At 49.5% G+C, this 72,089-nt stretch overlaps 1 protein-coding gene across 1 annotated transcript; it reads right to left on the bottom strand.

The window, feature by feature from the left end:
* Nucleotides 1-14,037: 14,037 nt before the first annotated feature.
* On the bottom strand, nt 14,038-57,107 carry LOC133344948 (obscurin-like). The gene is made up of 54 exons (XM_061555277.1): nt 57,030-57,107; nt 56,410-56,599; nt 53,443-53,714; nt 51,220-51,256; nt 49,828-50,094; nt 49,426-49,692; nt 48,650-48,916; nt 47,895-48,161; nt 46,602-46,871; nt 45,994-46,260; nt 45,200-45,430; nt 44,015-44,281; nt 43,275-43,544; nt 42,560-42,826; nt 41,917-42,183; nt 41,349-41,616; nt 40,596-40,669; nt 40,277-40,498; nt 39,674-39,937; nt 38,796-39,062; nt 38,166-38,435; nt 37,384-37,662; nt 36,655-36,954; nt 36,299-36,507; nt 36,019-36,153; nt 35,273-35,437; nt 34,680-34,806; nt 34,193-34,474; nt 33,357-33,399; nt 33,115-33,239; nt 31,769-31,966; nt 31,537-31,635; nt 30,829-31,047; nt 30,385-30,457; nt 30,107-30,151; nt 29,923-29,975; nt 28,957-29,112; nt 27,760-27,902; nt 26,188-26,406; nt 24,898-24,980; nt 24,037-24,201; nt 23,614-23,657; nt 23,369-23,529; nt 22,369-22,482; nt 21,745-21,909; nt 20,772-20,930; nt 20,074-20,269; nt 19,238-19,351; nt 18,725-18,892; nt 18,240-18,342; nt 17,795-17,927; nt 17,049-17,145; nt 15,824-15,866; nt 14,038-14,894 (listed from the first exon to the last, which is right to left on the bottom strand). The coding sequence occupies exons 1-54, from the start codon at nt 57,105-57,107 to the stop codon at nt 14,054-14,056; spliced, it is 10,305 nt and encodes a 3,434-aa protein (XP_061411261.1). The 3' UTR covers nt 14,038-14,053.
* Nucleotides 57,108-72,089: the final 14,982 nt, after the last annotated feature.

Below are 72,089 nucleotides of genomic sequence, written 5' to 3'. Positions count from 1 at the left end.
GCGCCAGCGTCGTCATCACACACACACGCACACATACACGCAGACACACGCGCGCGCACATACACGCAGACACGCGCACATACACGCAAACACGCGCACACACATTCGCCCAGACACACACGCACATACATTCGCCCAGACACACGCGCACACACATTCACGCAGACACACGCGTACACACGCATGCATTGTCATCACACACACACATACATTGAAACCTACAAAGCAAGTTTGAGCATTGCTTATCGCGCACTCTTGTGAGTCGAGTCCATCACGAATGCACACCCATCACACGTTGCAAGCTCTTTGGAACAGCGCCGTTTCAAGTCTCTTGCAAAGCTGACTCAGGCTCAGGGATGGATCCCGAACGTGAGCTGCGTTGGCCGTATCGCAAGTGAACCGGTGGCACGTGAAGGAGATGAGCAATGAAGGTGAGGACTACCGTTAGGAATCACCTTCTGTGGGGGTGACCGCGCGGTTCCAGGGGTTAGAGAGTGTCAAGCTGACACTGCTGAGATCCTGAGTTCAAAACTGGGTTCCATCCACCCATGATTAAAACCGGGTTCTTAAGTGTAGCCAGTTGATGGTTTCAGCCCGCTCACCAATGAATGCGCACCAAAAGTAATCACATCAAGTGTGGTCTTTCACGTTATACAGCTAACGCCCGACTCCGATGATTATCCAACAAAGATTGGTTTAACTGCTACGTGCCCACAATAATTCCCTGCGGCAGGGCGAATGCTGCGGCTGGCGAGCGATGGAAGTGATCTCGCAAGCAACGTCTCGATCTCCGTCACCGCTGCGTCCCGTCGCCTACGCCAGGGGTGGGGATCGTCCGGCTCGCGGGCCGTATAAGGCCCCTGAAATCATTTGGTCTCTGGCCCTGCCAAGGCAACCGCAGGCGGGACTCGAAATTCAATAAATCTAGGAGCAAACCTGGAAAAGCAGTTGCGAGTAGCAGCAACATAATCAATACCAGCTAACATCACACGCCTCGCCAAAGAGAAGCAGTTCCAGCCCATCACATTAGGGGTGAGTTAATTAAATGTTTGACCAAATATAACAGGCAAATATTTTAGTTGATAATTGTGTATGGCCCGCGAATGATGTTATAAATATCCAAATGGCCCTTGGCAGAAGAAAGGTTCCCTACCCCTGGCCTACGCAGTGTCCCACCCCGTGAGAGGACGAGGGAACTCGGAGAGGAGAGATCTTACCGGGAGGGTGGCGAGACCGGGAGTCGAGCCCAGACCCGCGAGGTGGCGGCGCCTCGATGAGACACTCCTCCCGCTCTGAGCACGGGCGACACGCGGAGACGCGCGGATCAATTTCACGCACGAGATGCGTTCAACTGTGTCTCGTGGAACGCAGGCAATGTTCTTGACTGCTCACGAGTTGTGCAAAAAATCATACGCTACTATACATGGTGGGATAATGGTCACGATAATCATCATGGTCGAGACCAAAGACGGAATGGCGGCCGAAGGAGGGAACGCGCCCGAGTGCCAGCACGTCCGCCGTGGAGATGGAGCGATGAAATCAGCTCGTGACGCCTCCATCAAGCAGCGGATAGATCGTGGCTGATTATGGTACATTAGGCTCGTTGCGATCAGCAGGGCTGTAAATGATTATTTGAACATTTGTCCAAAGGCAAATCAACCATCCAGCCTGCGTAGGAGATTGTTCACTCATTAAAGATGATGGAGGTGACCGATGGCCAACGGCAAAGTGCTGCTCGTAAAACGCGGGTAGAGCCGCGTGTAAGGACTGGTGGGAGATTGTGAATGGCCACGCCACTTTAGCAGGTGAACAGCACAAAGCACTCCGCGTTGGCAACACGTGTTTGTTGACCTTCGTGGGACCCGCTCCGGGCGCGGGTCGCGATGGCCGGGACCCAGGGACGCGCAGTGGCCATCGGCACGGTGACCACGCGCAGAGTTGTCGATTCGAACCCACGAATGCGCTCGTGAAAGCAATCGCGTGAGCATCGACTGCAGGACCTTTGTGTTGTTGTTGTTCTGTTTGGCGAGTGCAAACGAGAAGTGGGGTGGAGGCGTGGGGGCGTCTGGGTTGTTCCCTGTCTGTCACGACGCACAGCGTGGTGGTGGTGGTGGTTCTCGCTGCTCGTCGCTGGAGTTGTTTTTGGGTAAAGAGCCCCCGAGGGGGGATCAGTGACGCGGTGGGGGGAGGGGGGTGAACCGGAGCTGCAAGAACAGCAGCAGTAGAATCATCATCATCCTGCTGCTGCTGCAGCTGCAGCCCGTGTCCCGTGGTCACAGCGCCGCCTGTCTGTGTCTGTCTGTGTGTCTGTCTGTCTGTGTGTCTGTGTGTGTGTGTCTGTCTGTCTCTGTCTGTCTGTGTGTGTCTGTCTGTCTCTGTGTGTGTGTCTGTCTGTGTCTGTTTGTCTCTGTGTGTGTCTGTCTGTGTCTGTCTGTCTGTGTCTGTCTCTGTGTGTGTCAGTCTGTGTGTGTGTCTGTCTGTGTGTGTTTGTCTGTGTCTGTCTGTATCTGTATGTGTGTATCTGTCTCTGTGTGTGTGTGTCTGTCTGTGTGTATCTGTCTCTGTGTGTGTCTGTGTGTGTCTGTCTGTGGCTGTCTGTGTGTGTCTGTCTCTGCGCTGCACTATGGACCCGGCGACCCGAGTTCGAATCCCGCTGATGGCCAACGCCAGCGACGATTATCTGAACCGGTCCTGGGCCTCCCCGAAGTCGACTCAGCCTCAAATGAGTACCTGGTGCGGTGTGTAAAAATTATTGCCACTGGGGAGACAAAGGTCGGCCGGGCTTGGAGCTGGCCACCCACCCCCTTGTGTGCCATGCCGCTCGCTAACAGCACTTGCCCCAACAGTCTGTTAAGGCTACACGGGGGATCTTTGTCGGCGTGTGCATCGAATGCCGTCGCTGGGAGCGGTGCGCGCAGTGGTTAGCGCTGCACCCCACCACGAACCCGGCGACCCGAGTTCGATTCCCGTTCACGACCAATAACAAGTGTCAGCGAATATCTGAACCGATCCCGGGCCTCTCCTAGGTCGACTCAGCATTAAATGAGTAAGTACCTGGTGTGGGGTGTAAACATCAGCATCGGGGAGACAAAGGCGGCCGTGCGTGGTGTTGTCCACCCAACCACTCGTGTGCCATTCTGGCCTCAGTAGGAGTTCGCTCCCAGCACTTGCTTGTTGAAGGCTGTACAGGCAGTCTTTGTCTTTGTACTTCGTATTGCCCCCTTTGTCAATCTACCGCTGGATGAGGCTCGCCCCACGTCTGGGTCAGTCCAGGTCGATGAATGGGGTTGGCGAGGGTCGGAAGGTTCAAAGCGCAGCGTGCTAACCGCTGCACCACCGCTCCAGCCCATGAGGCGAGACAGCGCAACAGGCCAGAGAGGATTCTTGTTGAGTCGGAAAATAAATCCCGAGAAGCGACAACCACCTCCGATTAGCACGGTTTGCTCATCGGTACGGCGCGAAAGAAGTTCAACACGCAGCCACCACCCACTACCCACCTGCACCCTGCTGCGACCACCGCCAGCACGACGCGTCCTCCTACACTGAGCGCAACGCGCGGCCGGTGTACGCACATGTATGTTGTATGTTGAATTTCTTTCGCACCGTACGTAGCCAAGACGCACAAAGCGTATTTGTCTGGGTCTTTCGGTAAAGTCACGTGGATAGGTTCAAAATAAACCACAACCTGCTTGTGTTGCGATCGAAACGTCGTAGTTTTTATTTGAACCTATCTACGTGACTTTACCGAAAGACCCAAAGAATATGAATGATTGGAGTCACGAAAGCTTTGAGTCAAGATTCGCACACAGAGCGGCTCTAACGAAATGAGTTTTGGCAGCCACTCGCAGCCTCCCACGTCGAGTGAAGGCAGCGAGGGCCGCACCGTCCCACCGACAGACGCCAAGCTCGTCACCACACTCACCATTGATTGCCTCCACGTGCCCAGTGACTCGTCGTCATTGATTCATCGATCGATTATATTATTGGTCGTGGCGCCGCGCCGATGACCAGATCAACCGGAATGCGCCCGCGATCTCGTCAGATCTCGCGAGCCAAGCAGGGGGCTGAGTCTGGGTGGGACTTCGTTGTGGGCAAAGCAGCGCAGCAAAAATCAAAGTGTCGTTAAGTGCTCTTTGGTTCTTTCGGCAAAGTCACGTGGGTAGAAAAGAATAGATCACGACGTTTCGATCGCAACACAGGCGACCGCCATCAGGTGATACAATCACAGCAGGGAAACTGCTACACGATCAATTATGTTTCTATCTACGTGGCTTTACCGAAAGAACCAAAGAGTATGGATTGCTGCAGTCACGAAAGCTTCAAATCAAGATTGTTGTTCGGTACTTCGATGTTTCCACTTCCATGCTCCACAGATTCTCTAATCCGAATTGATCAGCACGAGGAAGTTGAATTACATAATTAAATAACCACCACGACCCCGCACGGCATTGGGGAGGCCATCATCCAGCAGTGGAGTGACCATGGCTGATGATGATGATGGTTTGGGGAGGCGCTCATCCAGCAGTGGAGTGACCATGGCTGATGATGATGATGGTTTGGGGAGGCCCTCATCCAGCAGTGGAGTGACCATGGCTGATGATGATGATGGCTTGGGGAGGCCCTCATCCAGCAGTGGACAAGGCGTGCCGTGCGCGTTGCTACGATTCCAAACCCCGAGGTGGAGCCCGCCGCCCACGTGACCTGCAGCCAGCGCACGGCCCCGGCCGCCAGTGTGGGAGGTTATTTACGACGCCTTCTCTGGAACAAATCGCCGGCTCCGAGAGCCTCGCGGCGGGGGGGGGGAATGCGCAGCTGTCAGAGAGAGAGGGGGACTGGGCAGTAGCAGCGAGAGGATGATGATGGTGATGGGGGCGCGGTAGGTGCGGTGCATCCATATCCCGGGCCCTGTGCGGGACGCGCTCGCTTGTGACGATGGGCACAGCTGAAATGACAATCGATACACAGGGCCTCCCAACGCCGTCCCGTTCATGCGGGTTTATCTGAACCATGCTTCACCACGCCGGTAACTGCGGGTCGGTGATAGACGGGCGTGGGGGGGGGGGTGTAGATTACACGGGGAGACTCGAGCCGCTGCCAATGCCGATACAACTCGAGTGCCGTACAACTCGGCAAGAGCTGCACGAAGGGTCGGGTTGTGTCGGTGTGGCGCGCATCGCCGAGGCTGACGTCTCGGACCGTGCTCGGCGTGGCGGCGCGCTCGGGGTCACGGGGGTCGCCTGGCCGCGTCTCGCGGGGACCACGAAAGCTGCGGGCCAAGGGGGCGCGCGACTCACGGAATGGACGAACGGGGAGCGGCGATGCTCAAAACGCGACAGTGACCACCAACATTTTCCACCCGATGTCATGGGGAAGTTTTGGTCGCCCAGGCCGATGCATTAAATCGATAGACGTGGTGACGTCTCAACATGTCAATGCAGTAGCGTCACTAAGGCACTATATTGGACTGCCCGACGGTTATTTTAAAATCTGTTGCGTGGCCTCAGTATCTACCCAGATCTGGAAGGCTCCAATGAAATTGCTCATCAGTCAGCGCTGCCAAGGTCCGAATCAGACTTCCACTGCTCAGCACTGTCAGCTCCACGCTGCGTTTTCCGCCGCCACTCCCGTCAGTTGCCAAGGGGTGACCAGCAACTCTGCTCCTGCGTCTTCTCCAATCCCTCCACTGGCTCTCGATCCAACTCCAGGTCGACTTCAAGAGCAGCTCGCCACATTCACGAGCCTTTATCTCACTCTACTGCCCTCCGCGCACTCTCCACACCACCAGTTTGTTATCCTTCCCACGCACCTCCCATTAGCACGGTTGGCTGCGTACGGTGGGATCGAGGTTCGACATACAGCCAGGGTTTGCTGTCAAAAGCCCCCAGTCAACCTTTCCTCAGTGGGAGGTTGCTTATTCTCCTCTGCTGCTCCCATAGTCTGGAACTCTCTTGCCCCAGCTATCCGTGCTGTTGACTCCCTGCCTCTATATGACAGTCTTATTTTTCTCTCTCTCGATTAGATCAATATTAAAACGCATACGTTCCCCAGGGCACACGTCCCACTGTTGAGGACAGCATCTTGAGATTGAAGAACAAAATGCATTTTAGGATGAAAGTTTAGGTTGCAAAGAGCACACAGAAACGTGCTAAAAGCACTCAATGTTTGTGCAACATGCCTGAGGACGACCGCTTGTGTTGCGATCGAAACGTCGTGATATATTATTTTATGTTTTATTTTTCTACCTACGTGTGACTTTACCGAAAGAACCAAAGAGCATGTAAATAACCGTTAGCGGTTCCTGAAGACGTGCATTGTGGTCATCTTGTCTTTGGTCACAACCAGAATAAATTGAACCAAATGTGACCGACTGACAGCTGCAGCAGCAGTGAGAGAGAGATGGACCGGTTCCATCCTATTAGGACTCGTCAGCACAGCAGTCACCAATGCTCACTGCTGCGAGGTCTGTCTCTCGGAACCATATAAGTAGAGGTTTCACTATGGGGCCCATGAACGTGGCTCATGCCAACAATAAATAATCAAATTGTGTTATGACGGTGTTCTCGTGAAATACAGAGTCGAGGATAGGAGCTGTTTGTGTTTGCTGTGGTGCATATTTACTTTAGTTTGGCTGTCCATTGGCACCACATTATTGAACGAAAGCCTTCACTTGTATAAACCGAGTTGTATCCTGTCCACGAGCAAGCGTGGCACGTATTGAAACCAAATCTGGGGAAACCGGTTAAATGCGACCCCTTCTAGGCTGACCTTGGCAGGCGCGGTCAAATCGACGGGTCCTGCTCGTGGCGCTAGGCCGCCTTGCGGCTCCACGCGTGTTCCGCCAGCCCCGGAGGAGACACCCGAAGCGGCCGATGTCGCTTTTGGCAGAGCTCGTGGAATAAAAACCGCGGTCGCCCATTTGCCACCCGCCGCGCCCGGCCACACGCGCGCGCCTTCTTCTTCTTTACCCCCGCGGGGACAGTTTCGTTTATCTGAAACACGCAGCCGCGTCCAACATGGGTTGTGGGTTTTTAATTAAATATAAGTATATTAAATGAAGAGTGTTGGTCTTGTTACCACGTGTTGCTTTGCGTTATCGTTTCATTCAAAACTCTGTGTGCCCTTTTGCAGAGCCGTGTGGGTGACAACACGCACACACTGATCGCTGTCTCTCTGCATAAAGACATCGTTTTCTCGTCCGATCAGTGGCGGTTCGTGGCTCCAGTCTCAGGCGGTAGCGCGTACAGCTGGACTAATTGTTAGCTATCTGATTTGTTTTCAAGTTGTACCATGCATCGCTTGGGCAAGATGTCCGACGTTTTGCTCCACGTGCTGGGAGGTTCTTCAGGAATATCGGATGTGCAGTAAAACCCAAAAATAGATCAGGCAACTTATACACCGCAACCGCGAAAATTTACCCAGTGGCATTTCATAAGTGGAACACACAGGTGGTGGTGATGGTGGTGATGCTCAACCGGTGCTGGGCCCCCACCAGAACAGTTCTCCTGGGAAGCCGCCGCGTGGGCCGTGTTCTCCCATCTAATGAAGAACGCGCCGCCGATGAAGCCACTGCCAACGCATTCCACGTTCTCAATGAACCCGCCTGCGTGTGTCGGTTGCCTGAGACTGGAAAACCCGAGGCGGACTTTATTGCCTCCTGACACTGGACCCTTGAGTCACCACTGTTCTCCAGTATAGCTTCGGGATTTGGATTTACTCGAAACAGCCCTTACACTCTGTTGATGAGACCCAGAGAGTTGAAACGAATCCAGGGTTTTCCAGTTTTAACAATTTTGTTATGAAACAATGGTTTGAAACACTATCCCATAAGCTTATGGCCAGAATGTTTTTTTTTTATGCACAGACTGACTTTCGACCGTTTTGTATGATTTATTTCAGCACGGGCAGTGTAAATGAAGCGGCAGTGTATTCATAATTGGCTCAAATGTGTCACTTTCGCTGCTGTGCCCCCAAAAACTTAAAACCAATCACAAGTGAAAGGGGGTCCCTGGTGAAGTGATGTTGATTGGATCAGGGGTTGGGTTAGGGGTCAGTGCTAGGGCTCGTGACTGGTTGGCCAGGTGGTTATGGTTGGCTGTGTATTCGTGGCTGATTGGCTACTTTGTTGTTTTGCGAGGGTTACTGTTAGAGCAAGTGCGAGTCGCTGAATGGCCAGTTCGCTCGATTGTGGTTGTCCATTAATAGCCATTCGGCTAGTTATTTTTTCCGCAAGGGTCACAGTTAGGAACAATGCTCGTGGCTGGTTGGCCAGTCGGTTGTGGAGTGGGGCGAGAGCGTTCGGTTGGCACCGCATTCAGACCGTCCGCGTCCTCCTGCACTTTGTCGCGTCTTCGTTTCTGGAGTGTGCAGCACCGGTTTCCGTGCTCACCGCTCCAATCGGCGCAATGCAAAAGGCCTCTTAAACACACGCGGACTCGGGCAGGAGCATCAGCAGCGGACGCGTCACGCCCTATGAATAGCCCTGCCCAGCTGCTCATCCTGGTGCCGGTGGACGTGGAGAGCGCGTCACATGGCCGATTTAAGCCACCGCATACCGCGCCGCGTAGCGTTCACCATAAACACGCGCCTGGGCTAGCTCGCAAGTCGCGATATGGGCACATGCAAGGATCAGCAGAAACTGAGTTTAAAGGTCAAACGTTTTATTTGGGGCATAATTTATTTTGTAATCTGATGGGAGGTCAAATGTCAACTGCCTTCGTTCCGGCTCGGCAGGCACAGTCCGATCTGTGTCTTGGCCCGAAAATATTTTCCCATCTTGAATTTAGCACAGGCACACCCACTCTTATGGGAGTTCTGGCTTCCAATGAAGCGACTGCTCGCCACTTAAAACATTCCACTTACCCATGCACGAGTCACGTCTGACAAATGTCGACCATTGTGACCGAGCGACTGACGTGCGGACTAGTAATGTTCTAGAGGGCTCCAGAGTTGACATTTGACACAACTAAAGTCGGGCCTATGCATGCTCGTCATGATCATCAACAACCTCTATCCACTGTCGGATGAAGGCTTCCTGAACTATGCTTCACAGTCCAACGCTGCCACCCTGTCCACTCCTGAATCCTCGCTCCATCTCCACGGAGGGTGTCCTCTTGGTAGCGTACTCGCATTTCGCTACCATTCCGTGTCGATGCTTCAAGCTAGAAAATCCGCAAAGCTAGATATTTGATTTTGAGAAAATCACAACCACGGAGGTATGTTGATATCACGAATAGGACAGAGACAGCCTGAACTTCTAAACTGCGTTCAAGTCTCTCGTGCTAAACGGCTCCGAGTGCACGATTCTCATCACCAGCTCGAGCGCACTACGCAATTGCTCTTCACGGCATATTTATTTCAAGTCAACTTTCACCACAAGTGGCAATAACTTTACCAACAACTTTGCCCATCCATGACCAATGGACTCTTGAAGGTCGCTTGCGATGCCCAACTGCAGCGTCCACGCAGAGACCCACGCGTGAAGAAGCAATCGCAGCGCCAGCCCGCACGGTGCTAATTTTACATCGCGCTAGGATCCGGTGTCATCGGGCTCTGGCGCTGCTCGCGGCCACGCTGCCCACTCAAGACACACGCAGCGGCACGCGCAAACAGCCCGCGGCCGCATCTCGAGCATTCTCGGTCGCCTGCTCGCCCAAATGCATCCAGCCTGCTTGCGCTATCGGCCTCACGACACGAGACGGAGGACAAATCCGAAAATCTCGCTCACGGAGCGGAGCTCACCGCCGTGGTGTGGGGCGCTTCGCCAAATTCAGTGCAGGACCGAACGTGGCGCGGTGGAGTTATCTGCGCGATATATTTTGGAGATGTTAAATTATTTCACTTTGATAATGCTCTGAGGAGGAAGACCTCGTTGTGCAAGGGTGTCCTGGGGAAATGGATGACCGCGTTGATACCATCAACTCAGTTCGACCCGAGAAGCCGATCATCATCATGATCATTATGATCATCATCACAGGAGCCCCGTCTCTGAGCGCGCCGGCGTACGCGCAGGGTCATGAGGTGCGCGCGTGTCACGCTCCTCGACTCACAATTCAACGCCCACGGCGACCGCCGCGATTGTGGGGGGTCACGAAATAACAACTTCTGGACTCTACCATTGGTGTCTGGTCTGTTGGTTCCATGATCACCGTCTCGACTGCCTGTGCCGTGTGGGTAACTCGCTAGCATCGACTAGCTCCGTCTCATTTGTACGCTTGTGGTTACGTTCCGCTGTCTGTCTTGTCTCATGTTCTGCTTTGTACTCTCCTCTGTACCTTTTGTCGTCGGTATTATTATTTCGCGTCTGTGTCGTTTATTCTCGATGTCTCTCACTGGTCTCGTCTGTCCCGTCTGCAGTCTTGTTGTCTCGTTTGAACTCCCTCTCTCTCTCTCTCTGTCCCACCGTCTACGCTGCTTCGCCTGGACCATCTCACTCCTTCCACTGAGCAGGAATAAGCCAACAGCTCCATCAGCACACAGCGCGCACAGCTGATGTCCATCCCGCGGCGCACGGCGATGCTGATGATGATGTACAATCATATCGCGATGGGCAGCTGAATCGATGTTCCTCCACGATTCGTTGCGGAATGACGATCATAATGCTGCTGCTGCTGTAGCTGCCGAGGCAAACTCCCGAGGCGCAGCAGCAGCAACAGCAGCGGGGAGGGGGGGGGGGCGGTGCGGCGGGGGGCGGCTAAACCGGGCGGCGAGGGGTCTGGCCCCAGACCCCCCTGGCCGCCAGGGGGGTCCGCACCGCGCAGCCTCCAAAATAGCGCGGAGCTGACAGCGCTCGAGCGAAGGGCGCGCGACAGGTGCGGGCCGTGCGGGTGCGGGGTGCCATCCGTGGTGACATCGCGGCCCGGCGCGCACCAACATCAACAGCCCTTCAAGGGGCGGCCAGTCACCTTTGGAAAGTTCCCTCCCTCCCTCCGAAGCCCGCTCCCATCGATGGGAAATGACGCACGATCGGCTGGGTGCAGAACACGAACAATCGCGACGTTTTAATTGTGTGACGCAAGTGGCACGAAGCGTGGTTCGAGTGGGCGCTGGGTGCTGGGAACCAAAGGGGGCGCGCCCTTTCCACGACCCCCACCCCCCTCGTGGCCCGGCGCCTGCTGCCCCCCTCTGGGTCTGTGGGCCCCGGTGCAGTGTCGCAGTTGCACCGCCTGCACACTCGAGAGGCACGCCGCTGAGTTGCGGGCCCGGCGTGAGACGCGGTGCCTCAGGTCTCCTCAATCACCCCCGGTGTCACACGCGGACGCGGCTCCCTAGCACACTCATTGTGCACCGTGCTGTAGCTTCGTGTGCATGCTTTTTTTAAATAGTTAGGCCTATTGTTGCCTTTATGAGCCATGTTTACCCATCGAAAGCCTCGCTGGATGCTCGCTATGCATAATCCCCTTTCTGGGGGGTGCGAGACATGCACAGATTTTTTTTTTATTTAGAAGGTAAATAATCGAAAATGCAAATTTAATCACGGGCACGTAAGTGACAACTACTTTGTTTCACCAAACCCTCTGCATTCATTAACATTGTACATTTGTTTAGCGATCGAGAACCAGCGGGTTAAACCCAGAGCGCTGCTGCTGCGGCTGCATGTGGATGTTTGTCCAACAGCGGTGCGCGAAGTTTGGTTCCGCGGTGCGAGGACCTCGCAAGGACGCGGGGGGTAAAACCCAGCCTCGAACCCAGCGGTGGTGCCCCCCAATGTCCCTCGTCCCAGGATCGAACCGACCCCCCTTCCCCTGCTCAACCCAAACCCCTCCCGCGCCACCCGAGATGCGACAAACATCAGACGACATCAGACACGCGTTAGATTCGCCAGGGGCCTCCCGTTCGCCCACCCCCTTTCCACTTTTAATAAATCACTGCAAATCAATAACTCGGCGAATAATAATCATCATCATCATCAGAGAGGTTCCGCGCTGGGCTTTTTTTTACATTCCACGGTCGCGTCGCAAACTCCCAAGCAGACGACGTTCTACCCCCCACCCCCCCCCCCCCGGGATTTGCCGCACGAGCGTGGCAGGGTCAGCGGGGCCGCCACCGCGGGCACGAGGCCACGAGGCCACACGACGCTCGCTCCACCTGCGACCAACACTCTACGCCGTCGTACGTGGCCCTTGCTGGTGGGCGCGGGGTTGGTCCTGCGCCCACCACCCCCCCGGCCACAAGCGACGTGGGCATCGCAGAACGAGACAATGCACAGCGACGCCTCCTCGGTGGTTATCTGCTGCTGCTGCTGCGTTTGGGATGTTTGACCATTAACTCAACTCTCACCGGGTTGGCGATAGGGGACTGGGAGAGGGAGTACGCGGGCAGGACCGGTTGAGAGTGTGGGGGAGGGTGGGCATGGTTATCGATCGTGGGGGTGGGGTGGTGGTTATGGTTGTTATCGATCCCTCCTCCCCTGCATGCATTCCCTCTCGCATTCGCGTGCGCGTGTTACGACTAAACACTGAGTGGATCGCGAGTCGGGCTGGTTCATCGAGGTGCCGTCCTAGAGCCGTTGCTGGTCTATGCTGATCCCCTCCAATTCGAGCGCAATAGTCGCCAGCAACCGTCGCCGGCAAAGCAATTCAACTCCGGCGACTCGTTCGGGCGGGAGCATTTGCTAAACGTCCGCTCCAGATCGCTCGCGACAATCGCCTGATTGTGGATGAGGGGGGGGGGTTGCCCCTTGCCACCACCACGGCTCATCCCGCGTGGCCTAAAATGCGTGCGACTCGAGCGATCATTATCATCCACACTAGAGGGGGGGGGGGGTGTTTGTTTTGGGTTAGATCGCGTAATTAAAACAAACATGATGCGAGTTGTAATTACTGGCGAAACGTCGTACTCAACATTGTAAGTGTCGTGCATTTGCCCTCCCAACAACACGCGCGTGTGCCGTGCTCGCAACGACATCGGCACCCCCCGTGTGCTCTTTACGCGACAAAACATTTCGCCGATTGACATTCGCGTGCGGGTGTCGTGGCGGCTGTAACGGCACGACGCCGATGTTAGCCGCCGGTGTTGGGGGTACTTAGCGGCGAGAGCCGCTCTCTACCTTGCGGTGCAATGACCGTAAGTCGCGCAGTCGTTCGTGCCGCGCCGGCGGAGTTGCTTGCAACGCAGGTGTAGCTGCCCGAGTCGCCCGGTTGACAGTCGCGTATCCAGAGGCAACCGTACTCCTCCTCCTCCAGGCTCGCCCCATGGCCACCACCGCCACCCACGGGCGCGTTGTCTTTGTGCCACGCGAGTTGCGGCCGCGGGTTGCCGGTGACGGTCACCCGCAACTTAATGTCGCAGCCGGCGCCGATGGCCGAGCTGCGCAGGCTGCGGAGGAACGAAGGTGGCTGGGGCCGTTCCTCTGGCGGGATTAGGTTCGACTCCCCCACCACCTGTTGCTGTTGTTGTTGTTGCATGGAAGCCTGGGCGCCGTTGCTGGTCGGTACCAGCTGATCTTGCTCGGGGTACGCCTGCAGCTGTTGCTGCTGTTGCTGCTGCTGCTGTTGCTGCTGTACCCGTGGTCGCTTCGCAGGGAGGCTCGGGCTAGCGGAGGAGCCGGGACGCTCCGGGGGAGCTCCTCCCGCCTCGGCCCCCCATCTCGACGCGAGTGAGGAGGAGGAGGATTCTTCTTGCATCTCGCCGGCTCTTCTTGTAAGTTGCCGCTACGTCTCGCTAACACGAACTTTTCTCTCTCTCGTGTGTGTGTGTGGACAGTCGCCGGCCCTGGATGTCGCGTTTTCATGGACTCGTTCAGAGGCGATAACCAACTGCAGTTTACAACAAACAAAGAGCGACCTAAGGGTAACGCGTGCCCGTTGCTTTCAATAACTCCGCGTGATTTTTTTTCTTTCTGGGTACAAAATAATTAAAACAATAAAAATGTATTACAGATTTACGATTTGCTACCCGGGCTACACAGAACACCGCAACAAAATCACGCGACGCACAACGCAAATCTGCACCATGGAAAAAAAACAAAACGGCGAAGCCACTTCTACGACTCGCGCGGAGGCTTTTCCATGGCGAAGCCTCCGCCGCTGCCCACGCGAGTGCCGCTGGTGGCCCGCTACTCGCTGGGCGGGGGCTCGGGCTGCCCGCTATTTTTAGCCGAGCCTCGTAAGCCCCGGCCAGTGTCAAATTGCAGCGTGATCGTCTTCCCGACTGTTCCGCTGACGCCCGACGAGCTGCGCTGCCCTCCGCCGTGGGACACCCAGGCGTGCACCTCCGAGAGGTGAGTCGAACCTCCTCCTCCTTCCTCCGCCGCCGCCACCGCTTCCGAGATGAGGAGCGGCTCGGGCGCCGCGACCGCCGCTGTTGTCACGAGCGCCGGTGACCGCTCCTGGGGCTCGCTGCTCGCGTGGGCCAGGTCCTGCAGGCTGCTCGAGTTGTCCGCGTTCACCTTGTGCAGCTGGTCGGTCGACTTGGAGCGCCGCTTCTGACGGTCCGAGGACGAGAGCTTCTTTGAGCCCTTCGCTCGGGGAGTCTTCTTCACCCTGACCTCGATGACCTCTTCCACCTCGAACCAGTTTTCTTTCTGCGCATCGCTCGCCTCCTGCCGCGCCGGGCCCTGCTCGGACGCGACCTCCGCCGATCCGGTCACCGTCTGCGGCGGCGGCGACGCCGCCGGCATTTCCGCCACCCGCTTTGGCCGGAGGGCCTCTGCTTGGACCGCGGTCGCCGCCGCGGCCGCCGGCGGGCACGTCGCTTCCTCCTCTGCCTCGAGGGCTCCCTCCGTGGGCCGACACTGGCCGAGCCGTGCGCCCTCAGGGCCGCCTCCCTGGGCTCCGCTGGGCGCTGTCCGAGGCTGCGGGGCTGCCAGCGCCACCAGCGGAGAGGGCGTCCGAGCTGCCGGTGCCGGGCGCCGCTTGAGCCTGGGGCTCTTGACGATGGTCGTGATGGTCTCCTCGCTGTCAGTGCACACGGGAGAACCGGACCAGTGACGTTCGTCGCATCGTCGTTTTATTCCAGGCACGCGATTATAAAACAGCTCCCTTCCCAAACTCTGATTCTGCAGAACCACCACGGTGCTGTATATTGTGCAATGACTTAAAAGCAGCCCACACAACGAAATGGCGCGAGTAGAGATGTACATTGGCTCTGTTTTCTGGGATTCTGACACGAGTTCAAAGCTCTGTTTAAAATAATACACAAAGTCAGGGGCAGGTGCGCCATGATAGCCCTCCGGTGACATCAACACATTGTTCTGCGGTGCCTCGCAGAGCCTGGCCATCATAACTCGTTAATTAAGGTCTTAGTTGTTAAACAAGTTTAAAACTAGTTGTCCGATAGTCAGGGACACGCAGCCAAAGTTAGACATTGCCTCCCCGTGACGTCGCCATCCCTCGTGACCTTGCGATGCCACGGTCGCTCGCTCCTACACACACAGCTGACTCGAGCGGTGCTGGCAGTGGTTGTATTTTGTATTCCATCGCCAGTGTCATCGTCCCTTCGAGAAATGTGTCCTGCCCAAGTCATGAGGCACAGCGAGTGCAGTTCGGGAAGTTCAGAGAAATCCCAAGCGTGCAATCGAACCAATGCCTGTCACGAAATATGAGAATAGGTTTTCCCCTTTTTTCTGGCAACAAAACAGGTGTTGAGATGTTAAAACACCAAACTGAAACCTTTTACAAGGAATCATGTCTGCATTAACCTCAATACTTGTGGTCAGAATGCACGTCGTGGCATTCTACCCAATTACATGATCAAATCAAGTGACACCACGTGCTGTGCCTTTGAATATACCATCAGCAAATCTCCCGAACGCGAGCGGTGATTGCATGCGAACTTTGTGTTGCGAAGGGAAATGTTCACCACTGCGAGAAGTAAGTCAACTCACATGATCACCGTCTTCTTGGGCAGTCTGGTCTCCTGTTCGGTTACTGTGGGAAAACAGCAGAGGGCACGATTTACCATTTGTTCACAAGAGCGCACAATTAGTAAAATACCATCTTTGAGAGTGAGTCTTCAAAACTGAGTACTCATTATACAGGGTGCTTCAAAAAATGTTAACATATATATGGGACTATCGTTCTTAATGGAAAAATAACGGATAACACACTGTAACATGATAACAGATGTTTGTTAATAGCTTCCACTTGTTAGCCAGCATTGTCAACACATGCCTGGAATCTTCTCCCGGTGGTCTCCAGAGCCCCGGAGGCACATTTCACGTGGTGTTGTTGCAAATGCTAAGGAGTGCTACCATTTTTTTAAAGCATCCTGTAAATAGTAAGAGCTAGAAGCTACAGAATCTGTATAAACGTCTCCCTTCGCTGAGTCTCAAACTTCCTTTTTAGGAGAGTCCTGCCTGTGGTGTTTGACTCATGCCTCTGTTGAGAAAGAGGAACCTGAAGTATCTAAGAAAACCAATTACTACTTCACATTTCTGTTTATGAAGCAGGTAGCAATGCATAAAATATTACTTTACTTGCGAATTATGTATTGGTTCGCGTGATTACAATTTCTGTAAATTATTTGCCAATTACATGTAATCTGATAACATAGGAATGACGACAAAGGACGTGGGGACAATGAGACGAGGAGAATCAACGATTGTGACAATCCATTGATTTGCAGGGAGAGGAGAGTGAAAATAAAATTGTGACTTCCCCAGCGTGATTCCGATTGTGCTCTCGCTGCCGTATCACAAATCGATTAATCCATTCAGAACTCTCCATTCGAGAATGGCCCGCAGAAGCAGATATCACAGAACTAATCTTGATTTGAAGCTTTCGTGACTGCAGGAATCCATACTCTCTGGTTCTTTCGGTAAAGTCACGTGGGTAGAAAAAATAATAAAACAAAACACGACGTTTCGGTCGCAACACAAGCGGCCGTCTTCATCTACGCGACTTTACCGAAAGCACCAGAGAGTATCACAGAACTACTTCTGAGAGCCCTTCGCGTGGCTTCTAATCCACACACTCGGGGTCATCACTTCCTGTGGGGATTCGGAAGTGGCCGCTGAACGCCCCAATGACGCCGCGTGCTCAACACTCAGCGAGCGGCCCCCGTGTGCGTGGAGCCTTCGGGGAGGGAGGAGGGGGGGGAGGTGGCCTCACCCTCCACCAGCACGGCCTGGCTGGCACCGGCAGCCCGCACGGGGACGGGCACGTACAGCTCCGCCGAGTCCCTTGCCTCGCCCGCCGCGTTCACCAGCTGGGGGCAACGGAGAGAACACCACCATCACCACCACCACCACCACGACGACGACAACCTCGTTCACTTCGCTCGTTCTCACTGACCAACGGCAACGGGGAACGTGGCCGAGCCACTCGGCCTGAGCAGTTCCCTCTGTTGGAGACGGCACAGCAGCTACATTGTTATCGAGTCCCATAAATGATGGAGAAATGTAAAATTGCAGTATCGAAGCTTGACGTGCTGATGCTGCGCTCGTGTTGGTCTTCAACCTCACAAACGTTTACAAAACCACAATGAACGTGTCAATTGGTGACATCTACCCTTAATGAACCATCGCTTGCTATTCCACAGCCACAAAGCATTCAACACAACCTTTGTCATCGGCTAGGGAAACGGTCGACAAAGATGGACAGGCAGCATTGTGAATGTAACTGGGAAGTCCTTGTGCCAGTCGACGCTACAGCGAAGAATCACAGAGAGTGGACGAGCTTCACCGTCAACGTCACCGACACTCGGCGATGAGCAGAACAACAAACGACAGAGCGAGAGCCGTGAGCACAAATACTCTCACTTGAATCCTCGGCTTACGAACTCGGCTTACGAACTCTGGCAAGGCGAAGGAAAGATTGCACTCCTGTGGGTGAGCACGCCACCGCCAGTCGCTCACCAGGCAGGTGTATTTGCCCGCGTCGGCCTTGCTCGCCCGCTGCACGGTGAGGCTAAGGCGGCCGCGCTCCTCATCGCTCTGCGTTCGTAGCCGCTCGTCACCACCGCACACCTCCTCGCCATCCTTGAACCACCTGCGCGCCAACCCCCACACCCCGCGGCGATGTTTACACGAAGATTAATTTATCCGCCGCTGAATTAAGGCCTTTCCATGCCGTTCCAGTCACGCTAGTTGTGTGACCGTAGTTCACCACACTGGTTCAATACGAGTCGGCGAAGGAGCGGGTTTCGGACATCACTCATTACCGAAGGGCGAGATGCTTGAGTGCAGTTAGATGAGGCGTAATTACGGATTCGTGCGTTTCAGAATGCAGTCTCGTGCACACAATTGGTGAAGCATTGCTATTCTGTTATCTCAGCGTAGCGGGTGAAACTATTCAAGTCACCTGGCGAGCGGGAAGGGCTCCCCCGTGACCTGGCAGCTAAAGCGGACGTCCTCGCCCTCCTCCAGTGCAGCACTGCTCAGCGGCGTCTTGAAACGGGGAGGCACTGTCAGGGCGGCAGGGAGCGGCAGGGAGAGACGGCGCGGTCATAGCGAGTGAGCGAGCGCGCGCAACACACCGCGTCGGCGCGTCTGGCGTACGTGAATCCAGGAGCGATGGGAGTGTGGGCCTGGGAAGTGTTCGGGTGCACGTGGGTCGGAGCGTGTAGGTCGGAGCGCGTGTGGATGAGGGCGTATCGAGGTCTGACGTCGATTTGAGGTCGGGCGATTCATCTGCCAGCGAGCCTTTCCACACTTCACGTGGCCTCAAAGTACACCCAGCCCGGCGAAGCGCTACATGGCGACGTCACCGCCACTTTGGTGGGTAACGGCGGTTGTCGTCGTTCTGAATCTGCTGGTCACCGAGGGGCGTGGGCGTTCCCGGCTCACCGAGCACGTTCAGGCGGGCGGTGGAGCGCGCCGTGCCGGCGGGGCTGTTGGCGACGCAGCTGTAGTGACCGGCGTCGGAGGCACACACGCGGATCACGAGCAGCCGGCAGCCACGCCGCTCGTCCTCGTTCAGTGAGAGGCGGTCCTCCATCTCCAGTGGCCGCTCGTCTGTGCGGTGCACGCACGCGCACACGTACGTACGCACACACACACGCACGCGCACACATTCATGCACACGGTGAGGGGTGGGGGGCCAAGGTGGCCAGTCAGCGACGGCTGCAACAACTTGGAGGGTCCCTCTGTATCATCAACACGACTCGTTCGATCACTACGCCGGTTCACTTGATTCTCGTTTCACCTCCGAATGGGTGAAACGTCACGAGATTTGACCGGCAGTGAGCAGCATACGCTCTCGTTCGTTCTCTCTCTCTCTCGCTCGGTTGCTCAGCAATGTGGAGGAGATGCAGTAGGCGCGGCAAGGAGTTGACGGGAGTTGTTGGGGCTGTGCGTTACCTCGGTGCCAGGTGATGACCGGTCTGGGCGAGCCCGACACGCGGCACTGCAGGGTGGCGATGTCGCCCGCCCGCGCCGTGCAGTCCGATAGCGGCTCCACGAACTCGGGCGGCGCTGCGCACGTCACCCACACAGGACACGTGTTGCTCGTTGTCACGCGTCGCTCCTTCACACGCGTCGCTCACTCTCGCGCGTCGCTCGTTCATTCTAAGGGCCTTCGTTTCCAGAGCTCAGCCTGGATTTTCCTATCTATCTATACGACAGCTTCATAGAGATGGATCTCTTTGTCGTTTGTAAGGAATGATGTCATCGTTTACGGGAAGATACGTTGCTAGTTTTTATGATGTGAAGATGATTGTGATATCAGTTTCACGTCACTTTTTTAATGTCTATTGCCTCTTTAGTGTGGTTTGTTTGTGCTTTGTTGTACTACCAGTACAAACAGAGGTTAGCTTACATGTTCTTTGGCTGCCATTTACTTGAGCCTTTTAATTATTGCAACTGTAACAGTCGTGACGCACGTGCTATCAGTTACACAGGAAACAGTGACATCCTATAACTGCTGTGCGGTCAATTATTACTGTGCTTAGAACTGTAATTATGTCCGTTGTATAATTAATATGGTGTCACAAAAATCTGATAAATTGTAAATTAAAAGGAGCAACGATGATACACATATTTTTGCGGAATCTGACAGAACGATTCTCGCGTACGATAAACGCCGTGGCTTGGCCGTGTCACGTGACCCCGGCACGAGCACGTGCGTGCGATGGGGGCACGTGCGTGCGATGGGGGCACGTGCGTGGCGCGTGGGGGCACGTGCGTGCGATGCGTACTCCAGGCCTCCGGCGTCTCCTGCACGTGCCGCTCGATTCCGCGCTGGAGGTGCTGCAGCTCCAGCAGCCAGGCCTGCTTCTGCGCGGGGCTACGGGCCCGCAGCGTCAGCTTCTCGAGGCCGCTCTCGCGCTCGTCCCACAGCTCCAAAGTCCGCTCGTCCGTCTCCGCCGCGCTGCTCACCTCCACATCGCTCAGCTGTGGGCCGCGGGGGGGGGGGGGAGATGAGGGGGGGGGTCATCGATGGCAAACGCAACGCAAGAGACGTTGACAGAGCGGTCACGATGCAGACGAATAAAGTCACGGGGGTCCTGCCCACAACGGATGTAACTAACGGTCATTGAAAGCAAGTGACATGTACAGCCCCTAAATCCACTGCTGGATGAGTACATCCCTGTGCTGCGCGTGGTCAGTGTGGGTTGGTGAAGGTGGAAAGGACAGATGTCGGATCATAGTAAATACAGGAATGGATTTGCTGAACGTATTCCCACAGCAGCCTATAGCACCTGGTCTATGCACGGTGGTGGTCGCCCATCCAAGCACTATCCAGGCTCCAACACGCTTAGCTTGCGAGGTCTTGACGAGACCAGGACCATTCCGGAGGACTTGGTCACGGTCATTAAAAAGCACACAACTGTAAATCGCGCCAAAGTAGATCCCAGGCCCCCACATCGTGCCGGCGAGCCGTGCGGCGTCTCACCGGCAGGTTGTGGCGGCACAGGAAGACGATGGAGTCCGTGCCGCTGCCGCGCTGCGGCTTGCAGATGAGCAGGCGCGTGGGGAAGAGGAAGAGGTGTCGCACTCGACCCCTCCAGGAGGCGCGCGGGCTCGGCCGCCCCTCCCACACCACAAACGTGTCCTGCGGGCGCGACCGCGCGCACACAAAGACAAAAAGCCTCGTATAGCCTTGCACGGGGACTGTTGGGCGATAAGGACGCTGTTAGCGAGCGCCTCGTACACAGATGTGCGCGACCGCGTGCACACGGCGACACGGACCGGCCCGCAATAAACAAACACGACGGGAAGCGCAGCAGAGCCACCTGTTGCCCCGACACCTCTGGCTTCTAAGACGTCACTCAGGACTTTCTGGAATTTGTAAAACGTCCCTCAAGCTGGGGCGTGCAGCTGAAAATAGCGTGCTCAGCTGACCTTCTTGAGGGCACTCATTAAGGCACCAATGCTAAAGGGCACCCATAAGCTTCTCGGCGCACGCACCGTGCGGACGTTACTCTGGACTTGGCCACCCCCTAACCCCTAACCCCTTACACGTGGTCCCGCTGACGGCTCTGCCTCCCCGCTTCATTATTATTATTTACAACCTTTGTCAAAACACTGTGCGACGGCGGCCTCCTCGCCCTGTGTCGGTGATGAGCGTTGCTTGACCATTCTTCTCCACGCTGGTCAGGGCGAGTTGACGAAAGGGCTGGGGGTTGCGTGGTGGGAAGCGGGAGGCAAGGCCGCAAGCCCAGTTCAGATACCACTCGCCACTGATGTTAGCCGTGGCTAGGAATCGAACTCAAGTCGTGTGCTAGCCAGTGACGCCGCACCGGTTAAAATCCAAACATTAAACTGTATAATTTCTCCCGAGCGTACCAATAATGACGTTGGTTTATCAACAAATAAACGTTTCCACAATTTTGACATCCCGCTGTCGCTGTGCGTGGGCGACGTGCCTGCCGGACGAGCGGCCCCAGGTCCGGCAGGTCGCTGGGCGCCCCCTCCATCATGGAAAGGTGCATCTGGTCCTCGGCACGGCGCGGCACCGCGGCCACCAGCGCGTAGGCCTCCTGGAGCTGCGCGCAGTCGCCCCCCCGGTCGGCTCTCCGCCTGATCAGCTCCTGTGGCACATGGGCGTCACGTGACCTCCTCCGCTTGTCATACGTTATAGGGTTTTCCACGTACATTGTGGTGGTAGCAAAGGGGGACGCTGTCGTGTTTTTTTCTAAAAAAATAATCCAATCTGTGCGTGTACTGTGAATACGTGAGCGCGTGTGTGTGTGTTGATCTGTGTGCGTGTGTGCTGCGTGTGTTGACCCGTGCGTGTGCGTGCTTGCCAGAGGTGGAACATTTTGTGGATGGCTCTTCGCCCCCAGCGTAGGGACAGGCAACGCTTCCTCTACCGGCTCAGGGCTCTTAAAGGCGATGAGCACAACTATCATTGCTCATTTGAGCAGGAAATCACTTTGATTCTTATTTTTACTCCACGTATTGTGGTCACCCACGACCCACCGGCAGCACATGCCTCCCTGGTGCATCCCACGGGCACAGACGGAGGGCCGTGCTGCTCTCCCCCTCACCCTGAGCGATGACTGGTAGGCCCCGAGCTGGCCCAGCGGCAGGTCCAGGTACTCCTGCACGGAGCGGAGCGGCCGCGCCGGGCTCGGCCCCTCCTGCAGGGCCTCCTCGTACCTCTGCGAGGGGGCAGTCGGTCGCGCACAAAGCGCCGACGACATCACTTGGGTGTTTTTTTGTTGTTTAATAAGCGATCGAAAGGGCACTCGTCAACTCTGAGCGGGGGTTCAAAGCGAACGCTGTCGGCAACGTTGCTACCGTGGCACACGCAGCGTCGCTCTGCTCCCGCTTGTGTTTGATAATTATAAAACGAGCCTCCCTTCTCCAAATCTGTGGATGGACTTAAATAATGAGAGGATTCGACGCCGGAAAGGTATGAACGTACGCTCTTTGTATTTCAAATGTTATCGTCGGCGTTTCACAATTTACAAGCGCACAGTTATCCAGACACGATGATGCACTGCAGTAGCCTGCGCACACTTCCTTTCCAGCTACGTTATTTGGAAGTTAAGAATTATCGCTCAAGGATAAATTTGCACCGCATCATCCGTGTCATCGCAAGCCAGCAGGCAACCGTACACGATTCTGAAACTTTACCTCGTGCCTCGTAAAACGATCAACTGCACACGCCAGTCAAAACGAGGATGAGCACAGTTTGACCGATTCAAGGCCCGAGTCTCCCGGGAGGATTTAAAACGATTAATCGATTGATCCGTACGCTCAGAATGAGATGCATCGCGCGATGTGAGATAGACTCAGTTGTAAATTCGGTTTTTTAAATCTAAATAATACGCAAATGTATGTGAATGTATTTTATTGCAAAACAACAAATGAGACGCAGCAAACGAGACAGAATGTATCAAATAGAACAAAACAAAACAGATGACACAAACGATATCGTACCAAACGAGACTAAAAGAGTAATTGATTCTTGGATCGTGACAATTTATTGTATTTCCGTCGGGGTTTGGTGGTCCTGCGGATGGATCGTCACGTGTCCCTCACCTCGAATGCAGCCTGTGTGGGGCCGCTCATGAGCAGCACATCAGCCCTGGGCTTTCCGTACAGGAACTGCACGTGGCGGTCAAACTCGTGGCGGCTCTGCAGCACGGCACGTGCCACGTCCTGCGTCGTCCTGGCACGAGCGCAGGCGTGGAAGCAGCACCCTGGCCAGCGACGATGCGGGCAGCACGGGAGGGGGAGGAGAGGAGGAGGAGGAGGCCGAGGGGCAGGCAGACAGTGGTGGTTACCATCCCCGCGTCGAATAATGAGAACGGGGTTGGGAGGAGCGAGCCTACGGATACGGCCCACGAATTCATTTCACAACGGCCACGGCCATGTGATACTTAGCCGACATCGCGACATCTTCACGGCACCAACCGAGCACTAGAGGGGAATATATTCACCCTGGCAACGCCGCTCTGAGTCTAACGTTAGCGCCGCTCAGTCACTTATTGTCAGCCGCAAGGGGCTCTTTAAGCTCAGCGGACGACGCGTGCGCATTATTTTATTTTCTGAGTTGTTATTGGGTAACACACATATGCGCATTAACGCTGTGATTGGTGCCAAAGGTACTGAAAATCTTATTTGGCCCCGAGTAGGGAAATGGTTTCCCCCGCCCCCTGCGTTAGAGAGTCACCGTGCGGGCGAGCGTGGCCGCGGGATGCCCTCACCGGCTGTGGAAGTGCATCAGGTCCGGCAGGTTGCGGAAGATGACGTCTCTCTGCGAGTCGACGAGGCCGGGCGCCGTCTCCACGTGGCGCGCGTGGTGCGACGTCACAAACTCCAGGTCGCGCACGAACGCCTCCTCCGACGCCACCAGCTCGCCCAGCAGTGCCCTGTCGCACGGAAAGCCTGCTACAGGAAGCGGCTTCGGGAGCAGGATTTTTTGTTTGCGTGCCGCAAGCTCACCTTTGCGAACGTGGCTACGTTTGCACGTTGGTCTTACAGGGTCATTTCCATCTCTAGGTGGAATCGAGATTGGAGTGGGTTGGATGTATGCTACATTGGCATTTGGAAGTGCACTTCTCGTGGTAAAATTATCAGGTGTATTCATATCGTAGACATCCAGTCAAACGTGACAATCTAGGCTCTAACCTAACTTGTTTGTTCTGTTGTCGTATGATTTATTTCTTTTTCGCCGCAGTATATTATGGGATCGCGCTTTTTGTGGAAATGTTTTCTGTTAACAAATTATTTGACAAAACAAGAGTATATACACAAACCTGTCAACCCCTTATCAGTGCCCTAGCTTATTACAGACCAATTCAGACCGTATTGGTCACCCCGTGGCCCTTATAAATCTCAACGTTCATCCTACAAAGTCCCATCACAAGGGAGAAACACAAACAAATAGGCAATTTGTTTTAGCTCCGTATTGAAACGGCTGAACGCCGTATGGACCTGGAGATTAAATTTCCCTGCACAAAAATCCGGGGTAAACCGTATGGGTTGACAGGTATGTCTACATGTGAGTGTGAGTTTGGGAGTGGGGAATGCACAAAGCAGTGGCCTTTTAAAGTTTAAAAACATACTGAAAGTGCCTCTGGTCCTCTTCTGGTGACAACGCCTTCAGCGATTCATCTTCTCTCTGCCGTTGTGCATCCATAGGGAAATCCTGGGGGAAACAAAGTGTGTTGGTATTCAACTCATTTATTCCTGAAAACTCATTTATTTAGAAGTGCTTTAGGTGTGTTTTAGTTTCTTGTCTTTCCTCCCGCACCTCTGATTAGCACGGTTGGCTATGTACGGCGCGAAAGAAGTTCAACGTACATTCATACGTTCACACTTAAATTCAAAGAACACGCAAACGCGAGTGTTTCAAATTGACTTTGTGCTTTTACACATAGCGGCTGGTAAAACCTCAAAAGTTGCCGTGGCATAGTTGAAGATGAATGCAGCAACGTGCACCAAACTCAATTTAGCTTAAGCCCTATTTCGAGGCCTCATATTTATGTTCTAATGGCTTAACACAGCAAGCGCCTTTGTGAGTCAGCGAATTATTTTAATATCTCTATCTGCGATGCTCTCCCATGTCCGGCTGGATTAAGTTTGAGGGGGGCCCAGGGATGTTATCGTTTTGGGGGGGGGGGGTGGGAGTGGGGGGGGGGCGGAGGGGGGGGCACTTTTTCTTTATTCAGTTTCTCGCCTTGGCTGGTCCACCACAACCACCACTACCCATGCCTCACGCCAAACTCTCCATCGTCATTCCTCTCGGTTATTTCAGATCCTGGGTTTTAAATGCGACGTACGGTTTATAAAGCTACATCAAAGTTAAAATGAAGGAAACCCTTTAATGTCAGCACATAACTGGTAGTAATGAACGCAGTGATGCTGTGGTCTTAAATGTGCTCGAATGAGCGTCGGGGTTTATGCTAGTGCTACAGTATTGGGTTTGGTCCTGTCATGAAGCTCAACTCTCAGGGCACATCTTGGAGGTAGCTGCTGCAGATTGCAGCAGCTGCGGGCTCTGGCGCAGGGGAGAGAGCGTTGGCGTGGTGCACTGGCCGTGGTGGCATCGACGGCTTTGGCCATGGTGACCCCTTGACCTCGGTCTTCAATATGAAGCTGTCCAGCTCCGATATTAGGAAACCTTCCGATATCAGGAAGCCACTGGAGCAATGCACTAGATTGAAAACTAATTTCTCTTAGAACTTTTTGTGTTAAGTTTGTTGTCTTTCCCCCAGCACCTCCTGATTAGTGCAGTTGGCTACGTACGGTGCAAAATAAGTTCAACATACACAAATACATATACATACAACATTAAAATATATATATATATACAGAGTCGATATAAAAAAATTTGGGGGGGGGGGGGGGGTTGCCAGTGCGGGCGTCTCACCGGCGGAACGCTTCTCCAGGAAGGCCGACGAGGCCCAGCCCTGGCGGAAGTCTTGCGTGACGCTGGGCCTGGTCCTCACGAGCCAGCGCAGGGGGTGAGCGCAGTCCAGGACCTCCACGAGCTGCCCCCTGCGCAGCGGCACCCACTCGGGCTCGTCGCCACTCGGGGCGACGTCCGAGGTCGCGACAAACTCATCCATGCCCTGGGGCAGAGTGGACAGAGGACGACGTGTGTGTGTGTGTATGTGTGTACGTAGGTTCAACTTATTTAGCACCGTACGTAGCCGACCGTGCTAATCGGAGGTGCTGGACTTAGTTTATTCTAATGAGAAGGCTTTGAGAACATATGGACGTAATTTTTTGAAGAAGCTCCTAGCATCTGTAGCGAAACGTCGGACATCGTGCCAATGAACGTGCTCTACAACGCGAACATGCATCTGAGAGCCGTCGATTGGACTGTAAGAAAACTAAATGGCCTTGAACCGCACACGAGGCTAGAAGGGATTGACGGCCGACTGTCAAGATTAACAACCAAACAGCAGCCAAAGGAGAAAGCCCACTGGAGATCACTACCGTGGAGATGGAACGATGAAATCAGATCGTCCATTGGACCTGGATGGATTGTTGCATGGCGACGGCCTGGTGAGGCCTTCGTCCAGCAGTGGATCGATCCTAGCTGATGTTGAAACTCCACGATGGGGATTCGGCGGCTAAATTCGACGTGCGTAACATCGCATCGATTCACCGATTCAAATGCATGTAGGGACAGGGTATTATGATTCATATGTGCTGGATACCCACTGGTTTACGTGATGTAAAAATAACCATCGCTTCTTTAATGATAATTCAAGCCCGAGTCGTGACGAATCATCAAATCGCCAGCCGGACGAGCCGTCACGGGGCTAACAGATGCGGGAGGAAGGAATCCTCTGGCAGTGTCGCCTCGCGGCCACTCGCCCCGCCAGCAGCTTTGTCCGCGAGGTGGGAGAGCCGTGACACTCCGCCCCTGTTTTATTTCAGGAAAACCGCCGCATTAAAGGGCGCAGATATAATTTTGCGTCGAGCCACGCGAGCGTTGCATGCAACAGCGTGGCTGCAGAACGTCGCACAGAGTAGCGGGCGCGATTGCACTCCGAACGTCACGCGTGGTGTTTGGTAACGGACAAAACAAACGACGCGCACATTCAAAAAGAACACGTGGAGTAAGAGAACAGCATGTGCGTCCGAGAGAGGTAATTTTGACCAGTAGAGAAAAGTGGGCTTGGGCAGAACGCGTCGCCGCGGCGGTCGGGGCGAGAGAATAACCACGGCGTGGCGGCCAACGTCGGGGACGTTGCATCGCAGGACTGTGAGCTTTGGAGCCACGGCTCGGGGAGGCCTTCGTCCAGCACGGCTGAAGATTGTGATGATGACGATGTCAGCGCACAATTTCCAAGTTAGTCCGGTTTTCCTACATCGGAAATAAACCCCAAGAGGAAGCGTCGTGGAGCAAGCACCGACGCTGCTGGGGGACGGGGGGGGGGGAGTGTGGGGGGAGGGGGTGGGAGGCATGGTACCTCCATGGCCGCGTCGCCCTCGTCCGACTCGATGGGCGACTCCAGGATGCCGGAGGTGGGACGCGAGCGTCCGCGGCGCGGCGTCGTCAGCGGAGTTCGCTGATCGTCATCGCTGCCTTCGCCGCCAGGGACGCGCAGCGACACTGCTCGTGGCAAGCGGGGGGACGGGGGCACGGGCGGGGGGGGGGGCACGAGGGGGGCCGGCACGCAGTACTCGGCTAAGTTTGGATTTGGCTTGGCCTGAACATTGGTGGCAGTGCGATAACGTACCGCAAAACAGGTGGTGCACCAGGACCTATCATTCCGTGAGCCTATAAATACGTCTGCTCCATAGCGATTAGTGAACTGCTTTGCTCACGTTTGCTTGAAAAGGGAATTGTTCTGCTTTGGTAAGAACACAGCAGCACCGGTGTGTGCGGCAGTGAACCCTTTCGCGTTCCGAGACGTCTGCAAGTTGCAGGGTGGGGTCCCCTTCACCGCTGAATTTCAGAACGCGCAAGAGGTTGAGCTTTAATTTTATTTAAGAGAGGCATGGCGCTGTTTTTTTTTAAGCACATTGTACTCACCGCAGAGAACGAGCGACACGACCGCACTTTACGGTTTAGCTGGCGCCAAACTGTGCCACAAGCCCTCCCGCATGGCCTTGTGGGAGCCTCGGTACCGATATTTTATTTTACACGTACGTCATTGGAATGGATCCGGAAGAAAAACTGAAAACGTACACGAATGTCATTGGAATGGGAAGGAGTAAAGCGCCACAAAACCAGGGATCTATGCTTGGCCAAGGTGAATGTCGGAACCGTTTTCAGGCCTTCCATACATCAACTCAGCCTTAAATGAGCTCCTGGCACATGGTGTGTAAACATCGGCGCTTGGGAGACAAAGGTGACCAGGCACAGTGCTGGCCAGATCACCTCTTCGTGCACTGTTCAAGACTTAAAAAGTGCTTACTAACAGCACTTGCCCCGACATTCTATGTGGGCTACACGGGAACATTTGTTGTGGGATCTGGGACTCCGTGGTGAAGGCCCCCACTCCCCACTGGTGCCGCCCCAGCTGTCCCGGCGGTCCCTGGGCCTCGTGGTTATCGCCGGTGCCGGGCCCCGCCGCCTTGTCCCCAATAGTGCGTGCAGGCCACACACAGGGGGCGCAGGGGGGGGGGATCTTTGTGGTTGTCAGATGGAGCGGCCGTCCAACCTTTGGAGAAGCGCGTGCAGACCATGTCGGAGATCTGTGCCGTGAGCCGGTGGATGAGCTCCTCGGTGAGCGACACGGTGCTGCCGCGCGACTCGCGCCCGTCCCTCTCGGGCACGGGTAGCTCGTCCCGGCTCAGCGTGCCGTCCGCCTCCAGGACTGCGGAGCAAAGTGCAAGGTTAGTTGGCAGAGTGGACACTCGGTGGATATTCAAATTCAAATTTGTGTCGCCAGGTCAGGGGTCCCCCAGTTATTGCCAGCCCATGGGGCCGGCTCATGACTGGCACCTCCGATTAGCATGGTTGGCTACGTACGGTGCGAACGAAGTTGAACATACATTCATACCTTGCCAAGATTGCTAGAAAGGTAAAGGCGCAGCCCAGCAATTTCTTGCTCATGCCAATGCTGGCGGAAGGACCTCCATTTAAAAGGGCTCCCTTTAGAGTCCCTTTATAGAGTGTTAGGCCTATTCTTCCACGCTGGCCAAATGTCTTGGGAGGGGTGGCAGTATCCACACTCCACCCCACCGCACGTCACCTGTCGATGGACTAACCCAGGGTGTCGCCGTTTATACTGATGGGTGCACAGAGGATTTGACAAACTTGCCAATTGTTTTGGGTTGCAAATCCGATGACCTCACCCTTACGCATGCACGGCAGCATCCCGTGAGCTCTCTTAATTCAGATACAAATTTAATTATTATGCACCGTGCGGATCAGAGCGGCGGAGATAACGGACCGTGCTGCGCTGCTCGGGTTCGAAAGTGCGAGGCCTCCAACTCGGAGGTCAAACCCTCGCGCCGCGGCCAAGTGCTGCAATTTCAACCCAAAGGTAGAATTCCCCGGGTTTCTCAGCGCCCAGGAAACGGGTTCAGTAATTCCAGAATCGGCAACCGCAGTTGACTCCGTGACGTCGTGAAACAGGGTCGTGTCGTGGGCCAAAGCTGGGGCCCGGCTGTCGGCTCCTCACGGTAGTCGTGTTCAGGCTCTGGCGGCTGCACCGAAATGTCCTCGAAGAACGGCCTGGGGAAAACAGGGGCGGGCAAGATGGAGTAAACACCCCCGTCACGTATTCTGCGCTTGGACGTGTTCATAAAAGACGAAATGTTCCGATAGCAGCAGACGTTCAGTTGTTGAGGCATGTAACTCAATACCTTTTCTCTCCTTCCGCGTGCTCTGTGGCGATGTCTTCCGGCAGGCTGAAAGAACGACACAAGGTTGTTTATCATGCCCCATATGTCAACACAGTGCATGACATTTCTTTTTTAAATGGAGAAGAAAGCAAACATCATGGATAGAGGCAGGGGTATTTAAGAAACCTGCCCATTATATGTATACATCTATATTAACCTGCATATATATTGGTTTTATAAGTATGTTGGTTCACGCACGCACGCACGCATGTATTTATACGTTGGTGCTGAACCTTCACCTATGCAGGTAGGAGCTGAGTCTTTCCTCCTGGGATGTTGCCAGATCTTCGCTCTCCCCTTCGGCTTCACGTGCTGGAACAGCATGGGAGGAGTGGCCTTGAGTGCAATGAGCGCCGCTTGTGGCTGTTGGTGACGTTGGCGGTGGCAGTGACATTGACGGCGGTGGTGGTGGAAGTAGTGGTGGTGACAGTGGTGGGGGTGGTGGCGGCGGTGGCGGCGGTGGTGGCGGTGGTGGTGACAGTAGTGGTGGTTACGGTGGCAGTGGTGGTGACGGTGATGACGTTGGTGGTCGTAACGATGGTGGTGACGATGGTGGCGGTGGTGGTGACGGTGGTGGCGATAGCGACGGTAGTGGCGGTGGTGGCGGTGGTGGTGACGGTGGTGGCGATGGCGACGGTAGTGGCGGTGGTGGCGGCTGGAGGAGAGGAAGCAAGCGGACTCACGCCGCCGGACGTCCACGTAGGCCGTGCAGATGGCCTGCCCCACGGGGTTGGTGGCGATGACGGTGTAGTGGCCGGCGTGCTGCGGCGCCACCGCCTCCAGGGTGAGGCTGTGGCGGGCGCCCGCGCTCTCCAGGCGGAACCCTTCGCTCGTCTCCTTGATCCACGTCACGTCCTCCGCAGAGTCCTCCTTGAGCCACGTGACATCGGGCGTTGGGGAGCCTGCTCGCACAGCACGACGATCGCACGACGCGCACCACGATCGCACAATGCGTACGCGAGGGCATCGTTACTTCACGTGACGCGCGCTCACTCGGCCTATGTGCGTGAACTGCAGCAGTGTTGGCATCAGAGCCACACAGTTATTACCCTGATTGTTAATTATAATTATAATAATATAAATAACTTTAATACGGTAGTAATGATTCCACGATGCCTACATCGCAGGACCGTGGGAGATGGTGATGGCATGGGGAGGCCTTCATCCAGCAGCGGTTGAGGATGAATATGAACAACTTCTACGTACGGTGCGAAATTAAGTTCAACATACATATGTAAATGTTATTATTTTAAATATATAAATGTACATCGTTGTCATAAAAACTACATCAGTGCGATTCTTGCGCAGAGAAAGCAATTTGTTAAAGTCAGGCGGATGCGCGTGTTGATCGGCGTGAGCGGCGAAGTGGGATTGGCTGGCGCTCATCTCACCCTCTAACGTGATGGCCAGCGTCACGCTGTCTCCACGCGGCACACGCTTGTTGCTGAATCTCTCCACGAACCGCGGCGGTGTCAACTTCTTTTGCTCACCTACAGACACGCACAAAGGCAGACCGGTAAACAGACAAGTGTGCTCGCTGACACACAGGCGGACATACAGAGACCACAGTGACAGAAACTACGGCCTAGTCAGGCCCGCCGCGCAGGTGGCGCGCCTCAGAACCTTGCAGCACGAGGAGCGCCGACGTGTAGATGCATCCGGCGGGGTTGCTGGCACAGACGGTGTACTCTCCGCCGTCGTCCGCCGTCGGGAGGGCGATGGCGAGCGTGTGTTGCTCCCCATCGCTGCGCAGCTGCAGCCGCTCGGAGCCCGGCAGCGGCTGCCCGTCCTTGAACCAGTAGACGCGCGGGGCCGGCGAGCCTGCGGACGGGACACGTAACCGTCTCGCTGTGCTCGCTCGTGCGAGCCGGCGCCACCACTACCGCCGCTACTGCCGCTGCTGACACTGCTGACACCGCCACTGCCGCCACTGCTGATTCACCGCGGCATGTGGGAGCTCCACAGATGGCAGTCTGCTCTTAAATATCCTGCAGGATTGTGAGTGATGGTGATAGCTTGTGGAGGCCTACATCCAGCTGTGGATCGATTATGGCTGACAATAATGATTTGTTGATATAGAGCGCTCAGAGGACTTCAAATCACATCTCAACCCATGACAATCAGGACGATGATTTTTAACGGGCAAATAACGGTAAATTAATTATGCCTCTAAAATACGAGGCATACTTTGAGTGACTCTTCTAAGATGTCTCACTAAGCTTCCTTTTTAAGGAGGGTGCTTCACTGGGACGTTTGACCGGTTCATCTCTCATCGGCGTGCTGCATTCAGGCCTTTGTATTGTAGGCGAAAGCGCTCTCATCACAAACACTTCCTCCACAGGCACACGCATCCTGAGTTTCACAGCAAAGGAATACAATAAAATGCACTTTGGATAGAAATATAAATTCATTTAATGGCCGGCAACTGTCAGACGGAATTACATAAAAGGTAATATTTAGTAATACATTGTCTGATAAAAAAAAGTCCATCCATTTGTTTGAGTCCAGACATAAGACCCTCCGGCTATCACTGAATGTTTCTTTTTTTTACGAATTCAGTTCACAAGTCCTCTTCCCTGGATCCCTCCTCTCCCTCCTCCTCTTCGCGCTAAAAATAAATCTTCTTCTTGGTTCTTTCGGTAAAGTCACGTTTCGGCTACAACGCAAGCAGCCGTCTTCAGCTGAAAACGGCTGCTTGCGTTGTAGCCGAAACGTCGTGAGAATTATTTTATTTGATTATGTTTTATTTTTATTATTTTATTACTTCCCTTCTACGTGACTTTACCGAAAGAACCAAGAAGATGAATCCCTGCAGTCACGAAAGCTTTAAATCGAAAAATAAATCTCTCTGCTTTCCCACGGTCTCACAATGCACTTGTCTCTCTCCTTGCACAGAGACTTGCGATCACATACAGCCTCTCTACGAATTAGAATTGCATGGTATCGCCTTGTAGATCGTGTGGAGTCACCTTTGACCCCAACGGACAGCAGCGTGCTCTCTGCCCCGGCCGCCACTTGGAGGTCGTGCAGCTCGTGCGTGAACTCGGGGGGCTCCTCCGGGGCCGGCGTCTCCACCGCATCCTCAGCCTGGGCCCTGAGTTCACGAGCGCCGCGTGCGTGGACATCAGAGGTGTGGCACCGCGCGCTCGCTTCGGCGATCCCGGCCGTGCGCGGATGAATGCGGCGTCTATGTGCGGGGTGTGGCTCTCACCTGGGAACAGCTGCTTTCCGCGTGTCGCAGTCGGGGCTCAACACTGTGACGATAAAAGCAAGGATTATTAATATAAATACTGTAAAGCTAGACGCGATGCAGACCAACACAAACGTGCACACGCAGGCGCAGGGTAGCATCGCTCGTGGGCTACGGGTTCGCGGAATGAGCTCTGGACGTGGTGCGTGTGGAGCCCCACGGGTGCAGGCTGACATCCAATCCTCACGAGTCACATAGATGACAAATTTAACTCTGTTATTTTAGTTTCGTGCACAAACGCAGCAAGCGCACGGACGGTTGACGTCAAGTCCACCGTGCCACGGGCACCGCGATAGTTACTCTCAGTGCGTTATCCTTTCTCAATAGTGTAGAGCACGGGTTGTAAACAATATATGGCGAGTGAAAGATCGTTAGCAGATCGAGGCGTACACGGAGCTCGGTGCGGCTGTAATTTCATGCATGTGAAAAGGACTCACATCCCATTCGGGGGTTCACCTCCGGGATGAGGAAGACAAGTCCCCTCTGAAGTTAGATTCTGTTTTGGCAGCATGACGGTGAACTTCCTGTAAACTCTGGCTCGGGATTAATATCCACCCCATAATTCTTGAATGAGTTAAATAACTCACGAAACTAACCTCGTTCCTAAAAATACGCAACAACAGTCACGTTCTCGTATCTAACATTGACCGCCAACGGTAACACATCATTTATACATAAAAAAATAAACATACTTGGAATGCACAAATCGCACGACCCTTTCCTGACATTGAAACGGGCGCCGTCGCGTGACGGAAGCAGCGGCCGCCCCCTGCTCTCCTCGGCCCGTGCCGTCTCACCGTCGACGACGAGGAGCTCGGCGTGGCTCGACGCCACGCCGGCCTCATTCTCCGCCACGCAGCGGTAAACGCCGGCGTCCCCGGCGCCGGTCGTGGTGAGCACCAGCTGCTGGCTGCCATCGTCGCCATCGTTGATCATGTGGCGGTCGTCCTCTCGAAGTTGCAGATTTCCCTTGTACCAGGCGACGGAGGGCGCGGGCGAGCCCGTCACCACGCAGTCGAAGGACGCCGGGTACCCCTCCTCCACCGTGAGCCCCAGCAGGTGCTGCACGAACCGCGGCGCTGCGGCAAGGGCACGGGACGGGGAGCGGATTACACATACGAGTAAAAGTCTGGGAGAAAAATCCTGAATGCTTATAATAGGTACTACACGGCGCCCGCGTACGTCAGCAGAGCCAGAGACAACCAAACCGGCGCGAAGGCACGGAGAGCGCGAGCGTCGCGGCGTTGCGAGAAAACCGCGTGGCGGGAGGGGAAGTGGCCTCACCGCTCCGGCCCGACTCCTCCTCCGCAAGCGGCGCCGCCGCCGCCGCGTGGAGCTTCTTGACGCGCACGACGGCCGCTCGTCCGCTCTCCGCGGCGTCCTCCAGCAGCAGAACCTCCACCGGCTGCCCCTGCGGAGACGCAAACCCGAGCCGGGGTCGTCGCACTTCCCTCTCCGGGCACTCACGGCGCAGGGCGGCGGTGGATACAGCCGGAACGTACGTACGCTGAATTTCTTTAGCGCCGTACGCAGCCAACCGTGCTGATCGGAGGTGCGGGGGGAAGGACAACAAACTATGCGCAAAAGCTGAAGAAATTCGTTTTCAATCTCGATAATTTAAAAGTGCATAGCTTCGAGTGGCTTCCTAATATCGGAAGGAAGAGCGTTCCAAATTGCCGCAGAAGTGCATCTGCAGCGGTTCTGTTTCAGCGATTATAATTGCTGAAAATCGAAATCGATAATTGAAAATAATATAATCGCCCTTGTGACCCCCACGACCCCCACAACCCCCGCGACCCTCGCGACCTTCGCGACCTTTGTGACCCCCGCGACCTTCGTGACCCCTGCGACCCTCGTGACCCTCGCGACCCTCGCACCTGCAGCGCGAAGAGCCGGCGGAAGCTGTCGGCCGCCGACTGCGCTTCGGCCGCGTCACAGAACGAGATGTAGATGTGGTCGCTGTCCTCCCAGAACGTCTGCTCCGCCGGCGCCGGCCGCTGCGCCGGACCTCCTCGCTGAGGCTCGGGGGCTGCGGCGGTCGCCTGACGAGGAACGGGGGGTCAAGAGAAGCCGCCATGAGGTGACGAGGTCGGCGATGACGCCAGAGCTCGAGGGCCTTGCCTCACGAACGACACGATTTGTGTTCATGGGTTGCGGTGTTTGTTGTTCTTGAAAAGTCATGCCGGGCCTTTCCTGATCACCGTGGCACAGAGCAGAAGTGAAGCCTGAGACCCACCCCTAACGGAGGACACAGGGACGTGTCCTCGTGCACATTTGACCACAGTTTCTCGCTAAGTAATGTACAGTATATATTTTCTTGCGACTGACTTTGAATATTCATGTTTTATCATAAAATTACGATTTACCATTACATGTGCATTCTTAAGTCTGATTTAATGATTATGTCTTGGAGCCGAATTATATCTTTTTTCCATAGGAATGCATCTCCAATCACATAACGTAAATTAATGGGTTCGATATCTGGATGCCTCTAATTTACAGAAACCTTACCGAGGGATACGTATCATGATGACGACAATGAAACCCAGGCATCATGACCAGAAGGTCGCGTTCCCCACGTGTTGTAACCACGATCTACATCGTCAAAGCCTGCACCCTGCACCTCATCTCCGTCAAACGATTCCTCCTCCGCCGACTGCCGGATGAGGAAGCTGCGTAGGCTGCTCTGAGTGGGCTGCAGCGGAGGGTGTGCTTCCCGCTCCAGCTCCTTGCGCGTCTTGAATCCGCGAAAGGCAGCCTGGAGGAGGCCAAACGGAACCACGAGTGAGGGAAAGACACGAGGAGGAGGAGGGGCGGGGTGACTACTCAGAGGTACAAAAATGGCGTCCACCCGGACAGCATGAAACGCGCAGCCAGAATCTCGCGCCAGCGTGAGGGAGGACCTGGATCTTGGTGGCCGCTCGGTCCAGTGTGGACGCCTCCGCCTCGGCGCCCTCGGCCTCCTCGGCCTCCTCGTGGATGGAGCCGAGCGTGGGCTCGCAGCTCATGCGCCGCCTCCGGCTCGCCGCATCCCACGGCTGCCGCGGCCGGGCCTCCCCGTCCGACTCCGGGGGCCCCCCGGGCCGCCCGTGGTCGCCGCGCCCCTCTTCCTCTGATCGCACGCACGGAGGCACGGGGGGGGAGGGAGGATCCCCCGTCAGCACCGGCAGGAGGAGAATCGGACGCGGCGCAAATCGGTTACCGGAGGCGGCGGGATATCTCGAGCGTGGAATCTCGGCCGCGCGTCGGCGGTCCGTACCGTGCACGGCGAGCCGAGCGGCGCAGGCGACGTCGCGGACGACGCACTCCACGTCTCCGCCGTGCCGCCGGTGGGCGCGGCGCAGGACGAGCGAGCAGGTGGCGCCTTCCTGCTCCGTCTCCCACTCGGCCGTGCCCTCGCCCGCTCCTCCCGCCACGGCGGTGGCGATCTCCTCGCCGTTCAGGTACCAGTGGACGTCCGAGGGCGGTACCGCCTGGCTCAGCTCGACGGTGAAGCGCGCCTCACCGCCCCGCGCCACCGCCTGGTCCGCGAGCGGCCGCACCATCTCCGTGTGCCAGGCTGCACACGAGAAGTTTGGCAGGTTTATCGTTCGTCAAATTATTTCTCCACAACGATGATGCAGTTTGGTTTGCTCATGACGTTGTGTGTCATGAGAATGTAACTCTCCTGGAACGCATGTCAGGGCGTTGTAGCTTGTGAAGTATCAGGTTATGCTCGACTGGGCACAAGGGGACACTTGCAGGGACCGAAGTGACAGAGCGGCGCCAATGTTAGAAACACGGTGATGCTGTCAGGTCGAAAAACAGTGCCCTCCAGTACCCGATTAGTGCGGCCAAGATGCTTGCAGTGAGGGGTAATTATCATTTGTGGGCCGTTTCGAAGCGGTGAGCCTTATGTGGCCACAGGCCAAATGAGATGAAGCTGAGGGCCACCTCTGTTCCGCAGGCCGTGGATTCCCCGCCCCGCAACGCGCCGTCCCTCACGTACCCGTCACCCCGAGGACAGTGGACGTGCCGGCGTCCACGCCGGCGTGGCACGCGTAGACGCCGCCGTCATCCAGCGTGACGTCGCGCACCGTGAGGCGGACGCGGGCCCCGTCGTGCTCCACGGCGATCCTCCCGCCGGCCTCCAGCGCCACGCCGTCCTTGGTCCACGCGAGGCGGTCGGCCGGCTCGGCGGGCCGCGACAGCTCGCACACCAGGCTGGCCGTCGAGCGCTCCTCCACCACCACCGCGGACAGCGGCGTGGCCACGCGCAGCGGCAGTCCTGGGCGCGGCAAACGGCGATCGGTTATCTGGCGGAGCCCGTGGCGCTCAGGTGATTTTGGTCGGCACTTCAAATAAATAAATAAAGCGCTACCGATGCGGTCCCTTAGGACGTGCCTCCGATTGGCACGGTTGGCAACGTACGGTGCGAAAGAAGTTCAACATACATTAATGCACGTAAAACAATTTCTTGTGCGTGCCCCAAGAAGCAGCTCTCGAGCAAAGGGTAAACAGTAACGCATCGGTGGTGAGCTGTGGCAAGACCAGTTGCCCGGGGAAGGTGTATGGATTTCATTTGAGATCCCACCAGGCATGGAGTTAATATCGATCGTTAAGCTCACAACACATGTGTCAAATTGTCTAGGAATCTATGCTTTTCATTTGTATACGTTATATGTAATAGGTTCACGTAACTTATTGCAAAAAAAATAAAAAGATCTTTAGTTGACTTGCGAACCGAAGATTTCACGCGACGAAGTTTATGCAACTGGCGCCGGTGCTCACGCTTCACGACGAGGCGGGCCACTGCTTGGGCCCGCGCGGCGCGAAAGGTGACGAGGCCGCTGTCGTGGGGCGCGAGGTTGCGCAGCAGCAGGGCGTGCGTCGCGCCGCTCGCCGCCACCTCGTTGATCTCGTTGCTGCCGAGCGGCTGCTCCCCGAGCCACCAGCCGGCGTCCTCCACGTCGGCGCGCGACAGCTCGCACGAGAAGCGCGCCGCTTCGCCCTCCCACGCCTCCACGTCCGCGGGGGGGCGCGTGATCTCGACGGCGAACTCTGCGTGCGGGAGGAGGTGGAGGAGAGGCGACGCGTGTCACGTTGTGTCGGGCAGCTTGTTAGGGGCGTAACGGTGCGTCGATTCGACGATTGCAATGAACTCCTACTTGCGTTGTAACAAATCATCCCCCTAGAGATTCAACGCATTGTCATGTTTAGGGGGTCGCGATTCAAATCGTACAGTTATGTTCTCTTCCTGAGCCTAAATGTAACATTGGCAAAATATTAACTGCTATATAATGCATCGTTGTATCGTGAACGTAAAAATCGACTTGAATCGACGAATCAATGAGTTGGTCCGTGGCGACGAATCGAGCTGTGAGGGAGGTCGCCACGTAGCCCCCCAGTCGGCGGGCGTACCTGTGACGACGAGCACGGCGGCCGTGCGGTCGTGGCGCGTGCGGCACGAGTACTCCCCGGCGTCGTCCGTCCGTACGGCGGTGATTACGAGGGCGGCGCGGGCGCCGTCGCGGCTCGCCGAGGCCCGCGGCGACGCCTCCAGCTCCACGTCGTCTCTGAGCCAGACGACTTCGACGTCGGGACGCGACAGCTCGCAGGACAGCACGACGCGCGAGCGCTCCTCTGCCCGCACGTCCTCCAGCGGCGCAATGAACACCGCCACCTTCTCTGTGGTGCGGTGGAACGAGGGGACCAAAAATAAAAAAATAAAGTTTTTTATTTTAGCAGGTCAGGCCCCGCTGAGCTGTGTAGCTCTTTTTCAGAAGCGACCCGGTCACAAATGATAGCTCAAAGAAGTGGCTCATCGTGTGGAAATGGAGAGCATTTCCAGAGAAAAATCCACGTGACCACGTGGAAATATACAGCCGTCAGATTCGGTATCAAACCCACGAATTCCTGCATACCAGGCGAGGTAGTTCACATCTCGCTGGGTTTAACAGAAAAAAATCTTAAAATTAAATTTTAATAATGCCCTTTTGTATACCCAAGAAAGCCTCATTGAGTCTCAAGGCTCTCTTTCAAGAAGGCCCTGGATTGGGATGTTTGATGAGTTATTTTTTACGAGGATTTTCCTGCACTCACGGCTTCCTGATCACGGTCAATTGCACTATCCCTACAAAGTCACTCTGAAGGTCTGTGCCTCTATGTCATCACATTTAAACTGATGTTGCCAATCCAATGAATGATGACCCAAAGGAAACCCACACGCAGGATAAGATAGGAAAGCTCCGCACAACAGAGAGAGATTAAATGCCCGCCTGCCCTTCCACCCGCGGTACCTGAGACGGTCAGCCGTGCGGACGAGCTGTCGTCGAGCGTGGCGCAGGTGTACACGCCCGAGTCTCCCAGCGCCGCCCGCTGGATCTCCAGGACGGCCGAGCTGCCCTCGAGAGCCAGGCGGATCCGATCGCTCGCCCCGAGCTCTCCGCTGTCCTTGCTCCACGTGACGGGAGCCGGCTCCGACAGCGCGCACGACAGACGCAGCGGCTCGCCCTCCTCCACGGCCGTGTCCGCCAGGGGCGAGGTCACCGTCACGGGGCGCCCTGCGGGAAGGCCGCGCCGGGATTAGGGGGGGGGCGTTCACCACCGTAACGGAACTAAAAGCAGCAGCCACTGTAAATATAAGTCAATGGTGCAGCCGATAAAAACCACTGAAAATGATCAAAACATTTTTGCAAACTACCACAACGCGCGTAGGCTTTCTCCGGGAGCTCCAGTTTCCTCCCACTTGTATAAGCATTCATTAATTGGCTTGTCTGGATAAATAAAGATATTTGACAAAAATGTAACTTTTCTAAACATCAGTATTTACAACCGTTGCAGGGACCACGCCATTCACGAACGCGATCGCCCGCGACGGCGAACGCCCGCGGCTCGCTTACGCGTCACGGTGAGCGTCGCGCTGGACGAGACGTCGCCGGCACAGAAGGTGACGCAGGCACTGTCGTCCGGCGTGAGCCGACGCAGCGTGAGCGTGTGCGTGCGCTCGTCCTGCATGCCCAGCGCGTTCAGCTCGTTGTCCAGCAGCCTCGTGTCCCCGAGCCACCAGCGAGCGTCCGTCGCGGCGCCGCGCGACAGCTCGCAGGAGAACGTCGCCGCCTCGCCTGCGACGGCATTCCGGAGCGAACACGGCGCGGGGTCACGTGACGGGAGCGGTTCGCGCATCCGACTGATGTGGCCTTTGTCACGTGCGGGATGTACGTCGATCGCATCGTGCGCCGTACCTGACATCACCTCCACATCCACGAGTGGAGTCAGGACCCTCAGTGGCAGCTCTGGAAGAGACAAGAGCGCACGTTGAGTCTTCACGCTGCATGTGTATGCCACCTTCGTGGCAATGTGGTAGGGTAGCCCTCAGATCAACCACACCACGCCCCACTAGTTATTATTAGTCTCAAATACGTTAGATAAGTCTGTGAAGCTGTCTACACTCATCCCACACACCGCCCGTACTCACTCTTGTACCCTATTCCCAATCTTCTTGTCTGCAGCTTTCCACCAATTTGTTCAGATAACCAGAATATTGTTTGTGCCCGTTAATCAATCGTTCAGTACTTCTTCTTTAAACGAGTGACAGCTGCAAGCGTCGATTTGTTACCGGTGACGGTGATCGTGGCCGGTGCCGCACGAGCAGCGGCCGCTGTCCGTGTAACAAATCTGAGTAAACTAAATTAAATTACCTTATTCTTGTGTTGTACTATTATGCTCAAATATTCTATTTTGTTGAACTTATTTAGCGCTGGATGTAGATAACCGTACTAATTGGAGGTGCGGGGGAAGGACAATAAATTAACCACGAAAAGCTTTTCTAAAGAAATGAATTTTCAATCGAGATTTAATCGTTTTCAATCTAGATCCTATATTCCCAGCCGTCGCCACCCTCACTGGCCAGTAAGGTGAAGTATGGTCGAATAGCCCCCTCAACGAGCTGTACACAAACACACGGACAATCACCGGTGACGGTGAGCGTGGCGGTGGTGACGTCGTGGCCGGTGGCGCACGAGTAGCGGCCGCTGTCGTGCAGGCTCAGGCCGGTGCAGGACGAGCCGGGCCGTGCGTCCCTCCTGGCTCGTCTCGTGCCTCCCTTCGGGGCCCAGGGCCCGGCCGTCCTTCAGCCAGCTGACGGGGGCGCCCTCTTTGGACAGCTCGCACAGCAGCACGGCATCGCCCCTCTCCTCCACGCTCACCTCCTCCAGACCCTTGGTGAACACCGCGGGCTTCTCTGTGGCGGAAGAAAAAAACACTGGCATTTACATATGGGCACTTGGTTGAGGCAAGATGATAATTTTCAATTCCTCCAGATGTTCTACAAGCTATGTTGTGGAACTTTTTAAAACTTTAAAGATGGACGTATATTTATTTTAAAGTTTACGATCTTTGTCACTTTCAAGCATTGCCAATGTGCAGTTGCTTTATGGTACAGCCTGTACCGCCCAAGGACTCCAACTCGGGTCCCCGTGGTTTCAGGTCCACGTCCCCGTGAGCGCGGGGGGGGGGGGGGGGGGGGGGGCCCGTGACGCACCCAGGACGGAGAGCCGCGCGGCGCTCTCCTGCTCCCCGGCCCAGCACGTGTACGTCCCCGCGTCGTCGGGCCCCACGTCTCTGATGACGAGGACGGCCGTGTGACCGTCCACACGGGGCTCGAACTTGTCGCCGTCGTGGAGGGGCTGGGAGCCCCTGCTCCAGGCGACGCTCGCGTGCGGCTTGGACAGCCGGCAGCTGAGCCGAGCCGACTCACCCTCCGTGGCCTCCTGGTCTACCAACGGCTCCAGAATTTGCAGCGGCAGCTCTGGAGGACACAATGGCCGCGTTGCACTTTGCTCGCTACACCGAGTTGGAGTTGAATAGGACATTGCATCGGAAAACTGAATCGATGTATTTGCTCGTGTTATTGTTTTGGTTTGTAGAGATCTGCAGGCGATGCCTCCACTATGTTTATGATTGTATATCTATCACGAGTTACAGTTCCGTCTCTCTGCCTTAGAGCTACCAATTGTGAAATGCCAATCATCGACATCCTTTCTGCTGCCCAGTGTGAAGTGTGGTCAAACACCCGCCAGAGCTGGTGCAGCGTGGGGAGGCACCCGGATGCAAATTATTGTTGCTTCATAAAATGATTGTTATAATTACTTAATACAAATGATTCTTACAACAACGACACGCACCTCTGACGTGCACTGTGGCGGAGGAGCTCGCCGCGCCGGCCTCACAGCTGTACACGCCGCTGTCCTGCGGCCGGGCTGCCTGGACGACGAGTCTCACGAGGTTCCCGTCGCGCCCCGCGGCCACGCGGCCCCCGGCCTCCAGCTCGCGGCCGTCCTTCCTCCACACGACGTCGGCGGCCGCCTCCGAGAGCTCGCACTCCAGGCTCACCGCCTGCTCCTCCTCCACCGCCACGTCCTGCAGCGGCCGCACCACCCGCACCGGCAGCTCTGCGAGGGGGCCACCGCAAACACGCAACGTTGCCATGGAGATTAGCTCGTTTCCGGCAGGAGTGGCGATGATAGAATTTAACGAAGCAACTTGGAGTTGGGGTGACACTCACTGAGAAGCGAGGTGCCTACAGGAGGCAATGAAGCAATGAAGACTCTCCGCGATTACTTCCTAGATAAATAACTACCTTTAACAAATTAATACCTGTCATACCACATATTGGCATGTGTCACACGGTATTAATAATGGTCCAAATAGGAAATACAGGGTGTTTAAAAAGATGGACCTAATTTCAAAGCAGTACTGCTTTGGAATTGGGTCCATCTTTTTTAAACACCCTGTATAACAAAATATGAAATATACAAAAATTGTGTGCACACAATTACACGAAGAGTAAGTGTGAGCGGCGTCATCAACTCGTGCCATACTCGAGAAAACGACTCTTACTGTTGACTCTGAGCGTGGCACAGGAGGTGGCGGCCCCGGCCTGGAATCTGACCGCGCCTCCGTCCTGCAGCGTGACGTTGCGCAGGGTCAGGGTGTGCTCGCTCCCGCTCACGGAGATCTCGTTGAGCTCGTTGTTCCGGAGAGGCGACTCGCCGAGCCACCACTCGACGCACAGCACGTCGGGGTGCGAGATCTCCACGGTGAACGTCGCCCTCTGCGTCTCCTGCACCTCGCAGTCCTCGAGGCCTCTCACGATCGAGATGTCCAGTTCTGCGCGGACAATGAGGAAGCGACACGAAAGGAGATCCTCCTGTCTCCTGAGGACAAATATTGTCATTTTATGATAATAGTATCAATTTAACTAATTTTTTAATGTAATAATAATATTTGGGATGCGGTGGTTGGCACAGTGGCTCATGTGGTAAATTCCCGTCCACAGATAATATATCAGTGGTGAGTGATATCCGAACGGCTCCTGGTTCCTTCACCAACCCACACTCACCCCTGTGACGAAGAATGCCCAAACAAATCTCACAACTGACATGGTGTGAGAAGGCCTTCATCAAATCGTAGTTTTACGAAGGATTGTCAATTATTATCGACAATAATCTTTTGAACAAAAAGGTTATGCCAACCAGACTCCTACAAATTACTGCGGTTAAGTAAGAATATTTTACGCCTCAGAGTGGCGAACACACTCACGGATTGTCACGCCAACGGAGGACGCGTCGATTTGTTACCGGTGACGGTGAGCGTGGCGGCGGTGACGTCGTGGCCGGTGGCGCACGAGTAGCGGCCGCTGTCGTGCAGGCTCAGGCCGTGCAGGACGAGCCGGGCCGTGCGTCCCTCCTGGCTCGTCTCGTGCCTCCCGTCGGGGCCGAGGGCCCGGCCGTCCTTCAGCCAGCTGACGGGGGCGCCCTCTTTGGACAGCTCGCACAGCAGCACGGCATCGCCCCTCTCCTCCACGCTCACCTCCTCCAGACGCTTGGTGAACACCGCGGGCTTCTCTGTGAAGAGTCAAAAGGGGAATTCAACGTCAGTGACATTTAATTTACGTTCCCTCAAATAATGCACGTGCTAAATAACCAAACGAAAATAATACAATGAAGATATGCACTGAAGCCTTCCTACAATTAAAACATTTTATTTTTTAAAGAAAGGCATTATAATACAACAAAATGCAATAATATACTGTATATGATAGACCTAATACAAGCTTTTGGCACATAGTGGTCATCTTTCATAGTATTATATAACACAAATTATTTAGGAGCCTCATCTTAAGAATAACTTCCAAGGTTGTTTCATTTTGTCATCCACATCGCGTTTCAAGCAATTGTTTTAATTCGTAACCTTTTTGGATTGTTGCAGTTGTGTTGGACAGCTCTCCACTGTTTTATGGTTGTAGCACGTATTGTTCAGTACAGCACGTGGTGCAAAACGTCGGGCTCCATGCCGTACACCACGTGGCACAACCCAAAAACGCACTGGAGAGCTGTTCATCGCTGTGCACAATTTGTTGATGTTGAGCTTGAAACCAAGTAAAACTAAACTATTTTTTATTTTACCAGCTGAGGCCCACTGAGCTATATAGTTCTATTTTAGAAACGACCTGGCCATCAATGATAACTCAACGAAGTGGCTTATCACATTGAAATGTATAGCAGCCAAATCATCTAAACGCATGTTGATTCTAATGCGGAGGGAAAACCCGCAGTACCCGGTGAAAAATCCACACAACCACGGGGAGAGAGAGAGACGCAGACTCCAAATATACAGCAGTCGTCAGGCTCGGCATCAAACCGACAACCTCCTGCATACCAGGCACGGTAGTTAACATCTCCTAGCCACCAATATGGTTCCTGTGAAGGCGAAACAAAGAGCGAGAGAGAGAGCGTGGTGGCACAGAGCCTGAGATGGCCAACCTTGCACGGTGAGGATTGCTGTGGTCTGCAGGTCTCCCACGTGGCACGCGTACGACCCCGCGTCATCGAGACACAGCGCTCTGACGGCGAGCCACACGGAGAGACCCTCAGAGCCCACGTCGTACTTATCGCCAGCCAGCACGGGTCGCGCGTCCTTCGTCCACGCGACCTCGGTGCCCGGTTTGGACAGGGAGCAGCGGAGAGACGCCTCGCCGCCTTCCTGTCGCGGTCACGTCGCTCAGCGGCTCCAGCACCTGCACCGGCAGATCTGCAGGGAAACGTCGCCACGAGTTCCCCCGTGAACATTCAGATGTTTATCCTTGGACTTCCGCTTTAGCGTTCACTGGTTGTATAGAGACATTTTAAACATTTCGGAGTTCGTTTTTCAAAATGGTCTGCCGAGAGAGGCAATAAATAATAGGCCCTTAAGCCTCATATTATTTAAGTTATTTAAATATAGTAATAATATTTTATATTTTTTTTTTATGAAAGGAGACCATTTTGATGTTCATAATATGTTATTAATGGGTATAAAAGACATGTATTATTGACTTAAGGCTTTCGTGACTGCAGGAATTCATTTTGACAAAGGTGGTTACGCTGCGTGAGGAACCAGACACTCTGATTCCCTCTCTACCATGGCTAACAGCAGTGAGTGGTGAGTGAGAAGTTCTGACAAACAACTGCCAGGACTGACGCACAGCCTGGGAAGGCCCTCAGACAGCAGTGGATTGACAAAGGGCTGCAAATTACAATTACTACGTGAAAATGATTCTTACAACGACGACACGCACCTCTGACGTGCACCGTGGCGGAGGAGCTCGCCGCGCCGGCCTCACAGCTGTACACGCCGCTGTCCTGCGGCCGGGCTGCCTGGACGACGAGTCTCACGAGGTTCCCGTCGCTTCTCGCGGCCACGCGGCCCCCGGCCTCCAGCTCGCGGCCGTCCTTCCTCCACACGACGTCGGCGGCCGCCTCCGAGAGCTCGCACTCCAGGCTCACCGCCTGCTCCTCCTCCACCGCCACGTCCTGCAGCGGCCGCACCACCCGCACCGGCAGCTCTGCAGAACGCAAACATATTATCATGATCCTCATCATCATTGTCATTATCGTCACAGCCATGATCAATCCACTGCTCGATTAAGACCTCCCCAAGCCATCCTCATCTCTCTTTGATGTAGTGGCCGTACCACACATGAGAAATACCGGGACCGGACCGATTCGAGAAGCAAGGAACGATTCTATTCATGACCGTCATCATCCCTTCTAGCGCCGTGCCCTGCCCGAGCCCACTCGTATTTTTCTTAGCGGTTTGATGTTGTTCGTATTTTCTTAATCACACACGAAATACAAACGAGGTGTTTTTTTTGTGCCCGTGCGCACGACAGAAAGTGCTCCGTACTCGTCACTGTCAGCGTTGCCGTTGAGGTGGCATTTCCAGCCTGGAACCGGATGGTGCCACTATCCTGGAGAGTGAGGTTGTTTAAAATGAGAGTGTGCTCTCTGCCATCGACGAACAGCTCGTTGAGCTCGTTGTTCCGGACCGGCGACTCGCCGAGCCACCACTCGACGCGCAGCACGTCGGGGTGCGAGATCTCCACGGTGAACGTCGCCCTCTCAGTCTCCTGCACCTCGCAGTCCTCGAGGCCTCTCACCATCGAGATGTCCAGTTCTGCGCGGACAATGCAGAGGTGGGAAACCAGATGAATTTGTTTGTCAGTCGTGCGATATTCGCTAAGGACCCCTGTACTCACTCTTTGGTTCATTCGGTAAAGTCACGTATAAAGATAAAATAATGAATTAAATAATAGCATACGACAGTTTCGATTGCAACACAAGCAATCATCATCAGGTATAAATGAAAGAGAAAACAAACCTAGTATACTTAGAAATGTAATGCAATACAACACAGAGAGTCGGCTAACATAACAGTCAACACCATACCTGGTTGATTACGTTCTTCCAGAGAATGCTACATTTGAGAGAGAGATAAAACACAGAACCGGAGACATATAGACAGACATATAGACAGACATATAGACAGACATATAGACAGACATATAGACAGACATATAAGCAGAGAGAGAGAGACCCTGTACTCATTCTCAGCTGCTGCTGTGCACACACATCACGTGTCTCCCGCGTAAAATAGCCGGACAGCTGACTAAATGGGATCATCCGTGTAACAAATCTAAGAGAACTAAATTCATATTCTATGGGTCTTTTGGTAAGGCCACGTAGATAGAAAAATAATAATAAAAATATCACGACGTTTCAATCGCAACACAAGCAATCGTCTTCAGGTGAGAGAGAGAAAAAGCTGCTGAGACCAGGTCTTATATAGGCCTGAGATGGGTGGAGCTAGAGATGGTCCAACCACAGGGGCTGGGGCAGTGGCCTTTGTATTGTGATAGATTAGCCTGTAGGGCGCCACCAAACTAAATTAAATTAACTTATTCTTGTATTGTACTATTATGCTCACACATTCTATGTATGTTGAACTTATTTTGCAATGGATGTAGCCAACCGTACTAATTGGAGGTGCGGGGGAAGGACGTGAATTTTCAATCGAGATTTTAATCGTTTTCAATCTCGATCCTATATTCCAATCCATCGCCAACCTCACTGACCAGCAAGGTGAAGTATGTTTAAATAGCCCCCTCAACGAGCTGTACACAAACACACGGACAATCACCGGTGACGGTGAGCGTGGCGGCGGTGACGTCGTGGCCGGTGGCGCACGAGTAGCGGCCGCTGTCGTGCAGGCTCAGGTGGTGCAGGACGAGCCGGGCCGTGCGTCCCTCCTGGCTCGTCTCGTGCCTCCCGTCGGGGCCCAGGGCCCGGCCGTCCTTCAGCCAGCTGACGGGGGCGCCCTCTTTGGACAGCTCGCACAGCAGCACGGCATCGCCCCTCTCCTCCACGCTCACCTCCTGCAGACCCTTGGTGAACATCGCGGGCTTCTCTGTGGCCACAGGAGGAAGATGGAGTGGATTGGTCAGGAGGGGTTTTGACGTGGAACTGCATTATGCTCTCCCGTATGCAATCACGGATCAAAGAAGCCAGTTATCACCTTGCATGAAATTATTATCCCCACTCGAGACTTTCTATAAATCGTCATGTTCTGGGCCACAATATGAATCAAGTGCCCATTCTTATTCTCACATTAAACACTGTAATGTATATTTACTTACCACTTCACTTTGTCAAGAATTAATATGTGAAAATGGCCAGGATGCACCAATTCAATAGTCTATGATATAAGCATCCACATATTGAACATACACTATATTCTGGTGAAGGGTGGAACCACGGTCAGATATCACTTTGCTGCCGTTGATAACTCTGCCTGGGAATCCAACTCAAGTCGCCGACTTCGCAGCGCAGTTAGCTAACAAATGTCCCGCCGCTCTGCCGCCACTGTACTGTTGACACATAAAAAAAAACAAATACCTTTCACATTCAATGTAGCACTTGCACAATCATCCCCCGTGTCACATTCATAGTTCCCAGCATCTTCAACTTGCAGGTCGTGAACAATCAGCTTCGCAACAGCCCCCGCGTACTCCATCTCGTACTTCTCTCCGGGCTGCAGCACCACAGATCCCTTCCGCCAGGCGACCTCGCGAGCCGGTTTGGAAAGCCGACAGCTGAGCTCAGCGCTGCCAAACTCCTCGGCTTCTTCATCCCTCGGAGGTTCACTGATGAGCACCGGTGCTTCTGTGAAGATTGCAAAGAGAACACACAATATCTTAACCGATGTTAAATAAATACTACGCAGTCCCTTTGTGCGTTGGATATAATGGTTAAGAATAATTTAATTCATTTTACAGATAAGAGGTTACAGAAAAAAGTATATTTCTACAGGAGTTCTGGAATGAATGATGAACACATGTTGCCAGGACGAGAAAAGTTCCGAAATATATTTGGAGCAAAACCGTCAATTTGTGAAAATATCAACAAAACCAAAATACCTGATAATGACTTAAAACTTTCGTGACTGCAGGAATTCATATTCTTTTTTTGTCTCTCCGCCTGATGAAGACCACTTTTGTTGCAATCGAAACGTCGTGGGTTTATTTTATTTTATTTTTTATCTACGCGACTTTACCGAAAGAACTAAGAATATGAATACCTGATAATGATTAAATGTTTCAACATTTACTAAATCTCCATCAATTAAATTCAATTAATCGAGTGGAATGAGTCGAAATAAGACCACTCATTACCTTTGACAGTCAGGGACGCGGATGTGTTCTCGTCGCCCGTGTCACACCGGTACTCCCCCGCGTCTTCCATCTGTACGTCGTGGACAATGAGCATTGCCACGTTTCCTTCCTGCCCCATCTCATACTTATCACCGGGTCGCAGGACAGTGCAGTCCTTCTCCCACACCAATTCCTTTGGCGTTTTGGAAAGCTGGCACGTGAGGATGGCGCTCTCACATTCGTTGACCTCCTGGTCCTTTAAACCATCGCGAATCAGCACTGGGGCTTCTGCAAACCACAGAGGCCATCTCAAAGTGAATCAATTTGCTCGTCATCGTCACAAGCAGCTTTGAATTGATTAGTGATGCCACGAACATTCAACTTCCTTGAGATGAAAATAAATGAAATGGATCATCCGAGTACCTTTCACGGTAATCGTAGCGATGGTTCTGTCATCCCCAGTGTCGCATTCGTAATCGCCCGCGTCGCTCATCTGCAGGTTGTATATTGTGAGCTTGGCAACGTCACCCTCTTGGACCAAACTGTACTTCTCGCCAGACCGCAGGATGCTGGATCCCATTTGCCAAGCCAAGGGAGCATTTGGCTTGGAAAGTCGACAGCTGAGAGTGAGGTTCTCGAATTCCAAAGCCTCTTGGTCACGCAGTGCCTCTCGGATCAGAACTGGTGCCTCTGCAGCAAGGATGTCATCAGTGTAAGTCAGGAACCATTTCAAGTGCCCCCAACACCCAAGCCAAGGTTTATGCCACGTTGGAAGTCCTGAGCCAATGCTCTAAATATCACATTTAGACTGGGACTCTGCCAACTCTGATGGCCACCCAAACACGTTTTTTTTAATTCAAGGAAAGAATATACTGTATTCTGCAGTTAGTCACGCATCATAATTTGGTTTCTGTGTTTAAAGTTTACTGATTAGTGGATGAGGATCTTGCATATGTTGTACGAAAAAACCTAAGAATATGAATCCTTGCAGTCACGAAAGCTTCAAATCTAGAATGCAATGTTACATTTTAATGAACACCAACGCCACGTGAATAATCAAAGTGTCTTAAGTCATGAAAAGTGCAATTAAATACTTATAGAGTCATAATAATCTCAAGCGCCTCGTATAAAATTTCGTAAATGTAAGCGGACAACGATTTTCGTTCTCTACAAAAATGCGTAGCGAGAAAAGCGAATTCGACGCCGTTTCGGCGTCACGGGCGACGTGGCAGCCATTGATGTGGATGACATCATCAGTCCGGCTCGACCACCAGCCAATCGCCTGGCAAGGGGTAATTTGGCGCCAATTTCCGTCGACGTGACTTCTAAACAAAAACTAAGTTTGTTTTTATATTACCAGGTAGGGTCCACTGAGCTATAAAGTTATTTTTCAGAAGTGACCTGGCCAAAAAGGATGGCTTCAATGAAACGGCTTTTCACGTATAAATTTATTATAGCAGCAAAATATAACAAGCCGCTTGTTTCTAAATGAGGAGGGGAAAACTGGAGGACCCAGAGAAAAATCCACGGGATGACGACGAGGGAGATAGAGACATGCAAACTCCAAATATACAGGAGTCAGGGTCGGGATCTAAATCCTGTATAGAAGGCGAGGGAGGGAACATCTCGCCACCGTAGCAGCAGGAGCAGCAGGAGCAGCAGCAGCAGCAGAGTGAACTTGACGTCTGCTGAGGTAGACGACCTCGTTTACGATTGCAGGTGGCGTCCGCCTCCGTTAAATTAAAAACATCTTCACTGCTAGGAGCTACATTATGAAATGAAAAATTGCAGATCAATAATATTTATTTGTATTACCTTTGACATTGAGAACTGCAGAGGTGTGGTCATCTCCAGTGTCACAGTCATATTTCCCTGCATCTCCAGGTTCCACATCATGAATGATGAGCTTCGCTGTTTTTCCTTCCTGCTTTATCTCATATTTATCGCTGGGCTGGAGTAAAGTGGAGTCCTTTTTCCAAGCGACTTCCACAGCCGGTTTGGAAAGCTGACAAGTAAGAGTGGCACTTCCAAACTCATCGGCTTCCTGGTCCACCAGGCCTTCTGATATTTTAACAGGGGCTTCTGTTGGTATACATTTGAAAATTAAATTGTTTAATTATATCAAGATGAAACTTCACGTATTTGTGGTTTGTATATGGATGTAAATAGATATCCTTGTTTACCTTTGACTTTGAGAACTGCACAAGTGTGGTCATCTTTAGTGTCACAACCATATTGCCCTGCATCTCCAGGTTCCACATCATGAATGGTGAGCTTCGCTATTTTTCCTTCCTGCTTTATCTCATATTTATCGCTGGCCTGGAGTAAAGTGGAGTCCTTCTTCCAAGCGACATCCACAGCCGGTTTGGAAAGCTGACAGGTAAGAGTGGCACTTCCAAACTCATCAGCTTCCTGATCTTCTAGGTGTTCTTTAATAAGTACTGGAGCTTCTGTAGGTCAGATAACACCTTGTAATTATCCTGATTACAAAGAATATCTATTAAATTAAAGTCACTGGGAATACCCATGGGGTTCCATTCCAAAATAATTCTATCATTTCGTTGAAGTCAACCAAAATAAAATCTAGAAACCTCTTAGGTTTTCTAAACATTTACAGTAGAATAAAAATGTATATGCAGCGTAAAAGTATGAATGGGTATTAATGGATGGATACATTATTTACAAACGAATACAATCATATATTAATTATACGCATGGAACACTGATGCGTTATTGTTCAAAAAGACGATTCATGAAAATGGATGATTTTCGAATTTCAACATCTCCATTCACTTAACCTGACCTTTGACATTGAGAACTGCAGAGGTGTGGTCATCTCCAGTGTCACAGTCATATTTCCCTGCTTTTCCAGGTTCCACATCATGAATGATGAGCTTCGCTGTTTTTCCTTCCTGCTTTATCTCATATTTATCGCTGGGTTGGAGTAAAGTGGAGTCCTTCTTCCAAGAGACATCCACAGCCGGTTTGGAAAGCTGACAGGTAAGAGTGGCACTTCCAAACTCATCAGCTTCCTGATCTTCTAGGTGTTCTTTAATAAGTACTGGAGCTTCTGTAGGTCAGATAACACCTTGTAATTATCCTGATTACAAAGAATATCTAATAAATTAAAGTCACTGGAAATACCCATGGGGTTCCATTCCAAAATAATTCTATCATTTCGTTGAAGTCAACCAAAATAATATCTAGAAACCTCTTAGGTTTTCTAAACATTTACAGTAGAATAAAAATGTATATGCAGCGTAAAAGTATGAATGGGTATTAATGGATGGATACATTATTTACAAACGAATACAATCATATATTAATTATACGCATGGAACACTGATGCGTTATTGTTCAAAAAGACGATTAATGAAAATGGATGATTTTCGAATTTCATCATCTCCATTCACTTAACCTGACCTTTGACATTGAGAACTGCAGAGGTGTGGTCATCTCCAGTGTCACAGTCATATTTCCCTGCATCTCCAGGTTCCACATCATGAATGATGAGCTTCGCTGTTTTTCCTTCCTGCTTTATCTCATATTTATCGCTGGGCTGGAGTAAAGTGGAGTCCTTTTTCCAAGCGACTTCCACAGCCGGTTTGGAAAGCTGACAAGTAAGAGTGGCACTTCCAAACTCATCGGCTTCCTTATCTTCTAGGTGTTCTTTAATAAGTACTGGAGCTTCTGTAGGTCAGATATCACCTTGTAAATACCCTGATTACAAAGAATATCTACTAAATTAAAGTCACTGGGAATACCCATGGGGTTCCACTCCAAAATATTTCTATAATTTCGTTGAAGTAAACCAAATAAATATCTAGCAACCTCTTTAATTTTTTAAACATTTGCAGTGGAATTAAAATTAATATACAGGATAAAAGTATGCATGGGTATTAATGAATGGATACATTGTTTACAAACGAATACAATCATATATTCATTTTACGCATGGAACGCTGATGCGTTATCGTTCAAAAAAACGATTCATGAAAATGGATGATATTTTAATTTCAACATCTCCATTCGCTTAACCTTACCTTTGACATTGAGAACTGCAGAGGTGTGGTCATCTCCAGTGTCACAGTCATATTTCCCTGCATCTCCAGGTTCCACATCATGAATGATGAGCTTCGCTGTTTTTCCTTCCTGCTTTATCTCATATTTATCGCTGGACTGGAGTAAAGTGGAGTCCTTTTTCCAAGCGATTTCCACAGCCGGTTTGGAAAGCTGACAAGTAAGAGTGGCACTTCCAAACTCATCGGCTTCCTGGTCCACCAGGCCTTCTGATATTTTAACAGGGGCTTCTGTTGGTATACATTTGAAAATTAAATTGTTTAATTATATCAAGATGAAACTTCACGTATTTGTGGTTTGTATATGGATGTAAATAGATATCCTTGTTTACCTTTGACTTTGAGAACTGCACAAGTGTGGTCATCTTTAGTGTCACAACCATATTGCCCTGCATCTCCAGGTTCCACATCATGAATGATGAGCTTCGCTATTTTTCCTTCCTGCTTTATCTCATATTTATCGCTGGCCTGGAGTAAAGTGGAGTCCTTCTTCCAAGCGACATCCACAGCCGGTTTGGAAAGCTGACAGGTAAGAGTGGCACTTCCAAACTCATCAGCTTCCTGATCTTCTAGGTGTTCTTTAATAAGTACTGGAGCTTCTGTAGGTCAGATAACACCTTGTAATTATCCTGATTACAAAGAATATCTAATAAATTAAAGTCACTGGAAATACCCATGGGGTTCCATTCCAAAATAATTCTATCATTTCGTTGAAGTCAACCAAAATAATATCTAGAAACCTCTTAGGTTTTCTAAACATTTACAGTAGAATAAAAATGTATATGCAGCGTAAAAGTATGAATGGGTATTAATGGATGGATACATTATTTACAAACGAATACAATCATATATTAATTATACGCATGGAACACTGATGCGTTATTGTTCAAAAAGACGATTCATGAAAATGGATGATTTTCGAATTTCATCATCTCCATTCACTTAACCTGACCTTTGACATTGAGAACTGCAGAGGTGTGGTCATCTCCAGTGTCACAGTCATATTTCCCTGCATCTCCAGGTTCCACATCATGAATGATGAGCTTCGCTGTTTTTCCTTCCTGCTTTATCTCATATTTATCGCTGGGCTGGAGTAAAGTGGAGTCCTTTTTCCAAGCGACTTCCACAGCCGGTTTGGAAAGCTGACAAGTAAGAGTGGCACTTCCAAACTCATCGGCTTCCTGGTCCACCAGGCCTTCTGATATTTTAACAGGGGCTTCTGTTGGTATACATTTGAAAAGTACATTTGAAATTATTTCAAATTTAAACAACACATATTTGTGGTTTGTAAATGGAGAAAAAAACATATCCTTGTTTACCTTTGACTTTGAGAACTGCACAAGTGTGGTCATCTCTAGTGTCACAACCATATTGCCCTGCATCTCCAGGTTCCACATCATGAATGATGAGCTTCGCTATTTTTCCTTCCTGCTTTATCTCATATTTATCGCTGGCCTGGAGTAAAGTGGAGTCCTTCTTCCAAGCGACATCCACAGCCGGTTTGGAAAGCTGACAGGTAAGAGTGGCACTTCCAAACTCATCAGCTTCCTGATCTTCTAGGTGTTCTTTAATAAGTACTGGAGCTTCTGTAGGTCAGATAACACCTTGTAATTATCCTGATTACAAAGAATATCTAATAAATTAAAGTCACTGGGAATACCCATGGGGTTCCATTCCAAAATAATTCTATCATTTCGTTGAAGTCAACCAAAATAATATCTAGAAACCTCTTAGGTTTTCTAAACATTTACAGTAGAATAAAAATGTAAATGCAGTGTAAAAGTATGAATGGGTATTAATGGATGGATACATTATTTACAAACGAATACAATCATATATTAATTATACGCATGGAACGCTGATGCGTTATTGTTCAAAAAGACTATTCATGAAAATGGATGATTTTCGAATTTCAACATCTCCATTCACTTAACCTGACCTTTGACATTGATAACTGCAGAGGTGTGGTCATCTCCAGTGTCACAGTCATATTTCCCTGCATCTCCAGGTTCCACATCATGAATGATGAGCTTCGCTGTTTTTCCTTCCTGCTTTATCTCATATTTATCGCTGGGCTGGAGTAAAGTGGAGTCCTTTTTCCAAGCGACTTCCACAGCCGGTTTGGAAAGCTGACAAGTAAGAGTGGCACTTCCAAACTCATCAGCTTCCTGATCTTCTAGGTGTTCTTTAATAAGTACTGGAGCTTCTGTAGGTCAGATAACACCTTGTAATTATCCTGATTACAAAGAATATCTAATAAATTAAAGTCACTGGGAATACCCATGGGGTTCCATTCCAAAATAATTCTATCATTTCGTTGAAGTCAACCAAAATAATATCTAGAAACCTCTTAGGTTTTCTAAACATTTACAGTAGAATAAACATGTAAATGCAGCGTAAAAGTATGAATGGGTATTAATGGATGGATACATTATTTACAAACGAATACAATCATATATTAATTATACGCATGGAACGCTGATGCGTTATTGTTCAAAAAGACTATTCATGAAAATGGATGATTTTCGAATTTCAACATCTCCATTCACTTAACCTGACCTTTGACATTGATAACTGCAGAGGTGTGGTCATCTCCAGTGTCACAGTCATATTTCCCTGCATCTCCAGGTTCCACATCATGAATGATGAGCTTCGCTGTTTTTCCTTCCTGCTTTATCTCATATTTATCGCTGGGCTGGAGTAAAGTGGAGTCCTTTTTCCAAGCGACTTCCACAGCCGGTTTGGAAAGCTGACAAGTAAGAGTGGCACTTCCAAACTCATCGGCTTCCTGGTCCACCAGGCCTTCTGATATTTTAACAGGGGCTTCTGTTGGTATACATTTGAAAAGTACATTTGAAATTATTTCAAAATTAAACAACACATATTTGTGGTTTGTAAGTGGAGAAAAAAACATATCCTTGTTTACCTTTGACTTTGAGAACTGCACAAGTGTGGTCATCTCTAGTGTCACAACCATATTCCCCGGCATCTCCAGGTTCCACATCATGAATGATGAGCTTCGCTGTTTTTCCTTCCTGCTTTATCTCATATTTATCGCTGGCCTGGAGTAAAGTGGAGTCCTTTTTCCAAGCGACTTCCACAGCCGGTTTGGAAAGCTGACAAGTAAGAGTGGCACTTCCAAACTCATCAGCTTCCTTATCTTCTAGGTGTTCTTTAATAAGTACTGGAGCTTCTGTAGGTCAGATATCACCTTGTAAATACCCTGATTACAAAGAATATCTACTAAATTAAAGTCACTGGGAATACCCATGGAGTTCCACTCCAAAATATTTCTATAATTTCGTTGAAGTAAACCAAATAAATATCTAGCAACCTCTTTAATTCTCTAAACATTTGCAGTGGAATTAAAATTAATATACAGGGTAAAAGTATGCATGGTTATTAATGAATGGATACATTGTTTACAAACGAATACAATCATATATTCATTATGCGCATGGAACGCTGATGCGTTATCGTTCAAAAAAACGATTCATGAAAATGGATGATATTTTAATTTCAACATCTCCATTCGCTTAACCTTACCTTTGACATTGAGAACTGCAGAGGTGTGGTCATCTCCAGTGTCACAGTCATATTTCCCTGCATCTCCAGGTTCCACATCATGAATGATGAGCTTCGCTGTTTTTCCTTCCTGCTTTATTTCATATTTATCGCTGGACTGGAGTAAAGTGGAGTCCTTTTTCCAAGCGACATCCACAGCCGGTTTGGAAAGCTGACAAGTAAGAGTGGCACTTCCAAACTCATCGGCTTCCTGGTCCACCAGGCTTTCTGATATTTTAACAGGGGCTTCTGTTGGTATACATTTGAAAATTAAATTGTTTAATTATATCAAGATGAAACTTCACGTATTTGTGGTTTGTATATGGATGTAAATAGATATCCTTGTTTACCTTTGACTTTGAGAACTGCACAAGTGTGGTCATCTTTAGTGTCACAACCATATTGCCCTGCATCTCCAGGTTCCACATCATGAATGATGAGCTTCGCTATTTTTCCTTCCTGCTTTATCTCATATTTATCGCTGGCCTGGAGTAAAGTGGAGTCCTTCTTCCAAGCGACATCCACAGCCGGTTTGGAAAGCTGACAGGTAAGAGTGGCCCTTCCAAACTCATCAGCTTCCTGATCTTCTAGGTGTTCTTTAATAAGTACTGGAGCTTCTGTAGGTCAGATAACACCTTGTAATTATCCTGATTACAAAGAATATCTAATAAATTAAAGTCACTGGGAATACCCATGGGGTTCCATTCCAAAAAAATTCTATCATTTCGTTGAAGTCAACCAAAATAAAATCTAGAAACCTCTTAGGTTTTCTAAACATTTACAGTAGAATAAAAATTTATATGCAGCGTAAAAGTATGAATGGGTATTAATGGATGGATACATTATTTACAAACGAATACAATCATATTTTAATTATACGCATGGAACACTGATGCGTTATTGTTCAAAAAGACGATTCATGAAAATGGATGATATTTTAATTTCAACATCTCCATTCACTTAACCTGACCTTTGACATTGAGAACTGCAGAGGTGTGGTCGTCTCCAGTGTCACAGTCATATTTCCCTGCATCTCCAGGTTCCACATCATGAATGATGAGCTTCGCTGTTTTTCCTTCCTGCTTTATCTCATATTTATCGCTGGGCTGGAGTAAAGTGGAGTCCTTTTTCCAAGCGACTTCCACAGCCGGTTTGGAAAGCTGACAAGTAAGAGTGGCACTTCCAAACTCATCAGCTTCCTTATCTTCTAGGTGTTCTTTAATAAGTACTGGAGCTTCTGTAGGTCAGATATCACCTTATAAATACCCTGATTACAAAGAATATCTACTAAATTAAAGTCACTGGGAATACCCATGGGGTTCCACTCCAAAAGATTTCTATAATTTCGTTGAAGTAAACCAAATAAATATCTAGCAACCTCTTTAATTTTTTAAACATTTGCAGTGGAATTAAAATTAATATACAGGATAAAAGTATGCATGGGTATTAATGAATGGATACATTGTTTACAAACGAATACAATCATATATTCATTTTACGCATGGAACGCTGATGCGTTATCGTTCAAAAAAACGATTCATGAAAATGGATGATATTTTAATTTCAACATCTCCATTCGCTTAACCTTACCTTTGACATTGAGAACTGCAGAGGTGTGGTCATCTCCAGTGTCACAGTCATATTTCCCTGCATCTCCAGGTTCCACATCATGAATGATGAGCTTCGTTGTTTTTCCTTCCTGCTTTATCTCATATTTATCGCTGGGCTGGAGTAAAGTGGAGTCCTTTTTCCAAGCGACTTCCACAGCCGGTTTGGAAAGCTGACAAGTAAGAGTTGTACTTCCAAACTCTTCGGCTTCCTGGTCCACCAGGCCTTCTGATATTTTAACAGGGGCTTCTGTTGGTATACATTTGAAAATTAAATTGTTTAATTATATCAAGATGAAACTTCACGTATTTGTGGTTTGTATATGGATGTAAATAGATATCCTTGTTTACCTTTGACATTGAGAACTGCACAAGTGTGGTCATCTTTAGTGTCACAACCATATTTCCCTGCATCTCCAGGTTCCACATCATGAATGATGAGCTTCGCTATTTTTCCTTCCTGCGTTATCTCATATTTATCGCTGGCCTGGAGTAACGTGGAGTCCTTCTTCCAAGCGACATCCACAGCCGGTTTGGAAAGCTGACAAGTAAGAGTGGCACTTCCAAACTCATCAGCTTCCTGATCTTCTAGGTGTTCTTTAATAAGTACTGGAGCTTCTGTAGGTCAGATAACACCTTGTAATTATCCTGATTACAAAGAATATCTAATAAATTAAAGTCACTGGGAATACCCATGGGGTTCCATTCCAAAATAATTCTATCATTTTGTTGAAGTCAACCAAAATTATATCTAGAAACATCTTAGGTTTTCTAAACATTTACAGTAGAATAAAATGTATATGCAGCGTAAAAGTATGAATGGGTATTAATGGATGGATACATTGTTTACAAGCGAATACAATCAAATATTAATTATACGCATGGAACACTGATGCGTTATTGTTCAAAAAGACGATTCATGAAAATGGATGATTTTCGAATTTCAACATCTCCATTCACTTAACCTGACCTTTGACATTGAGAACTGCAGAGGTGTGGTCATCTCCAGTGTCACAGTCATATTTCCCTGCATCTCCAGGTTCCACATCATGAATGATGAGCTTCGCTGTTTTTCCTTCCTGCTTTATCTCATATTTATCGCTGGGCTGGAGTAAAGTGGAGTCCTTTTTCCAAGCGACTTCCACAGCCGGTTTGGAAAGCTGACAAGTAAGAGTGGCACTTCCAAACTCATCAGCTTCCTGATCTTCTAGGTGTTCTTTAATAAGTACTGGAGCTTCTGTAGGTCAGATAACACCTTGTAATTATCCTGATTACAAAGAATATCTAATAAATTAAAGTCACTGGCAATACCCATGGGGTTCCATTCCAAAATAATTCTATCATTTCGTTGAAGTCAACCAAAATAATATCTAGAAACCTCTTAGGTTTTCTAAACATTTACAGTAGAATAAAAATGTATATGCAGCGTAAAAGTATGAATGGGTATTAATGGATGGATACATTGTTTACAAACGAATACAATCATATATTAATTATACGCATGGAACACTGATGCGTTATTGTTCAAAAAGACGATTCATGATAACGGATGATTTTCGAATTTCAACATCTCCATTCACTTAACCTGACCTTTGACATTGAGAACTGCAGAGGTGTGGTCATCTCCAGTGCCACAGTCATATCTCCCTGCATTGCCAGGTTCCACATCATGAATGATGAGCTTCGCTGTTTTTCCTTCCTGCTTTATCTCATATTTATCGCTGGGCTGGAGTAAAGTGGAGTCCTTTATCCAAGCGACTTCCACAGCCGGTTTGGAAAGCTGACAAGTAAGAGTGGCACTTCCAAACTCATCAGCTTCCTTATCTTCTAGGTGTTCTTTAATAAGTACTGGAGCTTCTGTAGGTCAGATATCACCTTTTAAATATCCTGATTACAAAGAATATCTACTAAATTAAAGTCACTGGGAATACCCATGGGGTTCCACTCCAAAAGATTTCTATAATTTCGTTGAAGTAAACCAAATAAATATCTAGCAACCTTTTTAATTTTCTAAACATTTGCATGGAATTAAAATTAATAAACAGGGTAAAAGTATGAATGGGTATTAATGAATGGATACATTGTTTACAAACAAATACAATCATATATTAATTATACGCATGGAACGCTGATGCGTTATCGTTCAAAAAGACGATTCATGAAAATGGATGATATTTTAATTTCAACATCTCCATTCGCTTAACCTTACCTTTGACATTGAGAACTGCAGAGGTGTGGTCATCTCCAGTGTCACAGTCATATTTCCCTGCATCTCCAGGTTCCACATCATGAATGATGAGCTTCGCTGTTTTTCCTTCCTGCTTTATCTCATATTTATCGCTGGGCTGGAGTAAAGTGGAGTCCTTTTTCCAAGCGACTTCCACAGCCGGTTTGGAAAGCTGACAAGTAAGAGTGGCACTTCCAAACTCATCCGCTTCCTTATCTTCTAGGTGTTCTTTAATAAGTACTGGAGCTTCTGTAGGTCAGATATCACCTTATAAATACCCTGATTACAAAGAATATCTACTAAATTAAAGTCACTGGGAATACCCATGGGGTTCCACTCCAAAAGATTTCTATAATTTCGTAGAAGTAAACCAAATAAATATCTAGCAACCTCTTTAATTTTTTAAACATTTGCAGTGGAATTAAAATTAATATACAGGATAAAAGTATGCATGGGTATTAATGAATGGATACATTGTTTACAAACGAATACAATCATATATTAATTATACGCATGGAACACTGATGCTTTATTGTTCAAAAAGACGATTCATGATAACGGATGATTTTCTAATTTCAACATCTCCATTCACTTAACCTGACCTTTGACATTGAGAACTGCAGAGGTGTGGTCATCTCCAGTGTCACAGTCATATTTCCCTGCATTGCCAGGTTCCACATCATGAATGATGAGCTTCGCTGTTTTTCCTTCCTGCTTTATCTCATATTTATCGCTGGGCTGGAGTAAAGTGGAGTCCTTTTTCCAAGCGACTTCCACAGCCGGTTTGGAAAGCTGACAAGTAAGAGTGGCACTTCCAAACTCATCAGCTTCCTTATCTGCTAGGTGTTCTTTAATAAGTACTGGAGCTTCTGTAGGTCAGATATCACCTTTTAAATATCCTGATTACAAAGAATATCTACTAAATTAAAGTCACTGGGAATACCCATGGGGTTCCACTCCAAAAGATTTCTATAATTTCGTTGAAGTAAACCAAATAAATATCTAGCAACCTTTTAAATTTTCTAAACATTTGCATGGAATTAAAATTAATAAACAGGGTAAAAGTATGAATGGGTATTAATGAATGGATACATTGTTTACAAACAAATACAATCAAATATTAATTATACGCATGGAACACTGATGCGTTATTGTTCAAAAAGACGATTCATGAAAATGGATGATTTTCGAATTTCAACATCTCCATTCACTTAACCTGACCTTTGACATTGAGAACTGCAGAGGTGTGGTCATCTCCAGTGTCACAGTCATATTTCCCTGCATCTCCAGGTTCCACATCATGAATGATGAGCTTCGCTGTTTTTCCTTCCTGCTTTATCTCATATTTATCGCTGGGCTGGAGTAAAGTGGAGTCCTTTTTCCAAGCGACTTCCACAGCCGGTTTGGAAAGCTGACAAGTAAGAGTGGCACTTCCAAACTCATCAGCTTCCTGATCTTCTAGGTGTTCTTTAATAAGTACTGGAGCTTCTGTAGGTCAGATAACACCTTGTAATTATCCTGATTACAAAGAATATCTAATAAATTAAAGTCACTGGCAATACCCATGGGGTTCCATTCCAAAATAATTCTATCATTTCGTTGAAGTCAACCAAAATAATATCTAGAAACCTCTTAGGTTTTCTAAACATTTACAGTAGAATAAAAATGTATATGCAGCGTAAAAGTATGAATGGGTATTAATGGATGGATACATTGTTTACAAACGAATACAATCATATATTAATTATACGCATGGAACACTGATGCGTTATTGTTCAAAAAGACGATTCATGATAACGGATGATTTTCGAATTTCAACATCTCCATTCACTTAACCTGACCTTTGACATTGAGAACTGCAGAGGTGTGGTCATCTCCAGTGTCACAGTCATATTTCCCTGCATTGCCAGGTTCCACATCATGAATGATGAGCTTCGCTGTTTTTCCTTCCTGCTTTATCTCATATTTATCGCTGGGCTGGAGTAAAGTGGAGTCCTTTATCCAAGCGACTTCCACAGCCGGTTTGGAAAGCTGACAAGTAAGAGTGGCACTTCCAAACTCATCAGCTTCCTTATCTTCTAGGTGTTCTTTAATAAGTACTGGAGCTTCTGTAGGTCAGATATCACCTTTTAAATATCCTGATTACAAAGAATATCTACTAAATTAAAGTCACTGGGAATACCCATGGGGTTCCACTCCAAAAGATTTCTATAATTTCGTTGAAGTAAACCAAATAAATATCTAGCAACCTTTTTAATTTTCTAAACATTTGCATGGAATTAAAATTAATAAACAGGGTAAAAGTATGAATGGGTATTAATGAATGGATACATTGTTTACAAACAAATACAATCATATATTAATTATACGCATGGAACGCTGATGCGTTATCGTTCAAAAAGACGATTCATGAAAATGGATGATATTTTAATTTCAACATCTCCATTCGCTTAACCTTACCTTTGACATTGAGAACTGCAGAGGTGTGGTCATCTCCAGTGTCACAGTCATATTTCCCTGCATCTCCAGGTTCCACATCATGAATGATGAGCTTCGCTGTTTTTCCTTCCTGCTTTATCTCATATTTATCGCTGGGCTGGAGTAAAGTGGAGTCCTTTTTCCAAGCGACTTCCACAGCCGGTTTGGAAAGCTGACAAGTAAGAGTGGCACTTCCAAACTCATCCGCTTCCTTATCTTCTAGGTGTTCTTTAATAAGTACTGGAGCTTCTGTAGGTCAGATATCACCTTATAAATACCCTGATTACAAAGAATATCTACTAAATTAAAGTCACTGGGAATACCCATGGGGTTCCACTCCAAAAGATTTCTATAATTTCGTAGAAGTAAACCAAATAAATATCTAGCAACCTCTTTAATTTTTTAAACATTTGCAGTGGAATTAAAATTAATATACAGGATAAAAGTATGCATGGGTATTAATGAATGGATACATTGTTTACAAACGAATACAATCATATATTAATTATACGCATGGAACACTGATGCTTTATTGTTCAAAAAGACGATTCATGATAACGGATGATTTTCTAATTTCAACATCTCCATTCACTTAACCTGACCTTTGACATTGAGAACTGCAGAGGTGTGGTCATCTCCAGTGTCACAGTCATATTTCCCTGCATTGCCAGGTTCCACATCATGAATGATGAGCTTCGCTGTTTTTCCTTCCTGCTTTATCTCATATTTATCGCTGGGCTGGAGTAAAGTGGAGTCCTTTTTCCAAGCGACTTCCACAGCCGGTTTGGAAAGCTGACAAGTAAGAGTGGCACTTCCAAACTCATCAGCTTCCTTATCTGCTAGGTGTTCTTTAATAAGTACTGGAGCTTCTGTAGGTCAGATATCACCTTTTAAATATCCTGATTACAAAGAATATCTACTAAATTAAAGTCACTGGGAATACCCATGGGGTTCCACTCCAAAAGATTTCTATAATTTCGTTGAAGTAAACCAAATAAATATCTAGCAACCTTTTAAATTTTCTAAACATTTGCATGGAATTAAAATTAATAAACAGGGTAAAAGTATGAATGGGTATTAATGAATGGATACATTGTTTACAAACAAATACAATCATATATTAATTATACGCATGGAACGCTGATGCGTTATCGTTCAAAAAGACGATTCATGAAAATGGATGATATTTTAATTTCAACATCTCCATTCGCTTAACCTTGCCTTTGACATTGAGAACTGCAGAGGTGTGGTCATCTCCAGTGTCACAGTCATATTTCCCTGCATCTCCAGGTTCCACATCATGAATGATGAGCTTCGCTGTTTTTCCTTCCTGCTTTATCTCATATTTATCGCTGGGCTGGAGTAAAGTGGAGTCCTTTTTCCAAGCGACTTCCACAGCCGGTTTGGAAAGCTGACAAGTAAGAGTGGCACTTCCAAACTCATCAGCTTCCTTATCTTCTAGGTGTTCTTTAATAAGTACTGGAGCTTCTGTAGGTCAGATATCGCCTTATAAATACCCTGATTACAAAGAATATCTACTAAATTAAAGTCACTGGGAATACCCATGGGGTTCCACTCCAAAAGATTTCTATAATTCGTTGAAGTAAACCAAATAAATATCTAGCAACCTCTTTAATTTTTTAAACATTTGCAGTGGAATTAAAATTAATATACAGGATAAAAGTATGCATGGGTATTAATGAATGGATACATTGTTTACAAACGAATACAATCATATATTCATTTTACGCATGGAACGCTGATGCGTTATCGTTCAAAAAAACGATTCATGAAAATGGATATTTTAATTTCAACATCTCCATTCGCTTAACCTTACCCTTGACATTGAGAACTGCAGAGGTGTGGTCATCTCCAGTGTCACAGTCATATTTCCCTGCATCTCCAGGTTCCACATCATGAATGATGAGCTTCGCTGTTTTTCCTTCTTGCTTTATCTCATATTTATCGCTGGGCTGGAGTAAAGTGGAGTCCTTTTTCCAAGCGACTTCCACAGCCGGTTTGGAAAGCTGACAAGTAAGAGTGGCACTTCCAAACTCATCGGCTTCCTGGTCCACCAGGCCTTCTGATATTTTAACAGGGGCTTCTGTTGGTATACATTTGAAAATTAAATTGTTTAATTATATCAAGATGAAACTTCACGTATTTGTGGTTTGTATATGGATGTAAAAATATATCTTGTTTACCTTTGACATTGAGAACTGCAGAGGTGTGGTCATCTCCAGTGTCACAGTCATATTTCCCTGCATCTCCAGGTTCCACATCATGAATGATAAGCTTCGCTGTTTTTCCTTCCTGCTTTATCTCATATTTATCGCTGGGCTGGAGTAAAGTGGAGTCCTTTTTCCAAGCGACTTCCACAGCCGGTTTGGAAAGCTGACAAGTAAGAGTGGCACTTCCAAACTCATCGGCTTCCTGGTCCACCAGGCCTTCTGATATTTTAACAGGGGCTTCTGTTGGTATACATTTGAAAATTAAATTGTTTAATTATATCAAGATGAAACTTCACGTATTTGTGGTTTGTATATGGATGTAAAAATATATCCTTGTTTACCTTTGACTTTGAGAACTGCACAAGTGTGGTCATCTTTAGTGTCACAACCATATTGCCCTGCATCTCCAGGTTCCACATCATGAATTATGAGCTTCGCTGTTTTTCCTTTCTGCTTTATCTCATATTTATCGCTGGCCTGGAGTAAAGTGGAGTCCTTCTTCCAAGCGACATCCACAGCCGGTTTGGAAAGCTGACAAGTAAGAGTGGCACTTCCAAACTCATCAGCTTCCTGATCTTCTAGGTGTTCTTTAATAAGTACTGGAGCTTCTGTAGGTCAGATAACACCTTGTAATTACCCTGATTACAAAGAATATCTAATAAATTAAAGTCACTGGGAATACCCATGGGGTTCCATTCCAAAATAATTCTATCATTTCGTTGAAGTCAACCAAAATTATATCTAGAAACCTCTTAGGTTTTCGAAACATTTACAGTAGAATAAAAATGTAAATGCAGCGTAAAAGTATGAATGGGTATTAATGGATGGATACATTATTTACAAACGAATACAATCATATATTAATCATACGCATGGAACGCTGATGCGTTATTGTTCAAAAAGACGATTCATGAAAATGGATGATTTTCGAATTTCAACATCTCCATTCACTTAACCTGACCTTTGACATTGAGAACTGCAGAGGTGTGGTCATCTCCAGTGTCACAGTCATATTTCCCTGCATCTCCAGGTTCCACATCATGAATGATGAGCTTCGCTGTTTTTCCTTCCTGCTTTATCTCATATTTATCGCTGGGTTGGAGTAAAGTGGAGTCCTTCTTCCAAGAGACATCCACAGCCGGTTTGGAAAGCTGACAGGTAAGAGTGGCACTTCCAAACTCATCAGCTTCCTTATCTTCTAGGTGTTCTTTAATAAGTACTGGAGCTTCTGTAGGTCAGATATCACCTTTTAAATATCCTGATTACAAAGAATATCTACTAAATTAAAGTCACTGGGAATACCCATGGGGTTCCACTCCAAAAGATTTCTATAATTTCGTTGAAGTAAACCAAATAAATATCTAGCAACCTTTTTAATTTTCTAAACATTTGCATGGAATTAAAATTAATAAACAGGGTAAAAGTATGAATGGGTATTAATGAATGGATACATTGTTTACAAACAAATACAATCATATATTAATTATACGCATGGAACGCTGATGCGTTATCGTTCAAAAAGACGATTCATGAAAATGGATGATATTTTAATTTCAACATCTCCATTCGCTTAACCTTACCTTTGACATTGAGAACTGCAGAGGTGTGGTCATCTCCAGTGTCACAGTCATATTTCCCTGCATCTCCAGGTTCCACATCATGAATGATGAGCTTCGCTGTTTTTCCTTCCTGCTTTATCTCATATTTATCGCTGGGCTGGAGTAAAGTGGAGTCCTTTTTCCAAGCGACTTCCACAGCCGGTTTGGAAAGCTGACAAGTAAGAGTGGCACTTCCAAACTCATCAGCTTCCTTATCTTCTAGGTGTTCTTTAATAAGTACCGGAGCTTCTGTAGGTCAGATATCACCTTATAAATACCCTGATTACAAAGAATATCTACTAAATTAAAGTCACTGGGAATACCCATGGGGTTCCACTCCAAAAGATTTCTATAATTCGATGAAGTAAACCAAATAAATATCTAGCAACCTCTTTAATTTTTTAAACATTTGCAGTGGAATTAAAATTAATATACAGGATAAAAGTATGCATGGGTATTAATGAATGGATACATTGTTTACAAACGAATACAATCATATATTCATTTTACGCATGGAACGCTGATGCGTTATCGTTCAAAATAACGATTCATGAAAATGGATATTTTAATTTCAACATCTCCATTCGCTTAACCTTACCCTTGACATTGAGAACTGCAGAGGTGTGGTCATCTCCAGTGTCACAGTCATATTTCCCTGCATCTCCAGGTTCCACATCATGAATGATGAGCTTCGCTGTTTTTCCTTCCTGCTTTATCTCATATTTATCGCTGGGCTGGAGTAAAGTGGAGTCCTTTTTCCAAGCGACTTCCACAGCCGGTTTGGAAAGCTGACAAGTAAGAGTGGCACTTCCAAACTCATCGGCTTCCTGGTCCACCAGGCCTTCTGATATTTTAACAGGGGCTTCTGTTGGTATACATTTGAAAATTAAATTGTTTAATTATATCAAGATGAAACTTCACGTATTTGTGGTTTGTATATGGATGTAAAAATATATCTTGTTTACCTTTGACATTGAGAACTGCAGAGGTGTGGTCATCTCCAGTGTCACAGTCATATTTCCCTGCATCTCCAGGTTCCACATCATGAATGATGAGCTTCGCTGTTTTTCCTTCCTGCTTTATCTCATATTTATCGCTGGGCTGGAGTAAAGTGGAGTCCTTTTTCCAAGCGACTTCCACAGCCGGTTTGGAAAGCTGACAAGTAAGAGTGGCACTTCCAAACTCATCGGCTTCCTGGTCCACCAGGCCTTCTGATATTTTAACAGGGGCTTCTGTTGGTATACATTTGAAAATTAAATTGTTTAATTATATCAAGATGAAACTTCACGTATTTGTGGTTTGTATATGGATGTAAAAATATATCCTTGTTTACCTTTGACTTTGAGAACTGCACAAGTGTGGTCATCTTTAGTGTCACAACCATATTGCCCTGCATCTCCAGGTTCCACATCATGAATTATGAGCTTCGCTGTTTTTCCTTTCTGCTTTATCTCATATTTATCGCTGGCCTGGAGTAAAGTGGAGTCCTTCTTCCAAGCGACATCCACAGCCGGTTTGGAAAGCTGACAAGTAAGAGTGGCACTTCCAAACTCATCAGCTTCCTGATCTTCTAGGTGTTCTTTAATAAGTACTGGAGCTTCTGTAGGTCAGATAACACCTTGTAATTACCCTGATTACAAAGAATATCTAATAAATTAAAGTCACTGGGAATACCCATGGGGTTCCATTCCAAAATAATTCTATCATTTCGTTGAAGTCAACCAAAATTATATCTAGAAACCTCTTAGGTTTTCGAAACATTTACAGTAGAATAAAAATGTAAATGCAGCGTAAAAGTATGAATGGGTATTAATGGATGGATACATTATTTACAAACGAATACAATCATATATTAATCATACTAATGAAACGCTGATGCGTTATTGTTCAAAAAGACGATTCATGAAAATGGATGATTTTCGAATTTCAACATCTCCATTCACTTAACCTGACCTTTGACATTGAGAACTGCAGAGGTGTGGTCATCTCCAGTGTCACAGTCATATTTCCCTGCATCTCCAGGTTCCACATCATGAATGATGAGCTTCGCTGTTTTTCCTTCCTGCTTTATCTCATATTTATCGCTGGGCTGGAGTAAAGTTGAGTCCTTTTTCCAAGCGACTTCCACAGCCGGTTTGGAAAGCTGACAAGTAAGAGTGGCACTTCCAAACTCATCGGCTTCCTTATCTTCTAGGTGTTCTTTAATAACTACTGGAGCTTCTGTAGGTCAGATATCACCTTGTAAATACCCTGATTACAAAGAATATCTACTAAATTAAAGTCACTGGGAATACCCATGGGGTTCCACTCCAAAAGATTTCTATAATTTCGTTGAAGTAAACCAAATAAATATCTAGCAACCTTTTAAATTTTCTAAACATTTGCATGGAATTAAAATTAATAAACAGGGTAAAAGTATGAATGGGTATTAATGAATGGATACATTGTTTACAAACAAATACAATCATATATTAATTATACGCATGGAACGCTGATGCGTTATCGTTCAAAAAGACGATTCATGAAAATGGATGATATTTTAATTTCAACATCTCCATTCGCTTAACCTTGCCTTTGACATTGAGAACTGCAGAGGTGTGGTCATCTCCAGTGTCACAGTCATATTTCCCTGCATCTCCAGGTTCCACATCATGAATGATGAGCTTCGCTGTTTTTCCTTCCTGCTTTATCTCATATTTATCGCTGGGCTGGAGTAAAGTGGAGTCCTTTTTCCAAGCGACTTCCACAGCCGGTTTGGAAAGCTGACAAGTAAGAGTGGCACTTCCAAACTCATCAGCTTCCTTATCTTCTAGGTGTTCTTTAATAAGTACTGGAGCTTCTGTAGGTCAGATATCGCCTTATAAATACCCTGATTACAAAGAATATCTACTAAATTAAAGTCACTGGGAATACCCATGGGGTTCCACTCCAAAAGATTTCTATAATTCGTTGAAGTAAACCAAATAAATATCTAGCAACCTCTTTAATTTTTTAAACATTTGCAGTGGAATTAAAATTAATATACAGGATAAAAGTATGCATGGGTATTAATGAATGGATACATTGTTTACAAACGAATACAATCATATATTCATTTTACGCATGGAACGCTGATGCGTTATCGTTCAAAAAAACGATTCATGAAAATGGATATTTTAATTTCAACATCTCCATTCGCTTAACCTTACCCTTGACATTGAGAACTGCAGAGGTGTGGTCATCTCCAGTGTCACAGTCATATTTCCCTGCATCTCCAGGTTCCACATCATGAATGATGAGCTTCGCTGTTTTTCCTTCCTGCTTTATCTCATATTTATCGCTGGGCTGGAGTAAAGTGGAGTCCTTTTTCCAAGCGACTTCCACAGCCGGTTTGGAAAGCTGACAAGTAAGAGTGGCACTTCCAAACTCATCGGCTTCCTGGTCCACCAGGCCTTCTGATATTTTAACAGGGGCTTCTGTTGGTATACATTTGAAAATTAAATTGTTTAATTATATCAAGATGAAACTTCACGTATTTGTGGTTTGTATATGGATGTAAAAATATATCTTGTTTACCTTTGACATTGAGAACTGCAGAGGTGTGGTCATCTCCAGTGTCACAGTCATATTTCCCTGCATCTCCAGGTTCCACATCATGAATGATGAGCTTCGCTGTTTTTCCTTCCTGCTTTATCTCATATTTATCGCTGGGCTGGAGTAAAGTGGAGTCCTTTTTCCAAGCGACTTCCACAGCCGGTTTGGAAAGCTGACAAGTAAGAGTGGCACTTCCAAACTCATCGGCTTCCTGGTCCACCAGGCCTTCTGATATTTTAACAGGGGCTTCTGTTGGTATACATTTGAAAATTAAATTGTTTAATTATATCAAGATGAAACTTCACGTATTTGTGGTTTGTATATGGATGTAAAAATATATCCTTGTTTACCTTTGACTTTGAGAACTGCACAAGTGTGGTCATCTTTAGTGTCACAACCATATTGCCCTGCATCTCCAGGTTCCACATCATGAATTATGAGCTTCGCTGTTTTTCCTTTCTGCTTTATCTCATATTTATCGCTGGCCTGGAGTAAAGTGGAGTCCTTCTTCCAAGCGACATCCACAGCCGGTTTGGAAAGCTGACAAGTAAGAGTGGCACTTCCAAACTCATCAGCTTCCTGATCTTCTAGGTGTTCTTTAATAAGTACTGGAGCTTCTGTAGGTCAGATAACACCTTGTAATTACCCTGATTACAAAGAATATCTAATAAATTAAAGTCACTGGGAATACCCATGGGGTTCCATTCCAAAATAATTCTATCATTTCGTTGAAGTCAACCAAAATTATATCTAGAAACCTCTTAGGTTTTCGAAACATTTACAGTAGAATAAAAATGTAAATGCAGCGTAAAAGTATGAATGGGTATTAATGGATGGATACATTATTTACAAACGAATACAATCATATATTAATCATACTAATGGAACGCTGATGCGTTATTGTTCAAAAAGACGATTCATGAAAATGGATGATTTTCGAATTTCAACATCTCCATTCACTTAACCTGACCTTTGACATTGAGAACTGCAGAGGTGTGGTCATCTCCAGTGTCACAGTCATATTTCCCTGCATCTCCAGGTTCCACATCATGAATGATGAGCTTCGCTGTTTTTCCTTCCTGCTTTATCTCATATTTATCGCTGGGCTGGAGTAAAGTTGAGTCCTTTTTCCAAGCGACTTCCACAGCCGGTTTGGAAAGCTGACAAGTAAGAGTGGCACTTCCAAACTCATCGGCTTCCTTATCTTCTAGGTGTTCTTTAATAACTACTGGAGCTTCTGTAGGTCAGATATCACCTTGTAAATACCCTGATTACAAAGAATATCTACTAAATTAAAGTCACTGGGAATACCCATGGGGTTCCACTCC

The sequence above is a fragment of the Lethenteron reissneri genome, chromosome 21, assembly GCF_015708825.2.
Source record: "Lethenteron reissneri isolate LAM-NWPU_2019-01 chromosome 21, ASM1570882v1, whole genome shotgun sequence".
NCBI lineage: Eukaryota > Metazoa > Chordata > Hyperoartia > Petromyzontiformes > Petromyzontidae > Lethenteron > Lethenteron reissneri.
Note: the sequence above shows the minus strand (reverse complement) of the source record. Positions and strands in the feature narration are given on the sequence as shown.

Bases quoted from the DNA above. Each gene is read 5' to 3' on its own strand.
- LOC133344948 (XM_061555277.1), bottom strand. From the start codon at position 57,107: ATGTGGAACCTGGAGATGCAGGGAAATATGACTGTGACACTGGAGATG. The intron at 42,827-43,274 runs GTAAGAGTCGTT...GCCCCCTCGCAG, and splicing joins TGCCACGCTCAGAGTCAACA to AGCTGCCGGTGCGGGTGGTG. The intron at 24,202-24,897 runs GTATGTTTTTAA...TCCGTGCGACAG, and splicing joins GAGGACCAGAGGCACTTTCA to GGCACTGCTGGGCGAGCTGG.